Consider the following 60,948-nt stretch of genomic DNA (forward strand, 5'->3'; position numbering starts at 1 on the left):
TCATTCAGCTTAATCTCCCTCAGCTGTGAAATAAATCAAGTGGTGCCGTGCTAACAAGCTTCTGGGCGGTGATCAGAGTTCTCTCATCCCTGCCTGGATACAACAGCATTCGCTGCTCAGGGTGAAGACAGGTAGCATCCCCTGCTATTGAAAATGGCTTGAGGATGTCTTAGACTGAGCCCCACTTATTCCTGCCCAATTTGAAGCATTTGGCCTCAAACTCAAGATTTTGGGAGAGCTTTTGGACCCTCCCCTGAGTTCTCCTGACTTCTGGTGATGTCAGCCTCACAAATCCATGTGCAGAATAGCTGGAGATCATGAACTAAATTGGCTGCAGGTTCGTCATGTGGGGATGCCTGTTCTGTGCTGCCGGAATAGATCATCAGCTGTACATTGCAATGTTGTTGCTTGTCTAGAAATCTGCATCTGAGCTGAGATAAAGAGGCGCATGAGCTCTCCAAGCACGGAGGGAAGGGGAGGAACAGGCCATCTAGTACTTAATGATACCTAAGTACTAAAGCAGGGATTCCTACATCCCATATCCTTGCAATGTGCTTCCTGACAGGCCGCTCTTAATCCCTTTTCTTCCTAGCAGGACACATTTTAATTTTCTGTCTTGTGTTGTTAGTTCGTCAGAGGCACAGCAAGGTCAAAGAGGAGTTGACCCGTCTCCAGGGCAGAAACTGGCTCTTTCAAGAGGTACAGTGGAGGGCACATAGGGAGGAAACAGGGCTAGGAACAAACCCTATCTCAAAGGGAAGGAATGCTTCAGTGCAGAAAACTGATGCCTGAAATCTGGTGAGGGGCTCTCTGGGGGATAAGTGAGTCACTCTCTCTCCTGCTGCACTCTCTCCTCTAAAAGTGGACCTGGCTAGGGTAGGGTCCAAGTTGCTGATCCTCAGACAGGAAGGATGAATCAGACCCGCCTGTGATTGCCGTGCGAAGAGCTGAGCAAACGTCCGTCCCCTTCCAAGTCTCTGCATTTCACAAAAGTTTCATCCCTAAAGAAATGCCGGAATCATTTGTGACTGTATTGGGATAAGTTCATCTATGTGTCATGTCTCTGCTGAAGTCAGTGGGCTTGCATAGGAGCTGGGAGACGGGGACTTGACCCAGTATATAATATATCCTATAGCCTAGAATATTTAAAGGTGACTAGTCACTTTTGGGTGCTTCTTTCTTTTCTTAGCCCAAATGTTTTTGAAAGGGGTCGATTTTCAGAGGGCGGGTACTCAGCACTCTCTCAACATCTGCTCCTTTTTAAGATGTCTCGAGCTGAGCACTCAAAATCAGTAGCCGCTTTGGCAAATCTAAGCACAACCCCCCTCCTCCGTGAGCTTTGAGTCCAGGTCACTAGACTGCATGTCTCATCCCCACAAACCATTGAAAACAAGGGAAGAAGTAATTAAATAATGCACTACTCATCCCCTCGTCAGTTCCTTTTATCAACCTCAGTTACTTTCCTTCCGCTGCCCCCCAGAACCACATCTCCGCCCTCATCCTGAGAGCCCAAACAAGCCCCCTTCAACTCTGACCTTGTTTGTTGATGACATGTTCCTTGCCTAGGTGACTAATACAGGGGTGACGTGGCTTTCGCAGATGACAATGTGTGTACCCTGTGGGTGACTCTTGCATTGGTTTGTCTAGGCCAGTGGCTCTGAAACTTTCGTACTGGTGACCCTTTTCACACAGCAAGCCTCTGAGTGCGACCCCCCCCCCTTATAAATTAAAACACTTTTAAATCTATTTAACACCATTATAAATGCTGGAGGCAAAGCGGGGTTTGGGGTGGAGATTGACAGCTTGCGCCCCGCCCCCATGTAATAACCTTGCGACCCCCTGATTGGTCCCGACCCCGAGTTTGAGAACCCCTGGTCAAGGCGAGGCATAGTGCGAGAGTGCAGATGGTGACTGCAACATGCTTCTTACATTTTTTCCTGTAGTGCCTGGGGAGGGAAAGGGTGTGAATGGTGATCAAAATTAGTGAGTGTTCAAAGTCTTTTTCTAAATCTCAAGTTTAGAGGCAGAATCCACATTTGTGGCTGCACTGGTGTATTTATATTTATGGGAAGACTTAAGGCTGCAGACTTGGGTGGGAAAGATGCGGGAAGGAAGTTTTGGGGGCGCTAACGTAGAGTTCTATCAGTGCCTTGGCACAGAAGCATTGGCCTCCCTAAGCCACCTGCACAGAAGCATCTCCTCTCTTCTAAGCCATCCCTGTTAAGCCCCTCCTGCTTCTATCTCCTCCCAAGCCAGAGGTCATCCACTCGTTGCAGCTGGCTAGCCTCCCTCCCTGTCTTGCTAGAGGTATTCACGGGGCATTCCAGTGAGTCAAAGAGCTGATCAGGAGAAAGCAAAATACCAAACTTTGACAAAAAATGAAAACTTCCCTGAATTACCTCCCTCCACCCCCCCGCCATGGCCACCGTTCCCCCACTGTCCAGCTGTAGTCAGGGACACCAAATGGCAGCATTGGGGAAATGGGAGAAGCTACTAGATCTTGGTAAAAGTCGTTGCCCTGAATAAGAGGAGTGACTCTTTGTAACAAGTTTTTAACAGTGGACTGAGTGGAGTTTGCAGAGAGGGGAGTTGTTGAGCTGCAGGACTCCAAGATACGGGGATTGGGAGGCAAAAAAAAAATTGTTAAAGGGTAAATGTTATGTGTTCTGAAAATAACTTCCATAGAAAACTCCTCTGCCTTCTGAATTTAATCCTCAGATGTGGCACGCACCATCACTCTCTTTATTAATATGTAACATGGGGAGGGGCTTTTAGCTTTGCTTGAAGTAGAAATTGCACTGAAGCCTTATCTGTGGAGTCACTACCAACTCGGGGTGTGTGTGTGTGTGTGTGTGTGTGTGTGTGTGTGTGTCTCCTCTTCTTCATTAACACACTGGAGCTGACTGGGAAAAGGTGGGATGGTTTGGTTTGGTGGATTTTCTCTGCTGAAGAACTTTGATTCTGTCAAAAAAAAAATCAAAAACCAAAAAAACCTCACCCTGAAAAACTGACAGTTTTCCAGTTTTCAGCAACCAAAAATCAAAATATTTTCAGGAACTGAAAACTACCTCCCACAAAATTATCTTCTGATGAAGAATCCAAACATTTTGAGGACAGTGGACACATTGCCTGAAAATTTTTAATTTGTCAAAAACCCAATTTTTGCATCTGAAAAAAAAAAACCCAAAAATGTTTTCATGGAAAATTATAGACCAGCCCTAATCAGCTCCAGCTCCCATAGCAACTATACATAAAAGAAGCTGAGTGTGTGTGATGCTAACAACTCCTAGCATCCAAGACTTGGGCTAGTTGAGTCAGGCAAGATCAGTGCTCTTGGTCCACTTGTCCTGAGCCTCCTTATAGCCAAATTCTGCCTCTGGCTGTACCTGTGGTACCTGGGGGCTGGCCAGGTGTAACAGAGGGTAGAATTATTCCATATGGTAATTTCTGTTATGTACTTCGCCGTCTGCAGTCATGCTATCTCCATCTCCTTGAAGAGTGTGGTATGCAGCCCAACTGGTCCGACTCTTATTTTCTTCCTAATGTCTACGCTAAAGTTCTCTACCCTTAGCGTCCTCCATTACTGCTTGTTCTGCGCTCTTTGGAGACTGAGTAATTCCCTTCTTTCTGTTAGGCTGTTACCTGGATGGTATTTATAGACTGTGTGTCTGTCTGTCTGTCTCTCTCTGTTCTGCATTCTTCTCTCCTCTTTAGTGGAACGTATGTCACTGTACCTAACTGGATGTATATCCTAGATCTTGTGATTGCAGACTGTGCTCCCTTTTCGTATGCACTTCTTGATGGTTTGTTCCATGTTTATAATGAATACGGGACTTCCTGCTGATGGATTTTGTCTGTACTGTTTTATTTATTTATTTATTTATTGATTGATTGGTAGTTTTAGTCTTTAGCAAATTATGGCTCCATTTGAGTGGAAGTTGAACTAATTTTGTAGGATTTGTTTTTAAATTGGGAATTTTAAAATATTTTTCCTCCAATTATATCAATTTCCCCCCCCCCCCCGACCCCTTTCCCTTAGGATCAACTCCCAGCAATTTGCGGTGATCCCTCTGGCCAACTTTGAATGTTGAGAAAACTGCAAACCTTGGGTCATTGTGTGTGTGTGTGTGTGTGTGTGTGTGTGTGTGTGTGTGTGAGATCTTCAATATAAGCTGCTTCTATGAAACTCACAGTAAGACAGCTGCAGGTCTGAGACTGAGGCATGTTGAGGTGGAAAACAGTGGGATCAGCCCCCCCAAGTGCAAAGATTCTCCACCGGTCCAGGGTCTGCGACGGGCAGGGGCACTATGATGAAGGAGGTTTCATTTTTATTCAGTCCACGGAATCCTACCTGTCTGCACTGGGGGAAGGAAGAGAAATGCTAGTTCACTAAGATGAACTATTGATGGAGGGGCTCTTCATAGCTTAATGAACTTCTTATAAAACAATTCCTGGAAGGGGGAATCATAGACTTTAAAGGTGGAAGAGCCCTAATAGGTGACATAGGCCAGTGCTGGACTGCCACATTGTGTATCTGCTACTATGTCCTATCTAGGTCCTACAGTCCCTCTCCAGTGAGACTCTAAATCTATCTATATACAGACCTAGTAACTGGAAAGAGAAGGGTGGGGTCAAGCCCTTGCACTGGAAACTCAGGGAGGAATCTTTTGGTTGCAATTTTTATAGACATTCTAAAAGCGAAACAAGCCTGAAATTCACACTCATGGAAACTGCACTTGGTTCCCCCTCTTTCAGCCCCCCAACTCTCTCCTTATCTCTGGACTGGAGAAGCCGGAGGGGTGGGGGGATGTCCCACAACCTTGGCAATCCCTCCCTTTTGCCCTTGAAGTTCTGAGCACCAGTAGCTCTCGAGCTGCCTTTTCCCTGCGCTCACACACGCTTGCACTCCCCAGGAGGCTGCATTCCCCTTTAAAAGTCCCAGCACATGCTGATCTGCGGAGCTCCTGCAGGCTGCGTTGCGGCACTGGGGAACTCTGCTGAGCTGTGCAGTTTGAGCTGCCAGAGATCCCGAACAATGTCATTGTGATCAGAAGGCACTGCAGCACTCAACTTTCCCTGGCGCTCTCCTCTTCGCTCTCCTTCACCGCCAGCTTTCCCAGGGCACCAGGCAGGCAGAGCAAAGCAAGTAAGTGCTGCAGCCCCTTGGTAAACTCCTGCTTCCCTTGAATCCCGGCCATAGGTCCAGATATTCCAGGGTTTAGCTCTCTCGTTCCAATGGAGCCTGGTGCCTGTGCTTTAATCTCTCTGTGGTCACTGAGAATGGATGTCAGGCATCCGCTTCACCAGCAGACTGTTCTGGTGAATTTCGGTGCAGTCTAGCCAGTTGACAGCAAAGGCTTCCAAATTTGCTCCATTTTGGCAAATAAGATGACTGTGCACAGAAGTCTTATTCACTGGTCACCGTCTGTGCAATTTAAATGCTTTTTTTTTTTTAGATGATCAGTGTCTTAATGTCATTACAACCTTGGTACCTATAGCTGGGACTGGTTCTGAACAAGCCTCTCTCCCTTTGCAAGTCATAGTCATAGGGAATCAGCAGAGAGAGCAGCTTCAGGGAGGGTTAGTGTCCCAGTAAATACGGATGATCGTTGCGGCCTGACCACTTCAGTGGGATTTTTATTTATTGCTGCTTAAAATCTCATGGTTGGGTGTTTTTTACATTGATGTAATTTAATATATATGGATGGATTTGACGGGCCAGACCCTGCGCTCCATTACACAGCTGTGCAAAAGCCGAGTAACTCAGTTGAAGTCCCTGGAGTTATTCTGGAGTTGCACCGCTCTGAGAACAGAATCCAGCCTAGCGGCCTAGTTACTAAAGAAAAGTAAATGTGAACATGCTCTGATGTGGAGGCGGCGGAAATATCAGCCTTCTGAGAAAGCAGAGGGGAAGGCTACTGCAGCTGTGTCTCTGAAGGACTCTTTAGTAATTAGCCGTGTGTGCTGCAATTGCTTTTTGTGACAATGAATGAGGGGTAGGGTGCTCAGCGCCGAAGCATCTTCACTCCACCACTTCACTATGGGAGCAAAATGAGTTAGAAAAGAAAAGTGTGTTGTTGGCTGAGTGGCAAGAGCTGGAGAGTGTGGGAGGAGGGAATCCTGTGGAACCTGATGGATCAATTGCTCACGTGCAGGTCTGAAACTCGGGTTCCCTGCATTGTTGGTTTGGTGATGTCATTGCTGCAGTATGTCTTGGCAGTTTGCTTTTTCCAGTTACTAAAGCCTCCGATGTGAGTGCACAGTTTGTGGCTTTATGCTCCTGTTCCTGGAGAAATCCCTGCATTCTCCCTGTTATGGGGGTCTTTAAACAAATTGGGTCAAATTCAACCCTGGTGCAACTCATCTTAAGTCAATACATTCCCATGCAATACATTTCAATGCTGTTGAAGTCAATGGTGTTGTACCGAGGAGGAATTTGGCTCTCTTTTAATGTAGAATGATATATACCTATCTCTGTCTGCAGGCTGTGTTCTCCTTGTAGCTATGGGAAGCCATCTGTGGTACCTAGCTTTAGTACATTGAAGAGTGATTGGTCTCCCTCTCTCTCTCTCTCTCCTGTAACCGGGCAGGATTAGGAAGTGGCTTCACTTGGGCTTGTCTGGGCTTGTCAGGCCTCAGCCTGCCTCTGTCGGTGATCAGAAGGAGCAGAGTGGCTCTAAAGGAAACTTGCCTCATATAGCTTTGCAGCCACTGCGCTGATGTGAGAGCTTTGGAGAAGCCAGCCACAGAAATCTACTGCCCTTCTGCTTGATCCTGTGTCCAGGTAAAGAAAGTGTGTGTGTGTGCGCGCACATATAATGTACTCTGTGCACATGCCTGCGTTACACGTACGGTATGTGGCTCTGTGTACATGTGTGCATACAGTATATACTGCGTGCGGTGGGGACTGCATGAACTCAGAAAGTGTCTAGGGTCTCTAAGCCACCTGGGAAGAGTTTACACAGTAACGCTCTTCAGCCCATCCCTACTACAGGATTAGGGAACCCCCTTCTGGGATCCTACCCTCCTTCCTGCCCCTTCACCTTCCCCAGATCCCCTGCTTCCAATCTCGACGGTCAGCAAGGGGTCTGTGTGAATGCACACGGGGAGGGATGATGTGGAGTCTGAGAGGAAACGGTCTCGGTGGTGAGCAGAGGGACATCCCCAGAGGTGCCAGTGGCAGGAGGGAAGCTGCTCTACATCCCTGTTTTTTAGAAGGGGTCGAAGCAGTTCTGTCTGCAGGGAGGAGAATCTGAACGTTCCCTGGCGCTGCCTGAGTTTGGCAGGAGAGAGGGGACTCACCTGGCGTTGGTGCTCTTGCCCTCTGCTTCTGGGATCTGAGGGCACTGTGATTTTTATGGAGGATTTGCTCCTGGTGTCGCTGGCCCCACGGCTGCTTTTATGAACTGGCTTTATCTGGGGATGTGTCATGTCCGGAACTGATTCTATTCAGCCCCCTGCTCCTTGCAAGGAACAACATTCTACCCCGCGGACTTTTCAGCAGCTCGTTCTCCCTCCCTGCTTTGCTTTTCCTGGCAGCGGTACCTGGTCCATCAGCTTGTCCTGATATTTGTTTGGAAGCTGAATCTCTGGGAATAATCGTATCCGTGCCCTGTGATCAGATGCCACTTGTGACTAAATGCTGACATCCCTGTCATTCTGAACCCTGGCTAGCTGAAACCTTCCCTTATCGGGCACGCCCTGTATTGCCTACCTGTTTATCCCAAGGTTTCAGGTGTCTATGCAAACCTCCAGTGGGATTCTGTGGTATCTAGGTGGCTATTAGATTACACAGGAGATGAGTGCACATGGGAAAGGCTTAGAGCAGACAAGAATTCAAAAGACAGCAGGAGCCATTTCAGACCAATGCAGGACAGCGTCACTCCATTGAAACCAACTGGAGTTACCCCGGCTTACCTCAGTGCTGCATGGGCTCTGAATGCTCGTTAGATGCTAATTCAGACTCTTTGCCTTTCCTCTCTCTGAGTTGTTCCATTGGACCCAAAACCCATTGGAGCTGAGTGTGCAGATATTTCTGCAGAGGGTCCTTCGTCTGGGATTTGGGAGGCATCTCCAGTACCACCCTCTGCCTACGTTCTTGTAATGCCTGATCTTGGCACTGCCCAAAAAACGTGCTTTATTCATCTTATTAAAGATCTCTTGGGATCCTTTTGCTATTTCTCTCCCCCCCATGCTGTTATTTCTAATGTTGGATCTAAAATCTGTTTCTCCTGAAGTACACTGTTTCACCTCTTCCCCTCCTTACCCCCATTTCACTTGTACCTGCATAAACTGGTTGGTTATTGTACGGTTTCTCTGCGGTGTCGTATTATACACACCAGTGAGTTTGTGAGGTTTCTCCCAGAGGCAGGCTGATCTGGATGTAGGTTTATTGTAGAGCTGATCCCAGTTTGCAGCGGGAGGAGTGAGGTAGGTTGGGGTTTGTTTGTTTTGGTTGGTGGTTTGGTTTGAGTAAATTTGTTTGGTTTGGTTTGTGTAAAATTGGTTTGCGTAAATAAAAGGAGAGAAAAATTCACTGAAACACTTAGTTCCTGCCTTTGCAAAACATGCTTCACATTGAGCATATGTAGTTTTCCCTCCTGGCGGCTGGGCTGCTAGAGGATAATGACCTACTACTGTTATTGGTCAGTGCTATGCTGAAGATCCCAGATTCAAGCCCTGTTGCTGACCCATGTGAACCAAGGGTTGTTCCACTTGCACAAATTGACACCTTTGCAAACAGGCAAAAGGAGTTTAGCTGGGGCCTTGCAGCCTTTTCATTCCTACTGATGATGCTAGGCAGTGTAGTTATAACTGCGTTGGTCCCAGGATATTAGAAAGATAAGGTGGGTGAGGTGCTATATTTTACTGGACCAACTTCTGGCAACTGCTGCCCTGCATACCACCATGGAAGATATCACCTGTAGCTGTCTGAAATGGAGACTCACCCCATGAAGAAAAAGGAAGCAAAACTTAACAGCGACATCTACTTCCTGAGCAAATGTAAGAAAGAAATGCAAGAAACATCATCCCCCGAGATCTCACCATCTATACCCCTCACAGAAGTTGGTCTAAGAACAGATATTACCAGGCCTGGTGACTGCAATTCCGGGCCCCAGGGCAGAACAGTCAATGGGCCCCCTAGAAAGGGATGTGCCCGTCCAGCTGCCTTCGCCGCCACCAATACCACCCCACACGTGCCTAGGAGCCAAGGCCGGATTAACCTTTTGTGGGCCCGGCGCCAAACATATTTGTGGGCCCCCATGGGAGCAATGGAGCATGGTGCAGGGAGATCAGTATCAAGAGCAAGGGGCCGGCCAGGGGCAATGGGGCACAGCCTGGAGGGGGCGGCCTCGATCTGCCCAGCCCGGTGCGAGGCCACTGTTTACAAACTGGCAGCTGCCAAGCGCACACTGGCCTGCCCAGCCCTGTGCTCCCCTCTGGGGTGGGCCCATGCCATGCCACACAGCCCCCCTACCCAACCCCCCCACCTCCCTGTGCCCAGCATTCCCCAGACCCGCTAAGCTGAGCGCCGCCCCCCCCCGCCCGCAGCCCCATCACAACTGCCCAAGGCCTTACACACCACCATCCCTGCCCAGCACTCCCCTCACCCACAGCCCCACCAAAACTGCCCAGCACCCCACACAGACCCCGCCACTGCTCAGCACTCCAACACATACAGATCTCCCCCACCCTGTACTACCCAGTGCCCTTCCGCACAGCCCCACCACTACAACTACACAGCACTCCACACAGACCCCCGCCACTGCCCACCACCCCAACACACTCAGGCAGCCTCCACTGCCCATCACCTTCCCACTGCCTAGCACCCCCTCACAGACCCCCCTAGAGACCTACTCCCCCATGCCCTGCCCCACGGCCACACTCACTGGCTCCGCTGAGTCAGCGCAGAGCAGGGATTCCCCCCCCTCCCAGCACAGTCCTAGGGGGAAGAACACCTGAAACTTGAGAGCACAGTGCGGTCCCATCCCCTGGGGCCCCACCCAGGCCAGCTGCCTGGTGCTGGTGCCCACGGTGGAGAGGAGGCGTTTCCTTGCGGGAGCAGGGCAGCCACTGACTTCCCCAGCCCGCCACTTCTGCAGAGCAGGCCCTGCAGCCTGCCCGGGCGATTTAAAAGGGCCTTGGGCTCCTTGCTGCCGCTACTGTGGCAGCAGCCGGGACCCCCCAGGCCCTTTTAAATCGCCCAGGCACCTGGGCAATTGCCCCCCACCTTTGGGTGGGCTTGGATATTACCTCACCCACCTTGTCTCTCTACGTGTAGTGCTGTCAGTGGTGTTGGGCAAATATAGCACAGCTCTTTTCCCCGAGGAGTTTATGATCTACTGGTATTTGCAATGCAGCCCGTAGCAGAGTGGTGAGGAGGCATTAATAACAATCTACGTAGGCTCCTAGAGCATCCTTGAACCTGTAGAACTCCAAGTGCTTTTTGGAGTTGGGCTTGGGCTGGTCTAGGCATCTGGGACAGTGTGAAAGGCTGCCTGCTGCAAGCCACAGGAAAAGGGAGCGGGTAGATGGCAAACAGAGACACTGGGGTGGGACTAAGAGGAGAGAGAGAGAGAGGCCAGAATGGAGTTCTGCAAATGGGGAGTAGGACCTGGGACCTGCTACAGAAGTGGGGAGAGAGAGAGTGTGTGTGAGAGAATGTGAGTATGAGTGATATCATGGATCAGAATGTCCCTGGGGATGGGGTCAGAGTTTTGGTTCTGTCTCTACCCAAACTCAATCGCAAAACATATTCTTTCTAAAGAGGCTACTGATTCCAAGTATGTGCAGGGACCGAGAGGCAAAAGACTCTGGTTTTGGTAACACAAGGCCTGATTACTTTTTCCTCCCCATCCCATCCAGAAGGGCTGAGTACCTGCAGCTCTCAGTGACTTCAGGAGGAGTTCTGAGCGCTCAGCCTTCTGGAAAGTGAGGCTTCTGAGCTATTTCTTAATGCAGGTAAAAAGTTATGTGACTATTAAATGACTATGGAATGCCTAGGCACAGAGAATAGAAGGGGAGAGGTGAACATTGAGAGTCCTTGCCGCAGTAATTTACAGAGCCAAATTCAACAGTGATTTCAGCGAAGTTACATGAGGGATACTTGGGTCTGTCCTGACTCCAGATTAAAATTCCCTTAAACTAGTTTGGTGTTAGTGTTTTTGTTTTGTTTTGTTTTTTTGTTAATATTCCTCTGATCTCCACAAAAATAAAACCTTTGTGACAATAACCTCCATCTAGGGAGAGTTGCAAATACAGTCAGGGGCGGCTCTAGTTTTTTTGCAGCCCCAAGCATGGCAGTCAGGCTTGCCTGCAGGACGTCCCCGGTCCCACGGATTCGGTGGCTTGCCTACTGGAGGTCCGCCAGTCCCATGGCTTCGACCTACCCACCACCAAATCCGTGGGACCAGGTCCTCCCGCAGTCATGCCGCCGAAGGCAGGCTGACTGCCGCCCTCACAGGGACCAGCAGGGCGCCCCCCACAGCTTGCTGCCCCAGGCACGCACTTGGAGCGCTGGTACCTGGAGCCGCCGCTGAATACAGGGTCAGCTCTTTTGACAGTCACTAACTGGGGAAATAGCCCCGGCAGACAAGTTAATACCTGATACAATGCTTCATGAATAAGCCATTACAATAGTTTATTCACAACAGCATCAGGTGTTACCTTGCTCTCTGTTGTCAGCCATTGAGTATTACCGGCGTGTGGCCAAGCTGATAACACAGGTGAGATAATTTGTGGCTTTAATGGCATTAATGAGAAAGGGAAACAATGAAACCGCTCCCTCTATTCCTTTAAAAGGAGGGGGGGGAGATTCAACCTCTTACAAGAGTTACCTGTATACCCCTCTGAACCAGAATCACCCCGCCTTCTGCTCTTAAAGTGTGGGAGATGAGGGAATTGCCACATCCTCAAACGAAGTGCAGAAAGGACCTTGGTTTTAACATTTTTTCAAAAGATCCTGACCCCGGAACCTATAAAGGTCTCTGTTTTATTGTCTGACGAAGATGATGGGCTGAGTTGTACCTGCCAGGATTTGAACCTGTGTTTATGGGAAGTCCAGACCTTGCAAGTTGAGGGTAAAATTTTCAAGGGCTCCTAAGTGACTAAGGAGACAAAGTCTCATTCTTAAAGGGACTTAGAGATTTTGGGAGCCAGTATCTTAGTGAAAGGCAATGGGATTCCATCTCCTAAATCCCTTTGGTGCTCTTGCAAATGTAACCCTGACCACTTTAGAGTGGGATTTTCCAGAGTGTCTGTTCTGTAGATTCTTATATTGCTGTCATCGCCATGGTATCTGAGTGCCTTGTGTTCCTTGAGGGCTTTTGAAAAAATCTCACCGGTATCTTCCCCCTGGAGGCAATGCTGTCATCCCAAGAAGTGCAGCTGGTGTGTTCTGCACACAGAAAGAGTTTCAACTCTTAGAACAAATTTTTATTTCTTTTTTATTCTGCTGCTCCTCAGAACGCAGCGCCGTGATGAGATGCTACAACATTCCTCACCATGTGCATAACTCCTTGCAGGGCTGTTGGCTCTTCTGCTGGTATGTCCCTTATGGGGAGGACCTAGTAACACTTCTGAGTCCATTTTGCAGGAAAGTTAGTATGAAGTACCAGTGTTTTGGAGGCAGAATAACAGTGCCCTACTGGTGACTAGTACAGCCTGTCTCCTAGAGGGAAAGGCAGGAGAATTAAAAACACATGGACCATTGTCTTGTTTCTTAGGAGGGAGCCTTAGCTGAGGGGATTTATGGAGCTGGGTGGCTTTAAGCTGAGACATTTATTTTTGCACCTGAACATACTGTAACAGCAGAGGTCAGCTGTCAAGATGATGATCCAGCTTATCTAAAGCAGCCATGTCCCTGAAACAAGGATCCCTTAACGCTGATGAGAACAGGAGACGGTGATAAGAGGTGAAGTCCAGTTATGAGAGAGAAACTGGCTAAGTTCTGCTGAATGGTACCCTGCCAAATATGTTGTTTGGGATTGCTCTCTGTTCTGTGATCCTCTCTTTACAGACATTCTCCCCTATTGGGGGTCAGTATTAACCCTGCATTTTAGAGATAAGGACACTGAGATACAAAGGGCTTGTGCCTTGCCTAAGATCATAGGGTGAGCTAGTGGCAAGTAGAACCCCGGAGTCCTGACTCTTTAGTTCCTTGCTCTAAACACTAGATAACACTGAGAGGGGCAGTAAAGTCATCAGGGCCCAGGATGAGGAGAACACACTTGTTCTGGTGCCCTGCAATTCTGGTGGCACCCAGTAATGTCCCCGTGCCCTTAGAAATGCAATTAGCATACTCCCGCTCCTCGCCGGATGCCGCCTGACCATTCTCTTCCTTGTAGCTGTGCCTGTGATGACTCGTTGAGCCAATTCTCTTCTTCCCCACGGCGGCACACACACACATACCGTCTTCCTGTGGCGAGTGTCAGTAAGTAAAAGGGGAGACAGCCAGTAGTCCCCTCCAACCTTGGTGCACCCCCAACATAACCCCCCTGATTTTATCATTGTAAAGGATAATGCTGCTGAGGTTTCTCCTTCTTCCCACCCCAGGGCCAACGGGGTTGCTTTCATTTTGTTAGACCTTGATATTCACCTTGCAGTACCTGCAATGACACTAATATACTTTTAGGGCATGCCCCTTTTCTCCCCACCCCTGCAGCCATCTGTGTCCCAGATAATCCCTACCTGATGCTTGTAGTGCTGCAAAATCCAGGCAGTATCAATCCAAGCATCCACCCAAGAGGGCTATTGGCTGCAGGAGGGAAGTGTCTGTTCAGCAAAGGCAAGGGCACCAATAGAGATGTGAGGAAGAGGAGAGTACTGCTGGGGAGCATTCACAGGGCGACCTCTCCAGCTAGTCCTGAGACAGCACCCCAACCTCTTCACAAGGCTGTCTTCCCACAGGGTATATCCTACGCTGCCCTGCGCAGGCACAAGGGCCAAGCAAAGCGCTGCTGGGAACCCTGCTCCTCATAACTGCCTACGTGCTTCTAGCCACAGTGCATGACTGGCACCTACCAGCAGCGAGCTCGTGACTTCCCCATTCCAGAGCAGGGCCCTGTGGTGGGCAAGTACCATCCACTGGGAGCTTCAGAAGGTCTGTCTGTGATGGCGAGTGTTTGGCCACATCGGCTTGTGGGCAGCAGGCCAGGTGGTTTTGAATACAATCCATCCAAAGACAAGGTGGGGAAGCAAAGCAGGTGAAAGGCTCCTGTTTGGCCATATCTACCTCTAGGCTGCTTCTCCATGATGGATGGAGGAGTCAAGACTCCAGTTAGCCAGGAACGTGCTGTTCTGGGTCTTGGTGGAAGAGGAGGGTGGTCCTGCATGGGCCCCTGGAGGTGTAGCTACATCCTAAGCTTAGCCAGTGGCCCCGTTCAGAGCTGCTGTCAGCAATGGAGTCCAGCAGCATGAGTCAGCAAGGGCTGTGGTTGGCCAGTCTATTGACTCAAACCCTAGGCTAGGTGACTTTATCAGTGCTACCCAGCCAAACCCGGAGTTCTAGCAGTGAAGCTCCTGGGCGGAGGTGGGGGCCGCTGCAGCCACCGCTGACAGCTATTGACTCTGGGTTATGGCCTGATGCTATCTCTAGCAGACTGCTGGGTTCATAAGTCACGGGTGCTTTAGGTAGGGCTTAAAGTCCTCTGGAAAATGTGCAGTGGCCTGGCCTCTTCCCAGGCCTCTCCTGGGATTCTGAGTCACAGCAGGACTGGCAGCGGACGGGAGTCCAGCTGCACACTTGGCAGTCAGCAAGGGCTCTAGAGCCCAGCCAGCTAGGAGAAGGGATCACCCTGCTTCCAGGAGAGAGGGCAGCATTACACTGGCTGGGGGGGGGTATTTGCTTTGCAGCTTTACTTGGCACGGGCATCACCAACAAGCCCTTGGCCTGCTGCCATTGGGTCTCTTAGTGCCCCAGAACAAGAAGATTTCTGTGCCCAGGGTCGGTGGGCATTGAATACGCAGACAATAGAGTGAAAGTGTGCGCAAGCTCTCTGTTTATGGGCCTCCTGGCTTTCAGTCCTGTCCATCTGACTCCTATCCACCCTCTCGGGGACTTCATTGCTTTCTGTAGCAGATCCTGTGAAATAGCTTTATTGCCCTCCACCACCTCCATCCTCCCCTAAAGTCAGGTTCCAGTCATTACAAATAGGGTCATTTGGAGTGGTGAGCCTAGGACTAGAAGACTGTGTATCTCTCTGCCAGCGTCCTGCACCGTCCAATCCTCCTTGCACAGGCCAAGTTCAGCAATTGCAGATTGCTGGGACCCTGGGACAAGGCCTGCAGTGAAGGCACAAAGGGGAGGGATCTGGGCTGGCCCAGATGTGCTGGCAAGCATGTGCTCGGTCACCCTGTTCCATCATAAGGGTACTCCAGTGGTGGTCCCCACCTCCCTGCTTAAGGGGAATGGGGAGCAGCAGCCATGATGCCACCAGTGTTATTTTGAGTCATGAGTTTGGTCCCCTCGTTTGCGGTGCTATTAGGACTAGAATTAAGTACAGTCCCATGGCTCTCCTGGGGCAGGAGAGGAAAGAGAAACTGGTTGCCTTGGCCCCTTGTGGCCAGACAAAGCAGGGGAAGGATGCTCGGGAGATAATCTCATTCCTGTGGGTGGAGCTGAAGTTCTCTCTGCCAGAGACTCTGGTGCTGGGCTTGTGGCCTGTCAAACCAGGGGAATGATCCTCAGCAGGCTGGGGATGGAAGCGGGGAATGCAGATGTTATGCAAGCAAGAGGGGAAAACCTCCCAGCTTCACCCTATGTGCTCTGTGCTGTAACAAGGGCAGTCCCTCTTCTTCCACCCCATGGACTCGAGGCTGGTTCTTATCTTTTGCACGTTAGCTCTCTTGTCTGCCTGCCCGTGTGCCCCATGCCCACAGTGCAGGTCGAGCCAGTCCAGAGAACACCGAAGGGCGAGGCTCCGTTTACTCTCTGATTCAGCGAAGGGCTGGAGCTGCAGGGGAAGTGAAGTTGTGTGTAGCTGGGGAATGTGTGTGTGCAGCCAGCTCCATCGACGCTCTGCCCTGCTGACTGGAAGCTGGCACTAACTCTGCTGCACTCCCATAGGCTGCTGGCCCAAGCTCTGTCTCTTTGTCTCAGCAACACAGATATTTGCTGACCTGGTCTGACTGCCAGGCCCTGGAGTACGCTGGGTGTTGGGTCACTAGGACTCTTGCTTTGTGGACTGAAGGAGGTGACTGGGAGATTCCAAATGCCGGAGGGTCTCGGCTTTCTCAGAATAATGCAACTCTCAGAGATTATTTTATTTTTTTCTGTTTTATCAGGTTTTCTGTGTCCAAAACCATTTGCTTTGGACTGACTTTAAATCTTGGTTCTGCCCCCCACTCTCCTGGATAATACCCGGCATGTCCGTAGTGCTTTCACTTTCTAAGCATTTTACAAAGGTTCATTATTTAACCAAGCTTCGTTTCCCCACACGGCATAGGTTGCAATCATTGCTGTCATTTAGACAGGTGGGGAAACTGAGGCAGAGACCAGTGAAACAACTAGCCCAAGGTCTCAGGGAGTGAGTGAAGGAGCTGGGAGTTCCCACGCTTGGTACATTAGACCCCACTTCTCTGTTCCCTCGGAGTGAAGCACGGTCGATGGAGTGCTTTCATGAAAGGTGTGTAGGGAGACTTCTGATGTGGGGTTAAAGACCAGTGTCTCTTTAGCAGAGTTTGGGAGTGTTTTAAAGAGGTGGAAATATCATATCATGGCAGTTCTCGTAGTTAAGTCACACAAGTGAAAGACAAATTAAACAGTCCCAAAATGATAGATCAGCAGTTTGTCTTAACACTGTGGGATTGTGTGAGTTCTGGGCCTGATCCAAAGCCTATTGACGTCAATGGGAGTCTTTCCCCATTGACCTCAGTGCTGTTTGAATCAGGGTCTTAGTGCCAACCCTGGCAAACGAAGGCCCAATCCTATCCACAGAACAGATGCAGCAGTGCAAGCTTCCCCCTCCCCCACTACATGCCTGCCCTATGTTTCCTCAGCCCTGACCTAGAGGGACCTCATTTCTGGGGTGGATGGGTAGCTGACTATCCATGGCCCATTCCTGCCGTGTCACCTCTGCCAGTTAGTTCCAATTGTGTTGGCAGAGACGTGCCATCTGGGAAATGGGCTGAGATGACACTACATTTCTGATGTCTCAGTGCTTGTATAAACTCCCAACATTTTGACTTTTTTTTTTTTTTTTTTTTTTTGAAAGAAACATTTCTCTGTACTGTGTCCCGGTGTGGATATTTTGCAGATAACTCTGGCTCCAATTCTGCAAAATACTTAAGCACACGCTAAAGTGCTTCACTGAATAAGGCTAGACTTAAGCATGTGCTTGGCTAAAGCCAGGCCTGAAAGCTGATGTACTTTGTCAGGAATCCTTGTGGGTGGGTGGCATCACACACTGACTTTGGGGTGGGACGATGCGTGGTAGCTTTGAGCTGTCTTGGAAGGTGGCACCTCGGTAATCATAATAATGCAATACCACAAATGTGCTAAGCACTCCTTGGGCAAATAAGCTTATACAACCACCCTGAAGAGCTTGCAATGTAAGTTAAGACCTGACAAGATGAGAGATTCCAAATAGTGGAGGTGAGGTGGGAGAAAGGTGCGAGGGGGCAGGAAGAGGGAGGGTCTGTGCGACGCTATGGCAACAAGCTTCCACAGCTGCACTGGTTAGTAATCGTGTTTCTTGAGGCATTTTGTTAAATGGAAGATTGTTACCCAGTATGGAAGATCAGGGTTTATAGGCCTCCTGGAAGAAATAGGGTGGGTTGGTTTGTTTTAGGGAAATCCTTGGAAAAAAGTGTGGAAGCATGTTGGATGTGGTATCTCCTATAGAGTGGGATTCCAGGCACGGGGAATCCGTTCACTAGCTCAGCTTGTGGAGGAAGCCGTAATGGAAAATACATTTCTCCCCTAGAGTTGTTGATATGCCTGTAAAATCCGTGGCCTTCTCTTGCTCTGATACGGGAATGCGAAGTTGTCTAGACCAGTGATCTCCGAGTGGCCCTTTACAGAGGATGCTTTCAGGGCTATGTTTGCTGGGCATTCTAAGTGTGCAGTTCCCCTTAATACGGGAAGGAGGCATCTAATCTAGCTAGTCTGTTTTAGCACTCCCTAATGATACCCTTTATTAGGTACCCTGGGGTGGATGGCAATAGTGGGAAAGACAAATCCAGGCAGCTGGTTGAGCAGTCCCATGGACTAGTCTTCACTGCTGCGTTAACCTGGGTGATAGGCACTTGGGTCTGAGCCTAGCTTGGGTGTGAGTAGCCACACTGCAAAACCATACTCGAGTTACTGGGTCCACACTGCTGCACCCACCTATGTAAGGAGCTAAGGGGCGTACTTTCTGGGGTATATTACATGGTTCTTAGCACTGCAGTAAGCTAAGCCACTCTGGGACTATTTTCCAGTAAATTGTGGGAAAACTTGTCTGTCCTTCTGGGTGCATGGGGGGGAATAGTGGGAAGGCCCTGGAAGACTATCTGCACTTGAGTGGTTTAGCCTGTGCTGTGTCCTCACTGCCAGGCACCTGGCTTACAAGCCCCAGTGCAAGCAGCACTTATGCTTTAGTCTGTAGACCTAGCTAGCCCGGCTATAAAGCCCCAGCCCACCCGCCCAGGCAAGAGCCTGGGTTAACTGCAATGAAGACCAGCCTTGTCAGCAGTAAAATGGCTCTGTCCTCTACTGAATCTCCGGCTGCTGCATTCAGTGCCGCTCCCACCAGGTTTTGGCCTGTTGCTTCCCATCCAAGGTGGATTCAGCCAGGACTGGGTGCCTGGGCCTGGCAGCTGTGATGTGGGGGTAACAGTGGCCCAAGAACGTCTCGGGGGGGGAAGGAACCAGTGCTTCCTCCATGCCTTTGGGGGGGAGGGGGCTGAGAGAGAGAGATCAAAGCTTTCTTGGGGGTTGTCAGAAGAGTTAGTGTAGGGGTCTAATCTCACAGTGCTGCTGTGCCCCAGCTGCCTAACTGTGGGCACCGACTCTGCTCTTCTGACGCTGCCTGGCTTTTCCCAAGGGTCACGCTCCGCTGCTCCATAATGGTGACCCCTGCGCAGAGAGACCCAGCGGAGTCTACGCATCGCTCTAGTCTCTCTCTCCGGGCTTCAGTTTGCAATAGCGCCCTGATGCTGGCCCTGTGCCCAGGGCTGAACTTCACCTGACGTGCTCTGACTGCAGGGTGGGGGTGGGAGGCAGGCAGCGAGAGAGGAACTGAAGTCCTTCCCGGTCTTCAACCTGCTGCTGGGCGTATGATCAGCACGTGAGAGCGGGCGAGCCTGGGACTGCCCTTTGCTCAGATCTCTCTCTGTTCCTCCTTCCCCTCTCGCACCAGCAGCACGGGCAGGGGCAGCCCTCACTCCTGCTCAGTGTCTGTGTGAGCTGCCCAGCTGACGTGCCAGGATGAAGCTGCCTTCCTGAAATAGCCACGTGTAGGGAGACATGCCCCTTGATATTGTGGGGATTGGACCCTGCTTTTACTGCTTCTGTGTAATCTCTCCTCCACCCAGTCCTTCCCCATCACGCTCCCTTTTTCCAGGTCCTCGTGTGTCTCACCTGTCTGGTACACCTGCTATCTCTGCCCATCGCTTTCTCCCCTTTGGAGGAGTCACTGTCTCTCCTCTTTTGCTTCAGTTCTGATTTCATTTTAGAGGGGAAATGACTCACTGCAAAGGTATCTTCCCTGTTTCCTCATTTGCTCTGAGGTTCCCCAACAGGAGGGTGACTAGGGGCAGGGTGGGGCCACTGCTGCACAAAGAATGCTGAAACCCCTGCTCGAGGAGTGTGACTGCATTGTGCAGCAGGTGCACGCACGCCCCAGGAGCCAGCGCTGGGCTACGGTGCTGCAGGAGAATGAAGGTTAGAAGGGGAGCTAGAATAGACTTCCTGTGCTAGCTCCTGGCAAGAGGGAAACTGACTCGGGAGAGCCTTACGAAATGGGTAAATATATCGTCTAGGCAGCCTCCTAACAATGCATGCATCTGGGCCGGGAAGTGTGTACTGTGGATTAAACAAAACCTCTGTGCAGGCGGGAGATGTTAAACAGTTTTAGCTTATTTGTGGGGAATTTGGATGCTGTGGGAAACTGGGGGAGAGAGATTGAGATGTGCTGGTAGTAAGCGCTTGTCACAGTAACAGGATAATGCCAGCCCAAGCGGCAGTGTCAGCTTTCTAAACCTCCAAACGTCGCACAATGCAGCACTGACGTGAAAGCTCTGTGGAGACGCTGAACCACAACCCTGGATCCAAATGTCCCACAGCTTTGAGGAAATACAAATTGGGATCGGGGGGCAAACTTGTCAAGTTTTTGTTTTATTTTCTTAAAGTCGACATCTTGTTTGAACTTGCAGGTGGCAAGAATCCAAGAGGTCATCTTGCTAGCTCATTCCTGCCGAAAAGGAAGATTGACTCAAAGGATGGGACTTGTCTGGAGCTCAGGCAATTTCCTCCGTCTGCTAGCTCAGAGTGGGGGAGGCCAAACTGCAGCCTCTTGTGGGGTTGGTTGGTTGGTTTGTTTTTGAAGGGATTGATGTGGCTGTCTTCCTCACCCCAAACCCTTCTTCGGTTTGTGATGCCTTTTTCTGATGATCCTCTATGCAGAGTCTGTTATACGGTTTGCATGGGGTGAGAATAGATCAGGATGGCTAAAGCAGCCTCTATAGAATAGGAATTGCTTAAAATGGTCAATTTACTGCCTTGGAGTGAGTGTTCTCCTCTGGTAATCCTGGGTTCCACCCACAAACTGATGGGCTGATGTTAGCCTCACCGGTGTTCTGGCCTGACTAGAAACAGGACATACCAGGAACCTCCATGCGGGAAGGATCTCTCCTCATGAAACTCCCAGCAAGAGTTGTTTAACTTGTCAGAGAAGTATCTAATCTTACAACGCCCCCTTTGAAACTATGGAGCGTGGCCCATCACTGCAAGAAGCTGGCAACAGGTCCCTATTTTCTCCAGTCCATAAATTGGAGTGTCTGTCCAGTTCATTCAGCTGGGTCCAGAGTCATCCCTGGTGTAATTCCACTGACTTTGGTTGAATGGCATGAGGCTGGAAATGAACTTGGCCCCTTCTTTGTTTATTTTGTTAAATGGAGGCTTTCAGCAGCAAAGAGATGTATTCCCATGGGGAATACCATGCACTTCCCTGCAGGTCGTCTTCGGAACAGACTCCTTCCCCTTAGAGCAAGAAGGAATGTGCTCCAATAACAGGAGCATCTTCTCCCCACCTCGGTGTATATGTCCACCCTGCAAACAAAACAACAAAAACAAACACCGCAGTGAGTCTCAAAACCTGGGTCTACTGGCTGAGGCTTGCAGGGCTTGTGCTAAAAATAGCAGCAGAGATGTTCCCCCTTTGTGTCTTGGTTGGACCCACCCCCTCATCAGGTTTCAGAGCCCCAGCCCGAGCAAGAATATCTACAGTGCTATTTTTAGCACCATAGCACGAGCCTTACCAACCTGAGTCGGTAGACCTGGGCTCTGGGAGTTGTTGCTGTGGGTGTGGGGGGCTTTTCTGTGGTGTAGACATACCCAGTGGGGTTTCCTTACTTGGTAATAGAGTGACTCACTGATCCACCAAGCAGTTTCTTCCTTCTCACCTGTCCACCACCCAGACAGGTAGGGCAAGGGTGGAGCATGGAACCTCCATTCTGTGTCCCACCAATATCTCAAATGACCAGCCAAGGCACAACAGCGAAAGCAATAGATTGGAATCTAAATTCGAGCCGGGTGGAGCTGAGTGTATTTTGCGCACTGAAGGGCTTGGGTTGTACCAGGAAAGGCAACCAGAAGTAGGGGTAGAGTGAGACAAAAAATCTCCTTCTTACACATCGTCTCCCCCCCACACGACCAATCCTGGTTGCCTGACTTTCCTGGTGTAAACCCCACGTTTCCGCCCCCTTCGCTTGCAGATTACACCAAGACGTGTGCACGACTTAACCACATACAACTTCCACCAGCATCTATATTGCCTCTGACTCTAGCCCTTGGATGCTAATGTGCCTGGTGCTGAAATTCTTGCTGCCCTCAGTCGCATTGCAAATCATGCCCCAGAGTGAAAACTTGCCATGAATATGTCCTCACAGTAAGTTAGCCGAGAACTTAGAGCAGAGGGGAATGGCCCCTCCTCCCTCTTCTGCATTTGACTGCTTTGTGCCCCTGTAGGGCCTGTCACTGAACTGTTTGCTTTTGAGATAAAGTCTGCCTTGTTTTGATACTGGTGGGGAATATTGGAGAGCCGGTTAGGTCACTGTTCAAACAAGGCAGCTAGTTGCAGATTTTGGCCCATCTCCATGTTAGGGAAGGGACAGATTACTGACCACCTCGCGAGGTGATTGCTGTAAAGAAGGCTTGTCCCTGTGACTTTTTTTGCTAGGGCGAGTCGGCTGCATAAACAAAGGGTTTGTTAGTTAACAGTTGCCTCCTCTGGGGTGGACTGATTGCACTGCAAGTCACCTCTGCCCTTTGCTTGTTGTAGTGCAGTTGCTACTCCTCACTCCGTCAGTTGGCCTCCTCAGACAGACTGTTCATAGGGCCGGATTTACTCCTTTTGCGCCCTAGGCACAGCATCTTCAGCGTCCCCTCTGCCTACAGCTGACCTTTGTGTTTTCTGTAAAAAATTAAACTCTTAACCCACTTTTAATTTTAGGTGCCCCAAGAACACTGGTGCTCCGAGGCACGTGTCTACAGTGCCCAGTTGGAAACTGGAAAACCGTTCATAGAGTTTAAGGACAGACGAGACCATTTAAGATCATCTGCTCTGACCTCCTGCTTAACACAGGCCACAGAACTTCATCTGGTGATTCCATCGTCAAGCCTAATAATGGGTTGGACTTGGGGATGCCTTTTAGGAAGACATCCAGTCTTGATGTAAGGACTCCAAGTGCCAAGAAACGTCCATGTCCCTTGGTAATAATAGAGTTGCCAGCTGACCACCCAGTGAAAAATAGAGAGTTAGGAAAATCTGTAAGGAAGTGAGGATGGGCCTCCATATATATAGTTCAATGTGTTGTTGCTTTGGGATGTTAGCCCTAGTACCGGAGGCCCTAGGGGAAGGCTCCTGGCATTTGGGATTAGACCCATGAAGGGTAAACGTTTTCATAAGTAAACAAAAGTCGACATTTCATCATGTTCACAGGACTGCAGGCACCAGGGCTTTTTGAACACCAGCTATCACAAGAGTTAGCATGCTGTTCCGCTCCAGATGCCACTGTACACCACTCTGGCTGGGAAAAGGGAAGTGAAAGTAGCCTTAGTATAAATGAGATTTGGGTCCTTTTTCTGTTTCATTTGCAGATGGATCTGCTCGGAGTGAGTTCTCCTTCTCTAATCCTGGGCATGACTCAGGAGTGGCAGTGCGCAGTGAAACCACGAAGAGTTTGAAACGGACGTGTGTCTCAAAAACTATGTATTAGGCATCTGGGGATGGGTTATTTTCCCATTATCTCTGCCTGAATGAGACTCTCTGGAACTAGGGGACTAATTCAGGTAAATTTGGAATCCAGACAGATGCTGGCTTTATTATTTTAATATCTGCATCATTTAGAGGCTGTATCTGAGATTGTGTGTGTCTCTATCAAAGTATATTTGGAATCTCCATCTGGAGAGCCACATTTTTTTTCCTCCTGTTATGGCTGTTTATTGAACTGTTTCTTGTCCCCCAGAACTCTCCTGCCATTTTTAGGTCAGAGAAAGAAAGAGGGAGACAGAACCACCTGCCGCAGCTCACATCCCGTCAGCTGATGCCAGCTGTGAGTGTTCTTTGGCAGTGTCTTAGCTGGTTGTTGTGAGCAATAATCAAGGAAGGCAATCAGCAAGTATACTGCCCTAGAAGTGCTGCAACGTTGCTTGGGCCCGCAGCACGTCTCGCTGACACAAGAGGAGGCTGCCGATCCCGAGTGGAATGCTGCCCAGCTGGTCCCCTGTGCTTCGTGCTGGGTTGGAGAATGGCACGGCAGGTGCTGTCAGTGGAGCAGAAGACTGACGAGAGATGCTGAAGGATGCCTAGATAAGATGGTGATTGTATCAGAGGGGCCAGAGGCAGCTGAATTGGGGCATTGCAAAGTGATGTTCACTCATATCTCTCCCCACCCCACCACACCCTTACACTGCGTCAATTACAGCTGTTAGTAACACTGCAAAAATCTTTGGCTCTTGGGAGAAGTGTCCCTGTTGGGAAGAGTCTCTCTCGGTTCAGGGCTTGCGCTAATAAGGAGACATTGATATTGATTTTGCCCCCAGTGTAGGGTCAGCATGGAGCTCGTTCTTGTGGTTACTGCTCCTCCAGGGCACTATTCAGCAGGGAGGACAAGCAGTTGAACATGCCAAGCAAGGTGCTACCCAAAGTCCCCAGGCCTGGCTGTGCTGCCCCTGCCTTACCAATCTATTCAACTGCAAGTTAATTCAGGTCACAGCCGTAAGAATCACATGATAAGTAAGTGCAAGCCAAGCAGAGACATGAGGAAGTGGAGGGATTGTCATACTGAGATTGTCCCATGGCCTGCTCAAGCTTTCTTTGTGCTGGATCCCATGCATGAAAGAGCCTATGCGTGACAGCACTTTTGAGCTGCTCCATGTTTTGGCCTGTATAGGCAGGATACTCATCTGGGCTCTGGCAGCTGTCAGCCTGAAATATGCCACCCTTTTATGTGCAGATCCTGCCGGGACAGAGTTAGGTGGGTTTTACTGATGGCTTGTTAATCCACGTGGATGAGACATGGAGAGTGGCTTTACTGAGATGAGGGATCTAGGGTATGGGCTGAACAGCCCTGAGGGAGGAACCCTAAAAGCAGCCAAGCTCAGGGAGGGGATTTGAGCTGAACTTTATCTGTGTCCGGTGGTAAAACAAACTCCAAGAAGGGGATGAGAGTGCAGGTTGTGAGAGGTCCCTGCTCACACTGACCTGCTGTCTGGTGCAGAAACAGCCCCCAAGCAACTGGAAGCCAGGGACTCCACAGCTGGAACCCCAGCTCTAAATGGACTCTCACTATGACCTGGGGTGTGTCTCAACTTTTGTGCCTCAGTTTTCCCTATCTTTAAAATGGAGATGACTGTACCAACCTACCTGACATAGGGGGTTGTGTGGCTTTAATGCATGAATGTTTGTAAAGCACTTTTAATCAGAGGGTGTTGCGCGCTACAGAAATGCGAAGTATTTTTTCGTTGCAGCTGTTCTGAAACTGGACTATGCCTTGTTAGAGACCATAAAAGGGCTGGTGAGTGAGATTTTGGGCTGGTACATAACCTCTCTAATGACAAACACTGCCCAGAAATCTTCTGTGTACAAGGTTTTTCCTATTTGCAAAGCAAGACCCATTTTTTTTTACCCAAGCGACAATACTCTGAGCATTGTTTTATGTAAATCCCTAAAGGGAACAAGTGTTCTCTCTTTAGCCATTCATGAAACACCATCTCTGCTGTGCTCCCCTTCTCTTCACTCCAGCCCACCCTCCAACCCCCTTCCCCAAAACTGCACTGCTCTGCATGCTTGAGTCCCACCAAGCAGGGTGTAGGCCGAATGGAACTGATAAAATGTCTGGAATGTGGGTTGGGATGACAGTCAGATGCTGAAGGCCTGGGTCTATTCTCACTGATGTGGGTGTAAATCCATAATAACTCCACCGATGTATAAAGCCAGTGCGACTCTATTTACGCCAGTCAGTAAGATTCTGGTCCTTTTATGATTTCCCCTTAAATACCTTCTGTGGCTGACCTGTGTTTAATGGTCTGGCCTGTACTCAGCTGAGGATAAGTGGTAGGAATGACGCTGCAGAAATCAACTGTATTGTAACTGGGCTCCTTCTGTGCTCTGTACTACCTCGGAAACTCTGGAAACATACAACACATTCCTACTTCCAGGTGAAATGATCCCGGAAGCAGAGCTGAGCTGGAGCTCTGTCTTTGTGGGGAGGAGTATTTACGTCCAAGTCTATAGAATGGTGGGTGAGGGCTGTCGAGGGTCATACCTATTTGTTAGCAAATTGGAGTGTTCAAAAACCATCCTAGGGCAGAGGGATGGAGGAGAAGAGTCAGCTCATTTATAATTAATCAGGCACTTATTGTAGCTTTTCATTAAGAGGTAAATGAAGGGAACAACAGGCCCTTGGTTGCTGTTTAATGCCCACAAAGTCAGCTCGGACACAGAATTCTGGACCGTGGCCCAGACATTGATCTGAGCTATGATCCTTACATATAGTTCTGCTGCACCCCTGGTCAGGTTGAAAGCAACTGGGTCTCTGCCACTGAGCACGTCGTCATCCAGGTGAAATAACTCTTGGTGACAGTGTTTCTGCTCACTAGTAAAGTTGACATCTCTTCACAGCACTTCTTCCTGGTCTCACCATTGTACTTTTCACTCTTTCCCCTTCTCTGCGTTGCTGTCTTGTCTGGTAAGCGCTGTAGGCAGGAGCATATATTGTAACTGTACATATTACTTTACAGTGCCATGTACCGTAAAAGCTGCACAAGAAGTGACCGAACAATACAGTAAAGAGGGGTTGGTGTCTTTCCTCCAAGGGAGCAGAATTTCACTCGGTAGGTTTTTATTAGAAGACCAGATCTGTTAAATTATCGATTGCTAATGCTAAGTATCATTGTAAATGTACCGCCCATTCATAGACTTTAAGGTCAGAAGGGACCATTATGATCATCTAATCTGACCTCCTGCACAACGCAGGCCACAGAATCTCACCCACCCACTCCTGTTACAAACCCCTGACCTATGTCTGAGCAATTGAAGTCCTCAAATCATGGTTTAAAGACCTCAAGGTGCAGAGAATCCTCCAGCAAGTGATCCGTGCCTCAATAGCAGTAGCAGGAAGGAGTATCCTTTTAGCATTCTCGTAATTTAAATTTAAAAAGGAAAGTATTAATAACACTGGAAATGTAGCTTAATTCAATTATTGTACTGGTCTGATTCCAAGTGGGTAACTATTTACATTCTGCCTACATAAAATTCCCTATGTAATTGGTGGGGGTTTGGTCAATTGCTGTCCTGTGCTGGCGTGTAGCCTTGCTGCAGCCCTGTTACAGATTTTCATGTTAATGGACAACTTTTTAAAGTGACTCAGGATTCGGGCATCTCTGTTTGATGGGAAGAAAGCAGCACTACACACTGGTCAGATCTAATGTAGTAGTGTGCATAGTATTCAGCCTGCGTCCTGTCATTCAACATTCAGAGGTACTGTTCTCCATCCATAACTTACTAGAGACAAAAACGTGCAAGCCTGCATGGTGCCAGGATGCCTGCGGTATACACAAGCTATCTGTTAGCCTAATGGGAGTGCACGTAAGTATATTTGCATTGAGTCACTCACCTCCAGTGATGCTGCGTTTTGCAAACAAAGGATTCAGTCTGAACCCTGAAAACTTTGCTGTGGGGCAACTGAGTTTTCAAGGCCAATGTTGGTTTATTGGCCTAATCCCGTGAAGCACACCCATAAGGCGACGTTTCACAATAGGTGGATTAAAGGGCATCCATCAGAGCAGTGAAATGGAAGGAACAAACTAGGTGGGTGGAGGTGGGAGAAATCAATTTGACTGTAGCAGCTGCATGGTTACACAAATTTTTGATTTTATGATCAAAAGCCATAGAAGAAATTCAGAAAAAGTCTGTTGATGCAGGCTGCTGGAAGAACTTAAAAGTAATAGTTGATTAAAATGCTTAATTCTCAGAGTGTTACTACTTTATTAATGTGCACTTCTGTAGTGCACCACGGGTGTGGGCTTTAGTACTCAACCCATCCCTCCTCTGCTGTAGGGTAGGAATGTTGGCATGATCCTCACTTAATAGATGGGTTAAACTAAGGCAGACTAAGGTTAAATGCCTTGCCCACGGTCCCAGACAGTGTCAGTGTCAGGATTTTAGTGCAGGAGTTTCTGGTACTTGGTAAAGACACAAGCTACTGGACCTTACTCTGCTGTATTTATCTATAGCTTTGAGTACTAACTCATGCTCCCACAAGATAAAAGAGCGTTCTCTAGCATCCATTACTCCTTTATCCTTGGAGGTGGTTCTTGCTTGTAGAAGGTGGACAGTTGATCCTGCTGTCACACTACAGCCCTTTAGTGAATTTATTTCATGCTTTGGCCTTGAATCAGAGTGGCTGTGGTTTCTTTTAGGCTCAGTGAAGAGGTTTCCCCAATGGGTTATTTCTAATGGAAAGGTAAGCCCTCTTCCCAGCGCACACCTCCCCAAAATCTACTAAATACAAACAAACCACCAGTGTTGTCAGTTTCCAGGAACTGGCATGAATGCAAGCAGCCCTTGTGGGTCTGTAACTGCAGCCTCTAGCAGAGGAGAAGCAGCCGGGGCAGAGTTCCCTTAATACAGTGCAGACTAGTCACCTTGATGATGGCCTTTGTCTTGCGCACAAGGATCTGGCCTAACAGGCAAGCCCAGGACTCATCCAATGTCAGGCAGTGACAGCTAGAGGTGAGATTGTCATAGGCCATGACACAACTAGGTTTCTATCCAACGAGGGCTGTGATCTCAGGGATGGGAAAAAAAGATCCACATTTCAGTGGAGGGGGATGCTAAGCTGCTGTTCTCACTTGTATGCAAACACTTGTGAGAAGGGAGAAGTGTGTTTTAGTCAATTGTAGCTTCAGCTGTTGGCAGCGTTGAACAATGCCACCCCGTGCAGTAGAGCCCAGCGCCTGTCCTCAAAAGCCTAAACCCTGAAGTTCCCTTTCCAGGTGCCTGAATCCATGATCGGGGAATGAAAGCTCTTCATCTCCTATAAAAGCCTTGTTCCCTCCAACACGCTAGCACTGCTGGTACTGTTGTGTTATGCAATTTTATTTTTTTTTTAAAAAAGCTCTCCAAACGCTGAGGACCTCTAGTCTTGCAGCTCACATGAAAAATGGCACTTCGAGCAGCATGGTGCAGTGGCATCTCCTTACTCAGTTTTTCAGCACTGGATGCCTGTACATTGGTCCTGAGCAGGCTCAGCAGGAAGCATTCCACAGTGTGGACAGCAAACACCACTCACTGCAATACAGGGGTTGTCCTTGGTGGTTTCCCATCTAAGGACAGGCTGAGCCTGTTTTTTCAAATCACACAACTTGTCACAACCCCAAGTGCCATGCTTGAAAGCATATACCCCGCCTCCTACACTCTTGATTGCTGTTGTGTGATGTCTCCACATGAATTTGGAAGCATAAATACAAATACACATAACTAGTATCTCTGCATGTAACAAAAAGCAGTATATTCTTGGCAAAGAGCTTCCAGTGATCCCCCTTGCATCAAAAGGTCCAGTACATGCTGAGGATTCAACCAACATCCCAGTCCTTTAGACTATGCAACTTCTGCTCCAATACTGTGGCTAACACACTGCTGGGTGTTAAGAGCAGTTATGTTTGGGGACATGCAACTAGTTTTTCCAGAAATATTGCAGGGTCTCTCCTGAGTCGTCTTCTTTCTGAACCAACTTACTGCAAAGGCCAGTATCAGAAGAGAAACTTACTTGTAGAACAGGCCTGAAGGCTTTAAAGGGCTTTTCAGAGCTTTGCTGTATAGCCTCAGGGTCAACTCTATTCACAGAGTTATGTTGATGTAGTTTGGGCTCCAGAAAGGACTGTACCAAGGAAACAAAGTCACTGTTCATATAATTAATCTGAGGCAGGCAGAGGTGAAAGTAAGCCGGTCTGGGCAGGTACAGCGTACCGGACTGCATCGGCTTCCATGGCAGGGATTTAAAGGGCTCTGGGCTGCCCGCAGCCACAGGCAATCCAGAGCCCATTAAATCCTGCCTGCGGCTCCGGTGGCCAGGCTGGGGCCAGGATTTAAAGGGCTCAGAGCTCCCACGGCTGCAGGCAGCCCCAAACCCTTTAAATCCCACCCGTGGCTCTGGTGGCTGGGCTGGGGCCAGGATTTAAAGGGCTCAGAGCTCCTGTGGCTGCAGGCAATTCAGAGCCCTTTAAATCCCGCCCGCGGCTCCGGTGGTCAGGCTGGAGTTGGGATTTAAAGGGCTTGGGGCTCCCCACAGCAGCAGGAGCTCCGGGCCCTTTAAATCCCAGCCCCAGCCCGGCAAAGCTCGGGGTTCCCTGTGGCTGCCAGAGCCCTGGGCCCTTTAATTTGCCTCTGAGCCCCAGGGGTTCCCAGTCACCTCTTCAGCCGGGAGCCCCTGGTTGATTTAAAGGCCCTGGGACTCCCAGCCACAGCCAGTCCCCCAGGGCCTTTAAATCTTGAAAGGCCCCACCTCTTCTGCTTGAGGCCACGCCCCCCGCAGGACTCCGGCAGTACCGTAAGTTCTGTAAGTTACTTTCACCCCTGGAGGCAGGACTGTTGGATGTGTAGATGTTTTTTCACGTATGACAATAAATAAGAGAGAACAAATATTGGAATTACCATGTCGGGGGGTAGCTGGTGAAATTGGGTCCCTACCCTACCTGTGATGAATCAGCTGCCTCCTAGCTGATGGTTGGAGGCCAGGGATCAGGTGGTAGCTTGATGATCAGCTTGTCCTCATAAAAAGCAGCAAGAGCGCAGTTGCCAGGGAAGTGTGTGTTAGTTCCCTTCCTCCTGCAGCAGTCCCTGAGTGTGGGAAAGAGAACTGCAGAGTGCAATCATGCAGGGAGGGAGGGAGGGAGTAGGCTGCAAAGGGAGAGGGAGCAGTGTGACATTCCTTGTCTCCCAGGTGGATGCTTGTGGAGTGTCATCCTGTCACTGTCAGAGGTAGGTAGGGCCTTTGTAGAAGACCTTGGGTCAGGGCAAAGGGTACAAATGTGATGCTGAACCTGTGTTATTTTGAAAAAATAAAACTAAAGCCAAGGAGATTGAAATCTTGTTGCTGGAGGATGTTGTCTGGGGTACCGCTCAGTGAGTTAGCCTAATGGTTTATACCACACTCGTGTCCATCAGTGATCCATCTTGTCTATCATCCTTTCTCCACCTAGCCCCAAGGATGTCAGCGGAAAGGGTGAAATATCCCTGAAGGACAGTTTTGTAATAAGAGGCACATGGAGGAACTGCCTTAACCCCCTGTGACTGACCTTTGCCTTCAGGTACCTAGCAATGGGCTGGGAAGTTACAACTGAAGTGGAGTTTGACCGAAGCTTTCAGCTGTGGGCTTTTTACTAGGACACCTAGCTGCTTTGAATTTAGTAGCTCAAAGTGCCACTCTGGCACATAAATGTCAATTTAATAAACGTAGGTGAAGCCCTAATGCAGAAAGGCACTTAAACACTTGCATAACTCCATCCTTATTCTTCAGGACAGCAGTTAAACAAATGCTTAGCTGGTGTCTTGGAAAGGTATGCTTAGCCTGAATCCAGGCCAGGGATTTGAATGTCATTTGGTAGTCTCCCCTGTTGTAGACCGGCTCCACAAGGCTAGAAGTAAAATACAGAAAACTAGTACAATGATGTGCCTGGGAGTCATTGCACAATGGTTATAAGGCCCAACTACAATGGAATTCAAATTAAAAACAAGCTTCTAATTCTGTTGTGGGTTCTTTTTGGCTAAGAATTATATTTGTGTCCATTTCTTTGCCCACCTGTATTGCACTCTGCTTTTCTATGCCTGATTCTCCATCCTTATCCCAGGACCTTGCTTTCCCCCCACATTCTGTAAATATTTTGTTAGTTAATCTGCAATATCAGGTGAGGGGGGTGAGGATGATCTGGGTAAGAATATTGGCATCAAAACACGTTGCCTTATTTATGACCATGTTAAGGCAGTGAGCGCTTTGTCCAGCGAAGCTATTTGTGAACATCTGCTTCTTGGAGATCATAACTGCGCTGGCAGCTGGAACAATAGTGACATCTTGAGGCTCATGAGAAGAATCATTGATCCGAGTTCTAAATAGGCATGTGGGGTGGGGGGCAGGAAGAGAGGAGTTTTTAAATGATAATTGCAACAAGACTAGAGGTGCCACCTGTCCATGTTTTCCCAGAATCGTCAGTTATTATTTTTTAGATAGCTGTCCTGGGAAATCGAGAAGAGTGCTCAGTACACACTACCAGCTGTACAGTTTCATGGGCTCAGAATCATCCCTGAGGAGAAATGAGCCTGTTGTTCTGAGTTCATCTCCCATGGGCCACGTAGCTGTATTATAGAAATGCACCACTGTGGTTGGTGCTATTTCCCTTGTCCCTCACACAGATTATTTCAGTTGGAGGCCAAGGACTTAGTTGGCCATGGACTCTCAATTCCTTCTTGCCCTCCTTCATGCCCTCTCTGTGTCAAGCTTCAGGCATATTTGGGGGGATGGATGGAGGGAAGTCCAGATTCTCTTCCCCATCCTACACCAAAAAAGCCAGTTATTTCTGCTAAGAGGCCTCCCATTCCAATCTGGCAAAATTCATGAATGTAACAAAGCTGGTTGACTCCCAGATAGTCCCATCCTCTCACAAAATCAGCAAGCAGACTTTAAGGCTGCAATTTTAAGGGTGCCTTTGAAAATCACAACATAAAAGCTCTTTTACTGTGAAGTGAAGTATCATCGAAATAAACAGAAAATCAGGGAAAATAACACTGAAATACCTTTCCCACCATTTGCCATGTTTGTTACTTCATTGTGCATATAAATAACATTTGATGGGACTTTCAAGGGGAAATTTAGCTTAGTCACTTGCTTTTAAAGAAAACTATTCCCATCGATTTTTTTTTGTCTACACACAGTTAATTAGAACACTGCGTTTTGTTTTGTCATTTATTTTTAGTCAGTTTCCAAACATTTCTATTAATTGGACAACTGTAGCATTCCATGTGTCTGAGGGTAGGAATGTGTAGCTGGGGAGAAACAGAAACAGCTGCACATCCACCCTGGGATAGAAGGCAGTAATGTCAAGGTTACATGAATGCAATTTGATGGTGGACATCTTACATGTGCAAAAATCAGGAAAATGGGGGAAAAAACAACCCAATGTGTGTAGTTCTCACAATAAATCTATCCAAGTTAGAAGCCTAAATACTTTGAGGATCTGGGCCATGGATCTCTGGCCTTCACCCTACAATCTGATCCAACTGAGCAGGACTTTACACTCATCTAGGGTCCCACTGAAGTCAGTGGGGCTCCCTACATTCTGCCCACATGGTTCAGATTGCAGGATCAGGGCCCATGGCTGAATTTGAGATCACGCAATAACACTGTTGCTCGTTATAACTAGGCTTGGTTGAATTTAATTTTTTTTTAATAATTTTGATCATTTTTAAGCATTTTAATTTTTTTTATCAGTTTACATTTTCACAACTAGACATTGGGGGAGAGGGGAAGTGAGACAATAATTATTAAATGACAGTAGACATTGAAATTCAAAACCCTAAAGCTCTATAACCAATAAAGCACAAATTGACAACATCACATCAAAATATCCTTTAATCAAACACTAATAAGTTCTCACACAGCATTTTGCTTACTTTGCCTATCTGTAAATGTTGATTATTATTGATGGAAATATTTGTCATGGGATTGTGTGTATATGGTGAAATTGACATTTACTGACAAAAATCTAATCGTCCAAGACTACTTATAAAGCACCTGCAATTTGAAATTGGCCGTAGAGCAGTGGAGGGGGGGTCACTAGCTTTTCCCTGCCTTTTAAGATAGAATTGGAAAGGCAGTGTAGATCTGGGTGTCCTTCTAAGGAGTTAGGCTGCCAGTTTCAGAATGCTGTTGGGGCATAATGTACTGCAGAGTCTGTCTCCGTATCAAATCAACATGGTAAGTCAGGAGGACTGGGGAGGAATTATTGGCCAAAGAGATTGGGGTTAGGCTGTATTTGATTGCACAATGCTAAAGCTGTACCCTTGTCCAAACATTGTAAAATACAGTGTAGAGGGGGGGAAATCAAGTCTGATCCACCAGACTATTTTGAACACTGTAAACAGATTTCTTCACTCATATCCAAGGTGAGGCCCTTGGGAAGGTCTGAGTTGACAGCAACTGTGAAGTTTTCAAAAGAACCTGTTCTGAACTGAAAAAAAAAAATCTGAACATTTCTTTAAGTGGTTTAAACAGTTGTCACTTGCCATCTAAACTAAGCCAACGGGAAGGATTTTTGTGGAAACTTTCCTGGCATAAAAAATAACTTTCAGGCTGGTGTTCAAACAAGAATAGAAGTTCCCTCTTTTGGATGAGACATAAAACCAAGGTCCAGGCCACTGTTGGACGTCGATTCAAGATCTCATGGCACTTTTTGCAGCATTATCCTCCACATGGTGGCTTCCAAGCAAGTCCATGATTCTGCCTACTTAGCCTTCCCCTTGCCATTTCAATGCAGATGGCGTAACTGGTTTCACCTGCCATCCCATACTGTTATAGCTGCTCACTGTGCACTTAGGCCATGTCTGTGGTAGGAGACTGTAATATAGGCTCTGTAGGGCCATAGTGTAGATATTGCTTACATCCAGGGAAGGGATTTTCCCATTGATGAAGGTAATTCACCTCCCTAGATGTGGCAGTAACTAGCTTTATGGACCAATTCTTCTGTTGCCCTAGCCACGTCCACACTGGGGGCTAGGTCGGCTTAACTACAGCGCTCGGAGGGCGGTGAGTTGTCCACACCCGCAGCGCCGGGCAGGCTTAGGGAGCGGTGCGGCTTCCCCCCCTCCCGGGGTGGCTGCATGCCAGCAAAGGATCCCGGGGCGGAGCACGGGGCGGGGCGGCGGCGGGAGAAGGAAGGAGCCGGGCGCTGGAGCGGAGTGGGGACCCAGGGGCCGGCGCAGACACGCGTGGCCCGGGCAGGGCTGAGACACGCAGCGGCCCCGGGCAGCCGGCTCCCGGCTCACATAATGAGCTGCGCGGCGGGGGCCGGGCCGAGTCTCGGCGCTAGGAGCCCGGCAGAACTTTCCTCCTGCGGTCGCCGCCTCCCGGCCGGCCTGGCCCTGGGAGCCGCTTCGCTCCGCAGCCCGCTGACAGCTCTTGCTTTGCAGCCCTCTGCTCAGCTCCCTCCGCTCGCTCTTCTCTCATTTCTCCCTCAGCTGCCTCCCCCTGGGCCGGGCCCCCTTCTCCTGGGCTCTCCCTCCAGCCTTTCATTCCCGTTCTGCTGACCTTGCCTTCCTTCCTTCCTTCCCTCCCCCAGATCCTTCACCCCCAAACACACACATCCCCTTCCCCCTTCTCTCCCCACCCACCCCCATGCCCCACTCCACCATGCTGATGGGGACCATGCCCCCAACGGAGGTGTACCCCTCTGAGCGGGTCATCGTGCTGCTCTCCTGTGCCCTCTCCTTCCTGGGCTCCAGCCTCCTGGTCTTCACCCATGCCCTTTGGCCTGAGCTGCGGACCCGTCCCCGGCAGCTCCTGCTCTACCTGTCCCTGGCCGACCTCCTTTCGGCTGTATCCTACTTCTACGGGGTGCTGCAGGACTTCGACTCAACCTCATGGGACTGCGTGCTGCAGGGCGCCCTGTCCACCTTCTCCAACACCAGCTCCTTCTTCTGGACCATGGCCATTGCCTTCTACCTGTACATCACCATTGTGAGGGGCGCGCCAACGGGCACTGGCCTGCTTTGCTTCTTCCATGGCATGAGGTGAGTGAGTTCTGGCCACTCAACTGATGTTACCCTCATCCAGGGCTCCCACTTCAGCCAAGAAGTGCCGCTGAGAGCCGGCAGATGGGAGACCCACTGGTCTTGGTTGGTTTGTAGGGATGGCTGTTATGTGTTGGAACTTCCCCACTGCTGCCAGGATTGGTGGGGAGCTGATGGGGAAGCAACCTGGTCTCTCCTGAGGCTACGTTGCCCTTCTTTAGCCCCTTTTAAGCCAGGGCTTTGTGATCATTAACAAATCAAGGGTCTCAATGCCCTTGGGAGGTAGTTCTTATTAAACCCAGATGCGGAAACTGCAGCATGGCAAGATGAAATGACTTGCTCACGGTCACACAGTGGATCTCTGGCAGAGACAAGGAAAGAACCCAGGAATCCTGGCTCATAGTTCTGACTTTCTCTCCGAGAGTGTCCCACTATAATATCGCACATACCCAAAGCATGGAGGCTGTATTTAGTGCCTCTGCTCCAGTGACAAAGTCCCTCATTTAGAGGGTGTTTACCTAGCTCCTTGGTCTCCCCCCTCCCCATACTCCCTCTGCACCAGTAATTCAGTAACTGGAGAGGGAGAATAGTATCGGGGTAGCCGTGTTAGTCTGTATCCACCAAAAAAAACAAAGAGCCCGGTGACACCTTAAAGACTAACAGATTTATTTGGGCATAAGCTTTCATGGGTAAAAAACCACTTCCTCAGATGCATGGAGTGAAAATTACAGATCCAGGCGTTAATATAAGGTGCCTCCGGACTCCTTGTTGTTTTTGTAGTGAGAATGTGGTTTGAAAGTGAGGAGGTGGCTAAGAAAGCAGTCTGAAGGCTGTTTGGCATAGCTGAAGGAAAGCAAGACAAAATAGCTCATGGTTTAACTTGCGCCTGCGTGTTTACTATTTAGCTAGCTGATTTTCCACATCATGTTTAATAAAAGCCTTCATTATGCAATCCAAGCTTGTGTAACCATGTGCCACCTCCAAGCTCAGCCTGACAGTGATTCTTTGATGCTCTGGGCTGCCAGGTTGTTATAATCAATTACATGGGAAAGGATAGCATTTTAAAAAACCCTCCAAGGCAAGCCAAATAGTGGATTTGGGGGTCTTTTTCAAATGCTTCAATCGTCTCGTATATACAAACAGCATTATTTTGGAGATGATTGAAGTACACTGTTGTGCCGATCTAAAAGATAGGCCAGAGAAAACATCAAGCAAGTCTAAGTGTTAAGTAGAGAAGAAAATTGGATTCTTACACTTAAATGATAATTAAAAGAGCTAGGGCAGATAAGTATGCCCAGTGGTCTGTGATGGGATGTTGAATGGGATGGGATCTGAGTAACTACAGAGAATTCTTTCCTGGGTGCTGGTTGGTGAGTCTTGCCCACATGCTTAGGGTTTAACTGATTGCCATATTTGGGGTCGGGAAGGAATTTTCCTCTGGGGCAGATTGGCAGAAGCCCTGGAGGTTTTTCGCCTTCCTCTGCAGCGTGGGGCATGGGTCACTTGCTGGTGGATTCTCTGCAGCTTGAGGTCTTCAAACCACAATTTGAAGACTTCAATAACTCGGACATAGATTAGGGGTTTGTTATAGAAGTGGATGGGTAGGGTTCTGTGGCCTGCTTTGTGCAGGAGGTCAGACTAGATGATCATATTGGTCCCTTCTGACCCTAAAGTCTATGAGTCTATTGTTAGAGAGCTTGCAACTGTAGCTCGATACTCAGAGAGTACAATGTGTGACTTGCATGGTCTTTGCTATTGTATGTTACAGGGCTGTGGGGTTCTTTCATTTTGTCTTCAAATAACTAGAAGGTGGTGGGGTGGGGCTATGGAAATTATAGAGAGAGGGACTGCTAGCGAGAAGGGTTGGCCTGGTGGTTAGGGAACAGGAATGGGAGCCAAGATCCATGAGGCCAAATTCTGCACCGACTTGCATCCCATCAAACTTGATAAGAATGAATGAGTCTCTCCGGAATCTGGTCCATTTGTTCTTTTCATTTCTCTGTCAGTGATTTGTAGGACCATGGTCTGTGCCTCAGTTTCTCCATCTGTGTAATACTTCCCAGCTTAACACGGGTGCAGGGGTGGGGAATTGTAAGGATGGATTGGTTGTTTGTGCAGCCTGCTAAGAATTCAAGACATCCCTTGCCACCACTAGGTACTGGGAGAGAGGATTCAGAAGCTGAACTCTCTCTCCCCCCTGTGTGAACCTTGCTGGGTTTTATTTTCACACTCCATATAGTCAAAATCGATCACCATGTTCTGTCTGTCCTAATAAGCGTCAGCAAGATGTCTGGGTATCATTCAGCTCAAACTTTGCTGTGTTCAAAGGACAAGGCAGATCATTGACATCCAAGTCCCATTATTGGATTCTGCTTCATAATCAGTTGCACGCATACAAAATGGTAAATGACTGCCTAGGAAGGAGTACTGCGGAAAGGGATCTGGGGGTCACAGTGGCTTACAAGCTAAATATGAGTCAACAATGTAATGCTGTTGCAAAAAAAGCAAACATCATTCTGGGATGTATTAGCAGGAGTATTGTAAGCAGGACACGAGAAGTCATTCTTCTGCTCTACTCCGCACTGATTAGGCCTCAGCTGGAGTATTGTGTCCAGTTCTGGGCACCATGTTTCAGGAAAGATGTGGACAAATTGGAGGAAGTCCAGAGAAGAGTAACAAAAATGATTAAAGGTCTAGAAAACATGACCTAGGAGGGAAGATTGAAACAATTGGGTTTGTTTAGTCTGAAGAGAAGACTGAGAGGGGACATGATAGGTTTTCAAGTACATAAAAGGTTTTTACAAGGAGGAGGGAGAAAAATTGTTCTCTTTAACCTCTGAGGATAGGACAAGAAGCAATGGGCTTAAATTGCAGCAAGGGTGGTTTAGGTTGGACATTAGGAAAAAGTAGGGTGACCAGACAGCAAATGTGAAAAATCGGGACGGGGGTGTGGGGTAATAGGAGCCTATATAAGAAAAAGGCCCAAAAATAGGGACTGTCCCTGTAAAATCAGGACATCTGATCACCCTAAAAAAACTTCCTGTCAGAGTGGTTAAGCACTGGAATAAATTGCCTAAGGAGGTTGTGGAATCTCCATCATTGGGGATTTTGAAGAGCAGGTTGGACAAACACCTGTCTGAGATGGTCTAGATAATACTTAGTCCTGCCTTGAGTGCAGGGGACTGGACTATGACCTCTCGAGGTCCCTTCCAGTTCTGTGATTCTGTGATTCCTAGATGACTCTGCCAACCCACTGCCAGGCAGAATCTATGAAATATTTTTACCAGCCTTAAAAATTTGCAAGAAGTGAGAGAGAAAACCAGTGCAGCAGCTGCACCAGTGGGGACTTGTTCCCTGCCCCACCTATCAGCATCATAATACCCTGTTCTCCTCTTTCCCTTCCCTCCTTTGTTTTCTTTATTGTGGTTTGAGAACTTGGCCATAAAAGTGCATCTTGGGAAGGTTGCTGTCTGGCTGGTTATTTTTCAAGGCTCCAAAGTCCTGTTGCCCAGGCTGAAATGTCTTTTGTATAATCCCTTATCCAACAGAACAGGTCGAATCTGGAATATCCACAAATGTCATTAACAGATTCTGGGGCATGTGGTGACAAGTAAATTGAACGGAGGGACAGAGGGGGCTGTATAAAAGAGAAGATGATCTGGTTAGTGGTTAAAGATTAAGATAAAATCATGAGGATCCTTGACACATGAAAAGGGGTTAATGGTAGATTAGATAAGAGTTTAGGAATCATTGTGATAACCCACCAACAGATCTTGCAGTGAGCCACACATGCATATTCCCATTAATTTAAAAAAGAACAGGACAACTAACACGGCTGCTACTCTGAAACCATTAATCTCAATGAGACTCTGTATGGGCATAGGTGGCTGTAGAGCAGGAGTAGGCAAACTTTTTGGCCCGAGGGCCACATCGGGGTTGCAAAACGGTAAGGAGGGAGTAGGGCACTTGGAGCTAGGGTTAGGGTTCCTATGTGTAGGGCACTGGGAGCTATGGTTAGGGTTCCTGTGGGTAGGGCACTTGCAGCTAGGGTTAGGGTTCCTATGGGTAGGGCTTCCTGCCTTAGGGTTCCTATGGGTAGGGCACTGGGAGTTAGGGTTAGGGTTCCTATGGGTAGGGCACTGGGAGCTATGGTTAGGGTTCCTGTGGGTAGGGCACTTGCAGCTAGGGTTAGGGTTCCTATGGGTAGGGCTTCCTGCCTTAGGGTTCCTATGGGTAGGGCACTGGGAGCTAGGGTTAGGGTTCCTATGGGTAGGGCACTTGAAGCTAGGTTTAGGGTTCCTATGGGTAGGGCATCCTGCCCTAGGGTTAGGGTTCCTAAGGGTAGCACATTTGGAGCTAGGGTTCGGGTTCCTATGGGCAGGGCACTTGGAGCTAAGGATAGGGTTCCTATGCGCAGGGCACTTGGTTAGGGTTCCTATGGGTACGGCTTCCCGGCCTAAGGTTAGGGAACCTAAGGGTAGGGCACTTAGAGCTAGGGTTCGGGTTCCTATGGGTAGGGCTTTCTGCTCTAGGGTTAGGGTTCCTAACAATAGGGCACTTGGATATAATTTTAGGGTTCCTATGCGTAGGGTACCCCGCCTTACGGTTAGGGTTCCTTAGGGTTGGGCACTTGGAGCTGGAGCTAGGGTTAGGGTTCCTAAGGGTAGGGCACTTGGAGCTAGGGTTTGGGTTCCTATGGGAAGGGCGCCCTGCCCTAAGGTTAGGGTTCCTATGGGTAGGGAACTTGGAGCTTGGGTTAGGGTTCCAAAGCGTAGGGCACTTGGAGCTAGGGATAGGGTTCCTATGGGAAGGGCGCTCCACCCTAGGGTTAGGGTTCCTTTGGGTAGGGCACTTGGAGCTAGGGTTAGGGTTCATAAGGGTAGGGCTTCCTGCCCTAGGGTTAGGGTTCCTAAGGATTGGGCACTTGGAGCTAGGGTTAAGGTTCCTTTGGGTAAGGCACTTGGAGCTTGGGTTACGGTTCCTATGGGCAGGGCATTTGGAGCTAGGGTTAGGGTTCCTATGGGTAGGGCTTCCCGCCTAGGGTTAGGGTTCCTAAGGGTTGGGCACTTGGAGCTAGGATTAGGGTTCCTATAGTTAGGTCTTCCTGCCCTGGGGTTAGCATTTCTATGCGTAGGGCACTTGGAGCTAGTTTTAGGGTTCCTATAGGTAGAGCACCCTGCCCTAGGGTTAGGGTTCCTAAGGATTGGGCACTTGGAGCTAGGGTTAGGGTTCCTATAGGTAGAGCACCCTGCCCTAGGGCTAGGGTTCCTATGCATAGGGCCCTTGGAGCTAGGGTTAGGGTTCTTATGTGTAGGGCTTCCCTCTCTATGGTTAGGGTTCCTAGGGATGGGTAAGGAAGGCTCTGACCTCCCAAACAGCCTGCTCCCTGCTCCCTATCCGCCCCTCCCACTTCTCGCCCCCTGACTGCCCTCCTCAGAACTCCCGACCCATCCAACTCCCACCCTGCTCCTTGTCCCCTAACCGCCCGCTCCCAGGGTCCCCTGCCCCTAACTGCCCCCTGGAATCCCACTCCATCCAATCCCCTGCTCCCTGTCCCTGACTGCCCCCTCCTGGGACACCGTGCCCCTAACCGCCCCCCAGGACCCCACCCCATATCCAACACCCCGCCCCGTCCCCTGACCGTCCCCTCCCAGGACCCCGTGCCCCTAACCGCCCCTCTGGGAACCCACCCTCATCCACACGCCCCCAGCCCCTTTTGGAATGTGGTCCTGCAAACATGGGCAGAGGACTCAGGAGGATCTGGGGCAGCTGCGCAGCCAGAGAGAAGCGGCGGTTTCCCCTTCAAAGCACCGCTTCTCTCCGGCCAGCTGCATGGATGCTCACATGCACACCACCTGCCTGCTCCCCTGCCCCCACAGTGCAGCCCCTCCTCCCACCACGAGGGGTGGGCCAGTGCTGAGCTGCCTGAGTGCCTCGCCCTGGGTCCCCCTATTGTTGGGGGGGCCTGTGCCAGGGCACTCTGTGTTCACTTGTAAATCTGCCCCTGAGCCACACCGCCAGGCTGCTGGCACAGCGTGCTGAGGCTGCAGGGGAGAGGGGACAGCCGGGGAGGGGCCGGGGCTGGCCAGGAGCTCAGGAACCGGACAGGATGGCCCCACGGGCTGGATGTGGCCCGCAGGCCTACTTTGCCTACCTCTGCTGTAGAGAGTGCATGGCAGCAGTGGGGTTGATCATAGTTAAATTCCCCGTAAAAGGGGTTGATATTTTTAAAAAGACAAATGCTATTCTGTGGTTGCCTGTGTCTTATGGTGGAAAAAGGAGTTGCATTTCTCATTTTGACATTCAGTTTAATCAATCAGAGACTTTTTTTTTTTTTTAATTGACATACCCCTGTGATGGCTGAAGGTGTGCTGGCTGGTTTACCCTGGATTTTTCCTCTTAAAGAAGTAGGATTGTTGCTTTAAATGAAACCTGCCAGACTGGTTTCTTGGTTATTGACTAAGTAGTAACACATGCTCCATTTTAACAGCCAATCTGGGGAGCTCCATCCTACGCTTTCAGTTTTGTTGTGCTGGGACTCAAGATGATGGAGTTAATTCTGAGTCAGTTTAAACATTTGCAATGTGCGTAACATCCCAGTATCCTGGCCACAAAATTCTAAGTTAGTTAATTATGTTCTGGTTCTCTGAATAGCCTGTAGAATCTCAATGGACACAGTTTTCTTTGCTTCCTATCCTAAATTGTGCAGTATGGTTGTGTGCTATTAAACAGCTTCTGCTGTCTATCCAGAAGGGGCTGCATTTCATGGGGGAGCTAAGCAGTTAGAGAGAGAGCATGTGTGTATGTCTATGTATCATACATGTCTGCAGCGCACTTCGGGATCCTTTTAAATACAGGGCTGTGTAAATGTAAACTACTATTGTATTACCCATTGGAAGTTTCAGTGAAATGGCCCTTAATCTTATTGCACAAGTACTGGTGACAAATTGTTTTCACGAAGGTGAGATTGTCGATAAACTCTTTAGTGCTGCTGCTAACATGTCAGAAGCTGTCGCTCACCAAAGGCTCTTACGGGTCAGATCAAGTTCAGTGCAGACACATGAACGGTAGTGCTGTAGCGTGTAAATCCGTCGTCACATATCCGTGAAAGGTGCTCTTCCTGGTGTCAGAAGGCAATGATACTCTGAGGACGCCCAAACCAGATACACTCCTAAATCTTGAGTAACTAGACCAGGAGACCTCCTAGTTGTCCCCAGCTATTGCTAGCTACTAACGTTGGTGGGAATAGAAAGTTTATAGAGTGGCCTGTGAAGATAGAGGAATTTAGAATAGGCGTTTTTTTTTTTTTCTTCCCAAAGCATTTTACCAACGACATACATGCAGTCCAACTGAAATGCAGCCACCTCTGAGGTGGGGGGCCAGCAGCCTGCCAGCGACTGCACACAGCATGTTGTATAGGTAGAGGTGAGGGCCAAAGATACCAGGGCAAATGACTGATTTTTATTAAAAAGTGCAGTGTAGTCTTCCATGTCCATGGAGAGCAGAGAGAACTTTGACTTTTAAGGTCTCCTGAAGAGACCCATGCACCAAACTCAAAGTATTGGCCTCCCCCACTTACATAACCTAAAACTGTGTATGCGTATACACACACTCTCGAACTTCAACAGCCTATGGACCTACCACCAGGTCTGGCAGCCCTGTTGGGTGATTGCCTGGGATGCCGTGAAACGAAAGCTGGCCATGAGCTGCAAGATTTGGGTGCAGATCCTGCCAGTCCCAAAGTTCAAGGGTGTGAGGACGCAACCCCTAAGTTTAGGGGGAAGGTTTCGCTCTGGGTTCTGGTTAAGGTGCATCTCTGGATAAAACCCTAGACAGCTCGGGCTCATATTTCCAGAAGCCCAGCCTCCTTTTTTGAGGATGCAAATTTCTGCTAAAAAAAAAAATTAAAAAAGCACTTGCGGTTTTGTGGAATCACAAATCCCACCACTTGAATGGGTCGCTGCCTGACTTGCACAGACAGCATACTGCAAATCCTCCCCGGGGTTGTAGGAATATAAACTGCTGCATGAAATATGTCAAAAGGTGAACAATTAAACAGCCTGACCGCAAACACTTTTTGGGGGTGGGGGCGGGGAAGAGGAGTGTGTGAGGAAACTGAAATGGAAAGCCAAGATGGGAGCTTCTTGTACCCCAAACTCATCATCCGTAAGGTGTGGCAGGAACCCTGAAACAATAAGCAGCACCTTAGTATGTATTAATATTAGCAGTTACCTAATAATAACAGTGCTTAGCTCATTGCCTTGATAGCTAGTAATAGCCAGGGGCAGTTCTCCTGGGCTAATGACTCTAGGTCTAACTGTATCTGCTTTGTGGGTCGTCAGAGCATCACCTTCTGTTATCAGATAGAGTACCATTCGTGGCTGCATACATGTCCGAGTATTCACACGCTAAGGCAATACCAGTCAGGTGTTTGCACTTCACATGACCAGATGTGTAACAGCCTTTTGTGAATCCCAATAAAACAGCACAACTTGCAACAATGCTTTCCGTCAGTACATCTCAAAGCACTTTACTGAGGAGATCAGTATCATTGTCTCCATTTTACAGATGAGGACACTGAGGCACAGAGGGGAAGTGACTTGCCCAGAGTCTCTCAGCAGGCCAGTGGCAGAGCTGAAAATAGAACCAAGGTCCCGTGAGTGCTCCTCTATTGGTTTAACCACTAGGCATACTGCCAAGTGCTTTACAAATAAATGAATCCTCTCAGCCCCTGTGAGGTAGGGAAGTCCAGATATCCCCATTTTAAGAAGGGGGAAACTGAGGAATATAGAAATTAAATACCTTATTTTCAGAAGTGCCAGGCACCCCATCTTTGGGTGCTCAGCCCTTCTGAAGACTGGGGCCTAAGAGACTATTTGCCTGAGGGGCAGAGGAGGAGGAGGAGAGAGGGAGTAACCCAAACCAGGAATAAAATTCAGTAATTCCTGGCTCCTCGTGTCCTCTGCTCCCTTTGTTACTGTGCTGTTGGTATGCATCTTGGGTGTGTCCTGTGGCCAACAGCAAAATAATTTCACATGTATGTGCTAAGGAGTGCCCCCATAGCCTAGGAATAAACCATTCCAGAATGCGTGCCTCTGTGAGCTGCATGGGGTTGGGAGCTAATCCTGGCATGGACGGGCATGGCTGTAGCAGCCCCTAAAAACAGGGGGGCTGGAACAATTTGTATAGTGGGGGAGAGCGGGAGTTTGAGAACTGTAAACTTTGTATATGATGAAAACTCCTTCAAGGCAGGGGGTGCCCCCGTACCTCCAGCACCTATGACTACAAGGCCCAATTCAGAACATTACTTAGTGCCCCAAATGATAATTTTCCAGGCTTAGAAACTGCCAGTGCTTCCCAGTTTTCTGCTTTCACACCAGTAGGCACCTGTCTTCCTCTGACCTCCGTCGTTCATTTACTGTTGAATAGCCGGGAAGCTCAATAGAGTGGAAAAATAGCAAACCCCATTTGCAGTCAGAGCTGTGGTAGTTATTAGTTGTGAATAACAATTAGGAATTTTATTTTTTATTTTTCCTGTTTACAAATCAATCCTGATATCTGTAGAAATATTTGCTGACTGCTTTGAATAAACAACTTTTCAGCCTCTGGGGTGATTTGTGAACTGTTCTCTCTCCATAATCATGAAGTATGACTGGCCATCTCTGTCACATGGCCATGGTATGAATTTTTTTGCTTCCTAACTGGATGAGTAAATATTATAAAATTGGAGGATGACAAAATCGCAAACAACGGATGCTCTGGCAGTAATTTTCAGGCAAGTGATCATTCATGCCAAGATGTATGAAACTTCTGGGATTCAACAGATATTTTCACAAATACTCAGCAGTTGTCTGAATGCTTCTGAAAAGCCAATGCATTGGGGGACTCCTCCATGAGCAATAGCATGTGGAACGTATTTCTGCCAAAGTATTTTCAAAGGGCTGGATTGGACCAGCTCTATTAATGCTTACAGCTGCCTGAATCTCTTTCTGAAACATCCAAAGTCTGGTTATTTGCTTCTGCTATTTGCATTGTTCTGCCCCAGTGGATGGCAACCTTGATGTGGTGGAGTAGCTTGAGTGTTCCCATGACGCTGAGAGCGGTTCCTCAGGGGTCTCGCACTCCTGCCAGGGTCACCCAAGACAGCAAAGTCGAAGGTGAGGTTCCAGATGAACAGCGATCTCCTCTCCTCCCCTTACCACCCCCCTAAGTCCTCAACATCAGAACGGGCGGGTGAAGAGACCATTTCTCTCAACGGCTGTGAAGGTGGCTGAAGGTTGCAGTAGAATGAATGTCTCCAATCATGTTGGTTTCCTTGCCATTGAATTATGATCCTTCTCCTGCCAAGCACCATGTGGACTCTGGTGTGCAACAGTGTCTCCATGTTCAAAGAAATCATGCACCGGCATCATCCATCCAGATCTGCCCCTGCCCTTCGGAAATGTCTGCCCCAACTGTGACAAGATCTGCGGATCCACCTGCAATAAATGGCTGTCACTTTATGGAAGACCATCATCCTTGAACTCAGAGGGATCACCAACTGTGGCAAGTTCTCATTTTGATGTTTACGGGAGATCATGAGCTGAGCCTAAAGCCCAGCTCCAAGCACACCATACCGTGATTGATTGATGATAAACCTGGAGAGCGAAAGTGTGGGTGGTTTTGTGGTTAAGGCCCTGGGCTTGAGACTGAGGAGATCTGGATTCAGTTTTCAGCTCTGCCACAGACCCTCTGTAACCTTAGGCAAATCACTTAATCTCCCTGTGCTTCAGTTTCCCATCTGTAAAATGGGCATAGCAACACATGGGGGTAGTGAAGATAAATACATTAATATTTGTCAAGCACTCGGCTACTACTGTGATAAGCACCACAGAAAACTCTATACGTTGCGGGCACTGTTTGCTTTTTCGGTATTAATTACTTGTGGTAGTTATCCCCTTCTCCCCCCAACCTGCCTACAGCTGTATACTAGACTTGGAGAAAAATGTAGAGAGGCTGGTTAGGAAGAACAAGGGATCTGGAATTGATTTCAAGAGCACTGTCCTCTCATGTATCCTTTACTCAGTGTAGCTGCTCAGGATCAGCTGCAAGGAGGATTAAGAACCTAGGAAGATGAATAAGGAAGTAGGACATTTATCTTGTTTTCTTGGCACCCAGAGGGGTGTTGAGTCTGGGCTTTTGTCACTGTTGGGCTACTTTTTTCACCTCTTGAGGATCGTGCCTATTGCCACCTCCACAGGCCTTGCAGGGTGGAATAATATGGAAGGGGCTGATTTTGTTTCCAAGTAAATATAGGCTGGCATTGTAGCAATGGAGAGATTCATGGCTAGTTGGATCAGGGGCTGGGCTTGTCCTCTGCACTATAAGTTACTGGGTGGGAGTTGGGGTCAGGGGAGAACATTTTATGCTTGAGTCTGTGAATTCTTGTGGTTCTCACTTATGGATTTTTGTTGCTGCCAAGCTGTCCCATGACTTAATTTCCCTTCTGTTTTTGGCTGCAGTTATCTACTAGAGATGGTGCTGAAACAAAACACTGGCTCTGAACACCCTGAAACTTTGGCACGTTTCTCTCTGGGTCCGAACTACGTACATCAGGCTCATCTCTGCTCTCTCATAAATTCTTGTATTTGCCACCAGTGCTTTTCCCTAAAAAGACACTTATACATTCTGCTCCATCCAAAAACAACTTCCCCCCCACTTCCCAGAGTAGCTACAATGTGTCCAGTTTTCCAAAGTAGTTGCCCAAAGAAGTAGGATGTTTAATGCCTTTATTTAACCAATCAGCACTTTTATTTAAATGGCAATTAGACATCTAAATGCAAGATTTAGATTTTGTTTTGGTAGCATCTTATACTGGTGGAAATGATTGCACAGGATTCAAGGCAACATGATTAGACCTACTGTTTGTTCAAATCCATGAAACTGTGGAGAGGATTCTTGTGCCATGTGCATCTCCATAGTTCCTTCCTGTAGGTCAGTAAGCAACGTGTCTAGAATCTGTCACCTGTGGCTTTTCTTTCTATCATCCTCTCCTCAGCGGGAAAGTTGTGGTATCCTGCCAGCTGAGAGAACCTGGGAGAAAGAAGTATCTGTCCAAGTCACTTAGCTGGAGCCTGATCCTGTACTTGTCATGTAGGCAAAACTCCTGTTTTCACTTGTGCATACAGAACTTGAGATCAGGGACCCTGAAAGATGGTTTCACAGCATGGACTGTCAGGCACAGATGAGTCTACATTGTGGTGGCATTGATAGTGACTGATCCTGCCTTTGAACGGGACTGTCTTCTGTTCAGATATAAAACAGTTCACAATAGGGCTTTTGTGATGCATGGGCTTCTTGCTGGATCACTTATTCCTGCAGAGCTTTCTTAGCTCCTCTCCAGTCACACACATTCCTCCACAAGAATGGTTGATGAGAAAGCTCAATGGTTTAGCTAAATTTTGTGAGAAGAGAGGGGTGAACCTAACTAGTCAGCGGTAGGAAGGAGTGCGTCCCTCCCCTGTTGTGTCAAAGTACTGTGCTCTATTAAAGTTGCATGGAAGTTTCCTAAATACTACAGTGCTGGGGGCCTAATAAATGCAGCAGGGAAATCAGTAGAACTGATCCACCATCCCATATATCAGAGGGTAGCCGTGTTAGTCTGGATCAGTAAAAGCAGCAAAGAATCCTGTGGCACCTTATAGACTAACAGACGTTTTGGAGCATGAGCTTTCGTGGGTGAATACCCACTTCCTCAGATGCATGTGAGGAAGTGGGTATTCACCCACGAAAGCTCATGCTCCAAAACGTCTGTTAGTCTATAAGGTGCCACAGGATTCTTTGCTGCTTTTACCATCCCATATAGTTCCCTTTGGAGGATTTAGTTGTCTCTCTCTCTCTCTCTTCCTACCCTTTTTTTTTTTCCCAATGTTTGGGTTTTCCTTCCTTCAGATCAAGGATCTGCTGTGCTTTAGACTGAGTGAACTGGTAGGTCACCTCAGTGATCGTCTCTAATGAGGAGGAAGTGTCAGGATGTTATCATTACTGCATCCGTACTCTCTGGAACTGAGCAAGCCATGTTATCCTGTTTTTTAAAAAACCCTCTGCTTCATTCTGATGTGGGGGGAAATAAGGAAGTGGAAGAGGAAGCAGGGGGATGAAATGTCATTGTGTCTCTTTCACGTGACTTCCAGGGTAGAAAGATTCCAGCTCCTAGGATAGATTAATTGGGACATCTCCAGCTGTTGTGCAGGTGATGAGATGGAATTAACCTGGGAAGGATGTTGGCCTGCACTGTGCCTTGCTGTGCCATGGAGTTCCCAAACATGCTGATTGGATTTCCCTGCTATCTGGGTGCTGGAGTCACCAGCTGATTATCCCAGGACACTTCAGTGTCCTCAATGCTGAGGGTTTGAGCTGTTCCCCTGCTCTTCACTGCGTGGTGATGGTGAACTGAACTATGTCCTCTTCCCCTTCCCATTCTCTCTTCTCAGCTGGGGAGTCCCACTTGCTATCACAGTGGCTGCTGTTGCTCTGAAGAAGATTGGCTATGATGCGTCAAACGTCTCTGTGGGCTGGTGCTGGGTCAACCTGGAAGCGGCAGATCAGGTCCTGTGGATGCTGTTGACAGGGAAATTGTGGGAGCTGCTGGCGTATGTGATCCTACCAGTCCTTTACATCCTCATCAAGAAGCACATCAATAGAGCGGTGGGTACCCTGGTTGCTTTTGCTTTAAATAAGGATGACTTATGATGGTATTTTCATATCACTAAGGCTCTCAAGACATACTATCAACTACATAGATTGGAACGGCTTCACCCATCCCTGAAATGCAGCCACCTCTGGGGAGCAACAGTGCACAGCACCACTACCCAGTGACTTAGCATGAGATGAACATGGCACCCAATTGAAAACTGTGAAGGGGAGGGGACGTGGAAAGGTAGAATGTAAATATTGGAGTAGGACATTGGGGGGGGAAAGTCTAGACCTGGTGTAATCGAAGTCAACTTTAGTGGCATTGATCCACCTACACTAGGCCTGAATTTGGCTGCTCAGGAGAGTGGGGGTGTCAAACATCCTTAGCCTGGCAAAAAATGCTGTGGGATCTTGAGTGGCTGCTCTGTGCTAGGCGCTGGATACACACACCTAATAAAAAATTCAGCTCCTGTCCCGGAGATCTTTCAGTCTATACAGCAAATAACAATGAAACCCCTGGCGAGCATAAGAATTCGGAGGGCCAGGTTAGAACCTGAACAATGTGGAAATATAAACCTAAACTATGCAACAGTGGCACGACACAGGGACCTCCAGAGGACAGATGCCTATTTTTTCCCCCTAAATTATGGATTTTAAAAAAGCCAACTCTAAAAATGTCGTCTTTCCCTGGCCGCCAGTGCAGTCACATCTGTTTGCCAGGGTGATAATTAGAGAAAGCAGACAGCTAAGGGATTGGTTAGGCTAGACATCCAGAAGTTGGGATGTTTCTCCCACCCGCTTCTAATCAGGAAACCTGGCTTGCCATCTCCCAAAGGATGGCCGGCTTTCCTGCCATGAGACTGGGCATCACCTGGTCACCTCTGTATTGGAAACACTGGGGAATATCCTCAGTGCCTGGACATCTGGGGAGAGGAGTCCGAGAAGGTTCATGGCTGCTTATCACCTGTTGCCCATCTCTGAACTAGACAGGACTCTGTGTTCTTTCAAAGATGCCGGCATGACTGTCTGGAAACCCAATCTGCCCCCTTCCCCACTCGTCTGCTCTGTGCCAAAGACTTTCAGGCACTGTCCTCTCCCTCACGTGCCCTGGGCTCTGATTTCTTTGCAGGAAGGGAGCTGAATGCAAGTGGTTGTAAAAGCTGATTCTTGTAGCTGGTTTCCGAGGTCTGGAGGCAGCAGCACGTTGGGCCGTCTGGACTGCAGCTTTTCTCCCTTCTCCTGAGTTTTCCCCTGTAGCTTGGAGCTGTCCTAAGCCTGGTAGCCCTAGGACTGCAGCCTCACAGCTCTTCTCCAGCCCCAGGGTAGGGGGTGGGAGGAGTCTACCATTTCCAAGGAACAACAATAAATAACCTTCCCTCCCTACTGGCAGCTTGTTTAACCAGTGCTGGCTTTGGAGCCAACGTGGGTTTGCGACACATGCTTTCTCCTGATTGTGAGAGCAGCTGTGTTAGGAGTGGAATGCAGACTGCTGGCAGGTTGTATTCTTTCCCAAGAGAGTCTTGTACCCCTATAGAAATGGCTGGGGCTTTACTGATGGCCCTTGGAGGGGGTCTAACTCCCAGCTGCTCTGTGAGGTGTGTGTGTGTGATTGCACCGAGCTCTTCTGGGGCAATGGCCTTTTGCTGGCAGGGCTGCAGGAGGAATGTGGGTTGGGGGAAGGGAAGGGTATAAGATTTTATACGCTCTGCAACATATGTGAGAGGGAGAAGGAGTTTTCAGCAGGACACCCGGGTTGGGTTTTGAGAGGTGTCAGTTTAGAGGCTCTCTGCTCATTTCGCCAGCTGAGAATCTGTCCCTTACTCTCTTGATTTCCCTCTTTGTAAAATGGGGATCATCCTTCCCTGCCTCACACACGTAGGCACTTGGTTATTACAGTGGTGTGGTTATGTAAGGCTCTGAATAGACCGTTAGTACTTTGGAGACCACAGAGGCAATCATAATTAATACTTTGCCCTTTATAGTAGTTTTTTATCTGTGGATCTTGGTTTTATAAAAGCAGGCTGAGATTACTCCTGTTTCACAAGCATGTACAGTTTAAATGACTTGCCAAAGGCCATGCAGAAACTCGGTGGCAGAGCCAGGCATGGAACCCAGGTTTCTCAACAACCAGCGAACCTATTTTGTAAAGCATTACTGATGTTTACGTTGCTATAGCTGTGATTGTTCTTAGTTATTTAGCAACCTAGGTGTATGTGGTGCTCGCGTAGAACACTGAAAAAGTCGAGGTGTCCCATTCTGCCCTTATTTACATCTGGGTGGCCCTCTTGGTTTCGCCCAGGGTTGCTTATGTTAACGGGCAGAATTTGGCCCAAAATCTGTGTTCCAAAGAACAGATAGGTAGCTGGGCTGGAGTCCAACCTGGGCAGGGTTAACTGGCTTTGGCAAGAAGCCACCAGCCTAAGCATTTGCAATAATCTAGTGTTGGAACTTCAGAGTCTTTTGTTTTTTCTTTCCTTGAAGCATGCGGCACTCTCTGAATATCGCCCCATACTAGCCAGGGCTCCTGCCTTTCAGCCCAGGACTTCCATAGCAGATAAGAAATTGATCCTCATCCCTCTCATCTTCATCTTCCTCCGCATCTGGAGCACTATCCGATTCATCCTGACCCTCTGCAGCTCCCCTGCCGTGCAAAATCCAGTCCTGGTGGTCCTGCACGTAAGTACCTGCTGATCGCTGCATTCACCTGACAGGCCCATATGGGAGATGAGTGGGGGCTGACAAGTGACGGGCTTGCACACGTCTGACACATGCAGTTCTTGGTCCCTGCCATTTTCGGGACTAGATGTAACTGTGCAGGGACTGAGAAGACGGCCTGCGTGATTTGTGCGTGCATGCCACCAGCAAAGACGTCATGCTCGCCCAAGATCATAGAATCAGTGAAATGTAGGGCTGGGATGGGACCTCAAGAAATCATTAAGTTCAGCCCCCTGCTCTTTGGCAGGACCAAACAAACCTAGACCATCCCTGGCAGGTTTGTGTCCAACCTGTCTTTATAAACCTCCAACAATGGGGATTCCGCAAGCTCCCTTGTTAAGCTTTGGAATAGGCTTCCTACTCCTACAGTTAGAATGTTTTCCCTAATATCTAACCTAAATCTCCCTGGCTACTGATTAAGCTCATTACTACTTGTCCTAGCTTCAGTGGGCGCTGAAAACAATTGATCACAGTCTTCTTTATAGCAGCCTTTAAGATATTCAAAGACTGTTATCATATCCCTCCTCTGCCCCCTTTTCTCAGCACTAATCCTTCCCAGTTTTTTTAACCTTTCCCAATAGGTCAGGTTTTCTAAACCTTTTATCGTTTTTGTTGTTGCTCTCCTCTGGAAGCTCTCCAATTTGTACAGATCTTTCCCAAAGTGTGGGGCCCAGAATTAGACACGCTACTCCAATTGAGGCTTTTCTCCTGTTCTCACTGAATGCTGTGCACAAGATATATAATTTTCTATGAGCACGAGAGTGTACAAAGAAAGAGTTACTGTGTGATTCTCCCAATGCTTTTTACAAAAGCACCTGGGCTAGGGGACAGATGTTCATTTCTTTCTCTGAAATAGACCAGGCTATGACTCATTATCCTAAACCAGCATTTCCTAAAGTGGGGGTGTGATCCTTCTGGGAGAGCTAGGCAGGGGGCACAGATGCACCTCTGCTTTCCTTTTTAAAAAACTTCCTTCAAAATGTGACCCAGATATAACAAATGCAGCAGGTGTCTGCCTGTGTTTGCAGAGAGCCTGAAACAATAGCTCAGCGATGCGCACTGCCCCATTCTGTTCAGATGGCCAAGATGATATACTTGAAATCTCGAAATGGTTAACTATTCCACTGCTCATCAAAGCAGGGAAGAAAGGAGAGGAAGGGTCATATTCTGAAGATGTACCCAGGCTATTCCCGTGTTTCTCAAAGTGAGGGCAATGTCCCCATAGATGGGTGGGGCTTGGAAAATGAATGCAGTAAGACTGGTAGCTTTCGAGCAAGACAGCAGAGTTGCAGGGAATGGGCATGATTGATTTTCCTGAAAGGTGGGAAGCTCAGCTCCCACAACTTTGGGCAGTGCTGCCCTGATCAATATTTTCTTCCTCTCATGTAACATTCAAGACTTGCATGATTCTGGAAAACGTATCTCAACGTTGCTATGGATCAGCAAAGCCTTTTTTTTTCATTGCTGTGGTGGAGCAGCTTCTTGGTAGATATTTTTGCTAATCTATTTATAATTCACAAAGAGCCCACTCCTGATTGGCACTAATGCCTGGGGAGACCTGTTGCGAATGGCCCAGCTCTGTGAACTGAGGGAGGAAAATCAACAGTGATTAAAAATCAAATGCTGCTGCATCAAAAAATACCCTACCCAGGAGCAGCAGTTTCAGCAGCATCTAGTGGCCAGAGGGGCAAACTTCAGCCAAAAAGAGTTTTTCCCCCGTCCCAGCTGCTAAAGACGCAGAGAGAGATCCATATCGTAGGCGAGGAACTCGGTGCATGTCTCTCCCGGAGTTGGTTCCAATGCAATAGAGCTGAACTTCTTTTCCTGGGTGCCGTTGTCTAGCATTCAAGGGGCTGGCTGGAGGCGCTCACACCTCTCTGGCCACATTTCAAACAGAAAGAGGATCTGAGATACTGTCTGTGGCGGCTGCTCCTCTGCTTCAGGGAGTTCCAAAGCCAGGCTATTTGGGGCTTGGTTTACAGATTTTGTTCTTGTTGTTCGAGCCAACCCTTCATTAATACACAGATATGGCACGTTCTGTAAAGCAGGGGTCTTGTGACATAGAAGGGCCTTAGTTTTCCCATCCTGGACTCTTTTTATCCTGCCCACACACACACCTTTTTTTTTTCTCTCTCCATCTCTTGATTCATCTTTCATGTCTGGGTGTCTCTGACCAGCTCTCGCTCTTCTATTAAACTTCTCTGTTTACTGTGTTTCAACTGTGTTTCTCTTTTCTCTCCCTGCCTCTGCTCTTTCCTGGGTCTCTCCTCCCCAGGGTCTTTTTCTCTCCCTCTGTTTTCTAACTCTTCCCCACCATTTCTCCATACCCCTATGTCCTGGCCTCTCTTAGGCTGGGGCCAGAGCACAGCTGTCTTTGCCCTCCTAAAGCAGGACAGTGACTGTGGAGGAAGTTCCCTTCTAAACGCAGATGAGTTGTCTGCCTTTCCTGATGCTCAGGGGCTTGGTTTTCTTCCTGGTGCAGGGATGATGTCCCAGACCCTTGTCCTCTCAAGTCTGAAACCCCCTGCTCTGCCGTTTAGTGACTGTCTTGGCCTAGTTCAGCATCTGATTGCTTCTGGGGTGGGGGAGAGACACCTCCTGAAACTGCTTGGAGCTAATTTTCTCTTCCTACCCTTGCAGGGAATTGGGAACACGTTTCAGGGAGGTGCCAACTGCATCATGTTTGTCCTCTGCACCCGTGTGATCCGGAACCGGCTGCTCTCTTCCCTTTGCTGTGGTCGCTACGGAGGCTTGCATCAGCCTTCGCAGAGCCTAGAGGGGGGTTACCAGCGTGCCAACCCCCCCAAGAACACAGAGGCTGAGCAGATGAATGCCGAATTCGCAAGCACCTGAGCCTTGAATCTCCGCGTCTGAGTGTGAGATTCCATACTTCTTGGTAAAGGTTTAACAGTGAGTCCTGGCTGTGCGCAGCCTTGGGTGACCAGGCAGCAAATGTGAAAGGGGGACAGAGGTGGGGGGTAATAGGAGCCTCTGTAAGAAAAAGACCCAAAAATCGGGACATCTGGTCACCCTAGTGCAGCCACGTTCCTGTAGTCGGGGTAATTGCCATAGGCAGCATGGAGACAGAGGAGGAAAACAAGAGCGAGCTTTATTAAGAGAGATGTATTCAGCTGCTAGAGCGAGAGAAGAGAATTCCACTGCAGCTGGTTCTGCAGCACACCTGCAGGATAACTGTCCATCTCTGGGTGTTTTACAAGCATCAGTGAATTGATTCACACACGGCCTCTGTCAGACAGGGAAGTGTGGAAAATGGGGAAACAAGGCACAGAGGCAGTCGGTGGTGCCCCTATATCAATTGACAACGTATGCAACCAAATGTAGATAGGGATCTGTGGTTACTGCCACTGCCTGCCTATCCGTGGTACATATATGGCCCCCGTTTCCATAGTAACTGAGTACCGTACACACTTTATTGTATTGTAGGGGGAGGGATAGCTCAGTGGTTTGAGCACTGGCCTGCTAAACCCAGGGTTGTAAGTTCAATCCTTGAGGGGGCCACTTAGGGATCTGGGGCAAAAATTGGCCCTGCTAGTTAAGGCAGGGGGCTGGACTCAATGACCTTTCAAGGTCCCTTCCAGTTCTAGGAGATCATCTCCAATTATTATTATTTTATTTATTTATCCACACAGTATCCTTGTGAGGTTTGGGAAGTAGGACAGTGCTATTAGCAGTGGGAGCTTAGGCACAGAGAGGCTAAGTGACTTGCCCAAGGTCACTCAAGACTATGTAGCAGAGTAAGGACTTGAGCCCTGGTCTCCTGGGTCAATAAATTAGTGTCCTAAGCCCTGGACCATCCTCTCTCATACTGCCTGGCTATGTTAAGAGTCTGTTTGTTTCCATTTTGAGGTGTAGCCTGGCAGGAACATAATGCAGAGCTGGGAGGGTGCTGAGACGTTGCCCATCTGAGAGCTGTGTGGGTAGGAGTCCGAATATCACACAGTGTTGGATGGAGCAGATTCTGGCAAAGCCGTCTGACTTTAATATGGAGCTGCAGCCCCTGAAGACAACAGGTCCCACGGTGCCATGTTTAATCTGCTCAGATCCAGGCGGCTGACCGCACACTGTAGTCTCTGCAAAAGCAGCTGCAAGCCTTACAGAGCTCCTTGACTGTACTGGCCCTTCAGGGTACACTCCCACCACCATTCATACAGAGAGGTGAACTTGAAAAAGGCAGCAGTCTTTTTAGAGTCACTGTGAGCAGGTGGGTGTGCATGGAGCTTGGTGAAAACTGGGTGTTACGCACGAGGGAGAGACAAAACATATCTTTGGGTGAGCTCCTGCCACCTGTTTTTCCCTCGTTCGCTCCTTATACAAGTGCAAGGCTTGAAAAACCAGAGCAGGCTTTTGCTTCCTAGCCACACTTGTTTTAAAAAAAAAACAAAACTATTTGCATAAGCAGCTTTTGCAGAAAATTAGCGACACGTGAGCTGTCTGGGGTGGGGGTGGGGGTGGCAGAGGGCAGCAGCCCAACTCCCGTTGCTCCATGCACACAGCTGTTCAGAGGCAGCTTTCATTAGTGTAACTAATATTAGTCGTGAGCGCATGGCAGTCAAATGATCTAGCGAACACTCAAGGTCTAATCCTGGCTGGGATGATGAATTAGGGTGTGGCTTTGCGTAAAGTCTTTAAACGAAGTGCATGTGGGAGATTGGCGAGGGTATTATTCTGTATCTCAGTAACTCCTCAACTTCCCGCTTGGGAGCGAGATGCTGTTGTGCAACATACTGCATAGACATATAGGAAGGCAAAGGCCGTGCTGCAAAGAGCATAGTCTTTCTTGCTACCTCACCAGGGTGTGGAGAGGCTGACTCGGTTAATATTAGTAAAGCATGTGAAAGGTGCGTTCATATAAGTGTTATGAGCAGATGACTTTTAGATAGGGTTACCACCTTTGAAATGCAAAGAAACCAGCACCCCCCAAGACAAGCCCACCCCAACCACAAGTCAACTTTGCAACCCCCGCCCCTTCAACATCTACTTAAAATATCTAGAGAGAGAACACATATAGGTAACATCATCCGTGTTCTCACGTGACTCAAACCTTCTCCCACACCCGCGCAGTGCACCTCCATGGTGGTGGGCAGACAGCTGCTGTATTTTCAACAGTTTTCATCTGTTGTTGCTAAACTGCAGAAGTGGGAACACTGCGACAGCTTGAGTGGGGTACAGAAACTTTGAACGTTCGATATCCCAGGAGAATGTGGTGGCGATGATGATTATGGTGCAAACGTTTAGACCCATGTAAAAAGAAAACATGGCAGATTACGTTATTTTTCTGGCAACTGGCAAATCCATAAAAAAACCGGCCCAGCCAGGTGGTAACTCTAAGTATATGTATGCACAGCCCCTGGGAGGTATGGCTGCAGCATGTCCAGACTTACCTGCAATAGCTTTCATCTAGCTAGCTGAAATAACAAGAGTGGCATGGGCCAGGTGCCAGAGTACATACCCAGGGTCCCGGGCAGGGTGACGCTCAAGCAGCTAGCTCTGGATGCCGTGACTTCACTGCTAGTGTTATTCGAGCTAACTAGATCGAAGCAGGAGCTCTGCCAGCTTTTTTTGGCACCCTAGGAGGCGGACAGTCCCGCCCACAAAATACCGACGACGACCGGGGTGGCCACCACCTCCCAAATGTTAGTGCCCTAGGTGACCACCTCGGTCACCTAATGGGTTGTGCTAACCCTGGATCCAAGCTAGCTCAGGTAAGTCTGCACCTGCTGCAGTCATATCTCTGATTGCAGTGTAGGCAGATCCTTAGAGCTCTGGCCTCCAAATAGAAGTGTGTATTACCTTGATAACAAGCAAGTAACCAGCCCAGCACCTAAACCTCATGTTACCAGCAGTGAGCACTGCATGTGACTTGATTAATGGCAGCTGCAGTTTCACTTCTTATAGAGGGGGAGAGGGAGAGAGACTAGGCATAAAACTGAAATTAAAACCTTGCTTCATTTGAATCTTTTGAAGCTGCTTACAGAAGAGGAAATAAGAATTCTGATAGTCAGTAAAATATTTTTTTAAATGCAGCAAAACCACCTTCTCTCTCAATTCCTGTTTCCATATAACTCCAAAGAAGGATTGAAAAAAACTGGGTTTGATTAGTCTGGAGAAGAGAAGCCGGTGGGGTGGGGAGGGCACAAGACATAAGTCTTGAAGTACATAAAATGTTGTTTATTCATAGATTCTAAGACTGGAAGGGACCTCGAGAGGTCATTGAGTCCAGTCCCCTGCCCTCATGGCAGAACCAAATACTGTCTAGACTATCCCTGATAGACATTTATCTAACCTACTCTTAAATATCTCCAGAGATGGAGATTGCCCAACCTCCCTAGGCAAGGGAGGAAGGGTGATAAATTGTTCTCCTTATCCAATGAGGACAGAACAGGAAACAATGAGCTTAAGTTACAGCAAGGGAAATTTAGTTTAGACCTTAGGAGAAACTTCCTAACTGTCAGGGTAGTTAAACACTGGAACAAATTACTTAGGGAGGTTGTGGAATATCTGGCATTGGAAGTTGGAAAAACTTGTGTCAGGGATGATCCACATAATACTTAGCCTTGCCTCGGCGCAGGGGACAGGGCTGGATGACCTGTCCAGGTCCCTTCCACTCCTACAGTTCTGAGAGAAACTGGCTGTGTTTTCCTGCTCTGGCTAGCTAACGTGACCGGCACCATGTTGGCTGACACACCCGGGATTGCACTAGGACCTCTAGAGCTGAAAGCAGGTGCTGCCTAAAAAATAAGCAGTGGGCTCGCTGTGTGATAGGAAGAGGAAGTGCAGAAAAATTGTTATGCAGAAAATCTGGCAGCTTCTGGCCCTTCCTGCTGCATGCCAGTGACCGCAGTGGGATGTCAGGGGGATGTGGTGGGAAGTTGCTGATGACAACGCCCCTTGCAGGTCATGCTGCCTGGGTAAAGAAAGAGTTTGGTCGCGGCCCTTCCAGGCCGGCCTAGCTGTGGTAGTGAGCTACAAGGGGACCCATGGAAAGAAGGGATTGGTCCATGCTGGAGCACATGCGGCACCAGCTCCGAAGTACAATTCAGCGTGCTGGCCTAGCCAATAATGGCAAGTCTATGATGGAAAATACCGCCACTGCTGCAGGACTTCGCTCTGTGCACAGCAGCCCATGTGCTTCTGGTCCACGGGAGGCTTGGTACAATGAGAGGCACGAGGATGGGCTGAGGAAGACAGCAAAGCCCTAGATCGTAACCTGTTTGCTTTTGTTTTGAACAGTAACGGAAGTACCACCAAGTGCCTGTAGAGGGAGATAGAGGCTTGAGGAAAACAAATTCTCACTTGAACAATTAACGTGCAGGAAATCTCCCTCCATGGAATTCAGATGCCAGCTGCCTTAGCTCTTCTTTCAAGATCTCCAGGAATGTCCTACCGGGTCACACCCAGACTTCCAGTCTCATCCTCATGCCCCTTCTGCAGAAGTTTACAAATTGTTCCTGGCTTCTGATTTTCTGTTTTACTAAGCGGATTTCTCACTGTGCGGCTGGGGTGGGGGAATATCCCCAACGTTCTGAAGACTCCAGGAGCGTTTGTGTGGAAGCACCTTGGATGTGTGATAGATTTATCGTCTGTTTCATGAGGCCTTAAGGGGGCTCCTGCTCTTCTGTGCTTCAGATGGTGGATGGGGGACGATAACTTGGCAAAGTCTTTCTTTCTTCTCCTTGGGGTGGGGATGTGTCTTGGATGTTTTGCTCCTTTTCCAGGGCCACAGCAGCTCGTCATCCCTCTGGATTTGGGGTGTGAATGAGCTTGGATGGCCGCTTGACGAAATCATGGCTCTGTGGACAGTTTGGTACTGAGGGTAGGTAAGTGGGTGAGCGTATTAACCCAGCCATCCAGCGAGAACAAACCCCGAAGGAGACAGCATGGACATATGGACACATTTTACTGCACAAATCCTAAATCCAGGTTTTCCGTCTTCCAAGGCACAGTCTGTTTTTATTAATGCTCCTCTTCTCCCACCGTGGTTTTTAAAATCACAACTTGGGCGTTAGGAAATGCCATCTCTTTTAAAACACATCCCGTTTACCGATCCTCAGCTTTCCTTTCCTGATGCACTTCCTAAACCCTTTATCTTTTTAACCAAGTCCTCACCGAATTCCGGTCTCTGTATATGGACAGTGGTCTCCTTCCAGTGCCTTTTTTTTTAATGGAGATGTTGTTATTCAGTGTGTGAATAAGGCACAGATTGGTCTGCCAATACCGCTCCAGGCTGGGTGGAGGGAGGAGAGAAATCGTGTGACAATGTTTTTTTACAAGTTCCCAGCGTGTCTGTAATTTTAACAAATGATTGTCTAAGGCATGTACAGGGTGACTAAGCACAAATCATCCATGCCAATTGTAGATGTTACTCTTCCAGATTTTATTTTTACTCAGATATTGAGCTCTCACCAGCATGGGGTGGAACCTGCTGAGCTGTTTGTGTGCGGGGGGGTTGGTTGATGTCACTTGCAATGTCCACCGCCGCCTTGGTAAAAAATTAAAGGACTTTTGAAACGAGTGAGTAGGTCTCTGTTGGGTTGCCAGCACACACGTGCATAACTATCACCACAGCCAGCACCTTCCGCTTCTGGTCTCAGCAGAAAACCCCAAGGCTGAACTGGGAGATGGAAGATTGCACCTTCCCTATACGTGGTCAGCACCGAGACACGGAGCGGCTGAGGTAGATTGCTGAGGCCTTCCCGGAAGCCGTCTGAGCAGGGGAAATAGGTTGCATAATGATCAACGCCACCTCGCCCTTGCTGTGGACTAGGACTGTCAAGGCACGTTTTCAGAGGTGCCTGGGTACAACTTTCAGAGGTGCCTAAGTCACTTGTAGTCATTGAAAATCTGCTGGGTGGTCATAGCTGAGCACTTGTGTTCCGCCTACTGCAGAATTTACCAATGTGGAAGTTAACCCATGTTTGCAAGGGTCGAGCAGGCATTGGTCGAGTGGGCTTCATCTTCATTGAAGGTGCGGATATTATAGGCAGCATCCCCTGTTATGAAGAGTGCACAGCACTTGCCAATATAAATGTCTGGTTTTGGTTGCTTTATAATTTGG

The 60,948-nt window shown here is 48.6% G+C and overlaps 1 protein-coding gene across 3 annotated transcripts; it reads left to right on the forward strand.

The window, feature by feature from the left end:
- Positions 1 to 34,659: 34,659 nt before the first annotated feature.
- Positions 34,660 to 60,404, forward strand: GPR157 (G protein-coupled receptor 157). Of its 3 annotated transcripts, none has more exons than XM_030537824.1 (5): positions 34,660 to 35,483; positions 48,956 to 49,169; positions 51,639 to 51,833; positions 54,513 to 54,768; positions 59,124 to 60,404. In XM_030537824.1, the coding sequence occupies exons 1-4, from the start codon at positions 35,089 to 35,091 to the stop codon at positions 54,723 to 54,725; spliced, it is 1,017 nt and encodes a 338-aa protein (XP_030393684.1). In that variant the 5' UTR covers positions 34,660 to 35,088; the 3' UTR covers positions 54,726 to 54,768; positions 59,124 to 60,404. The 3 variants fall into 3 exon arrangements, with proteins under 3 accessions (XP_030393684.1, XP_030393683.1, XP_030393685.1); XM_030537823.1 differs by having other exon boundaries at positions 54,513 to 54,748; XM_030537825.1 differs by having other exon boundaries at positions 54,513 to 54,742.
- Positions 60,405 to 60,948: the final 544 nt, after the last annotated feature.

Source organism: Gopherus evgoodei, chromosome 18 (assembly GCF_007399415.2).
Source record: "Gopherus evgoodei ecotype Sinaloan lineage chromosome 18, rGopEvg1_v1.p, whole genome shotgun sequence".
Taxonomy (NCBI): Eukaryota; Metazoa; Chordata; order Testudines; family Testudinidae; genus Gopherus; species Gopherus evgoodei.

Excerpts from the sequence above, each read along its gene's own strand:
- GPR157 (XM_030537824.1), top strand. The coding sequence starts at position 35,089 with ATGCCCCACTCCACCATGCTGATGGGGACCATGCCCCCAACGGAGGTG. Across the intron at positions 35,484-48,955 it reads TGCTTCTTCCATGGCATGAG|CTGGGGAGTCCCACTTGCTA; the intron begins GTGAGTGAGTTC and ends CTCTCTTCTCAG. Across the intron at positions 49,170-51,638 it reads AGAAGCACATCAATAGAGCG|CATGCGGCACTCTCTGAATA; the intron begins GTGGGTACCCTG and ends CTTTCCTTGAAG.